The sequence below is a fragment of the Podarcis tiliguerta genome, assembly GCF_965153285.1.
Source record: "Podarcis tiliguerta genome assembly, chromosome: 13".
Taxonomy (NCBI): Eukaryota; Metazoa; Chordata; class Lepidosauria; order Squamata; family Lacertidae; genus Podarcis; species Podarcis tiliguerta.
In genome coordinates, this window is record NC_139546.1 from 6,825,658 (window position 1) to 6,897,746 (window position 72,089).

The 72,089-nt window shown below is 43.9% G+C and overlaps 1 protein-coding gene and 1 long non-coding RNA gene across 4 annotated transcripts; both read left to right on the plus strand.

Annotated features, from left to right (window-relative positions):
• The first annotated feature begins 2,025 nt into the window (after window positions 1-2,025).
• Window positions 2,026-46,556, plus strand: VSTM2A (V-set and transmembrane domain containing 2A). 3 transcript variants are annotated; one of them, XM_083408016.1, is made up of 5 exons: window positions 2,026-2,770; window positions 4,882-5,033; window positions 8,146-8,184; window positions 14,466-14,799; window positions 45,192-46,556. In XM_083408016.1, exons 1-5 carry the CDS (start codon window positions 2,695-2,697, stop codon window positions 45,236-45,238), a joined length of 648 nt encoding a protein of 215 aa, XP_083264142.1. In that variant the 5' UTR covers window positions 2,026-2,694; the 3' UTR covers window positions 45,239-46,556. The 3 variants fall into 3 exon arrangements, with proteins under 3 accessions (XP_083264142.1, XP_083264141.1, XP_083264140.1); XM_083408015.1 differs by having other exon boundaries at window positions 2,027-2,770; window positions 45,335-46,556; XM_083408014.1 differs by having other exon boundaries at window positions 2,029-2,770; window positions 45,458-46,556.
• Window positions 46,557-55,636: 9,080 nt separating this feature from the next.
• Window positions 55,637-57,003, plus strand: LOC310661724. Its single transcript, XR_014504103.1, has 2 exons — window positions 55,637-56,133; window positions 56,350-57,003. It is a non-coding gene; the product is annotated as an uncharacterized lncRNA (long non-coding RNA).
• Window positions 57,004-72,089: the final 15,086 nt, after the last annotated feature.

The window sequence follows — 72,089 nt, forward strand, 5'->3', positions numbered from 1 at the left end:
AAGCAGGATAGGAGAGTAGCTTATGAGGAGCAGGGCTAAATTGGGTGTGCATATTAGATATTGTGGATTCATTAAGCCCTCCACCCACCCCCAAGCATAATTCAAAGACTGTTGTTATGTGTGATGGCTTATTACTGATGCTGCTGAATGGTTAAGGAAACATAGGTCACAATGCTGATTATGTGATTATGCTGATTATGTGATGGGTAAGATTTACCCTCTGTGAGAAGAACAGAGAGCAGTAGCTTTAATGCAATTACTCTGAAAATAATAATTCTACAGTTATTAGAATTATTATTTCTTCAACTGGTTGCTCAGTGCAGAAAATCCATAAAGAAGCATCTTCAATACACATGGTTGTTCAACACCTCCAGCGAGCGAGTGAACCCTAAGTTATAGCTCCTATTGCAGAACTGCTTTTACCCATCAAGACATTTCTCTTCAAATTCAACAAAAATCTGCCCTCCAATATCTTTAGTCCATTATATCCTAGACCTGCCATCTGTAGCAGTAGAAGCTCAAGGTTTATCCTAACATTTATCCTCACAACAGCCCTGTGAGGATACGTTAAGCTGAAAGTGGGTGACTGGCCCAAGGTAACTCAGAGTGCTTTGTGGCTTAATAGCGATTTGAACCCTTGCCTGCCAGTACTTGAACCACTATACCAAACTGGCTTCATGCCATAGGGTGGTTTTGACTCTCATCTACTGAGCTGAGAAATACGCTTCAGCACAGCACAGCACCGGAGAAGAAGCAGTGAAGCCGAAGTCAGTACTGTGAGCCAGAATTGATTCCATAGCCAAACCATTGTCCTCCTGTCCAGGTGGCATGGGCTCCTAATTCATAGGCCACTTTGGCTACACTTGTCATTTGAACTTGTCTGTTTCTATCCTACCCTTTGCCAACCATGGGTCAACCAATGTTGATGGACTGCAATTCCCATCATCCCTGACTGGTCATGCTGGCTGGGGATGGTGGGAATTATAGTCCAACAACATCTGGGGACCCAAGACTCACCTGGAGCAACAGGAAATAAGTGTTAACCTTCATCTTCAAATACATGCAGATGGCCATTTTACCACCTCTAAATTGAAGGGCGAGCCTCAGCTAGTTCCTAGTTATGGCAACTTTCTTAAGCTGGAGTCAGGAATAAAGAGAGCTTGTGTATGTATTATTGTTTAACAGTATTTCTACTGCTAAGCGATAAAAAATACACTTATAAATTAAAAAGAAGTTTAATTGAACAGCGCAATGAATTTCACCCATGAACTTGTCCCTAAGGCTTCCTCTGCACTTACAAATTGGTAAATCACATAGACGCTATAAATTATTTTTTTCTTAACCATGTTGGGAAAAATACAAATATGTAACATCAGACGAAAGAAGCTAATTACCCTTCAACACACACTTTAACCAGCTTTTTGAGTCACAATTAGCATAGTCACAGGGTAGTCCAAACGTGTCTCCCCTTTCCCTCCCCTCTGATTCAAAGTGCATCCATTTGTGGGGATTTAAATTTGAGAAGAGATGCTAGTATTCAAGTCTGCCTGGAAATACCTTGGTTTCAAAGGTTGCTTGAAGTTGTTTAAAGGTGAAGGGAGACACTGGGAACATTCTCAGATGTTCTCTTTATCATCACCTTAAATTTTAGGATACAGCATTGGTCTAGAAACAGTGTCCAGGGATGAGATCTGCTGAGTTCTACCTACCAATTAAACTTTGGCATCTATGTAGAGATTACTGGATTCTAACCTTAGCTGTTGTGCACATAAAACTGTGTGTGTGTGTGTGTGTGTGTGTGTGTCTACTCTAAAGCATGTATTCTGGAATTCAGGTGTCTCCTCTACAGTGGGAAGCGACTATGAGGAACCCATGTAACAAACAACATTGACTGCATAGACAGCAAACATTTCAAAAATATGAGGCTTACAGATTCACAACACCAAACGGGAAGAGGGAATAAGCTTCGCTCATTCTAAAATATTTCCCCTTCTGTGTGTATGTATGCCTGAGAGAGATGTTGGGGTGGGGGAGAGAGAGAGAGAGAGAGAGAGAGAGAGAGAGACCATCGTCTACGAAACCACCGCATTGACCTCTCAGTCTGAGGTGGGAGGCGGAAGATTCCCCCCATCAGCTCAATGAAAGCAGCTGCCCTCCGTGATCATCTCCATTAGTCGTTTCCCTCTCGTGCGTCTTTCAGCACCATGGACAGCGGGAGAGGGAAGCCACCGAGGAGCCACCGTTAAACGCAGCCTTTCCCAGGAAGAGGAGAACGGGAGGGGGGGGGCGAGTTGAAGTGCTGGAAGCGCAGTTAAGCTCCTTTCTCCCTCCCTACTTTTCAAGCAGGCTGAATGTTTAGGGAGGGCGCTCAACACGCAGTCCTGAGCAGCAGGGGCTGACGGAGCTGCCAGGTAGCAAGGAAGGAAGACGCCCGGGAAGCACCCACTCTCCAACCACGGGGAGGGCTGGATCCGGACTCCAGACACCCGAGAACCCCCAGCCTCTCCTTCTCCGTCGGAAGCCGATCTTGTCCCCCCCCCCTCCCGCCTTGCCAGGAGAATGCTGGCAGCGGTGCAGCTGGGGCTCCAGCGCCCGATAGCCTTGTAAAACCCTTTGCCCTGCCTTGCCTTACGGGAACGGGCGTCTTCTTGGCATTACCCCGATGTGACCCCTCCTCCCTCTCGCTCTGGAATAATGGGGATCTTCTGGGCTTATGTTGGATTCCTTTCCTTGTCGGTATTATACATTCAGCAAGGACTTTCTTCCCAAGGTAAGAGCTGCCTTGTTGTTGTTGTTTTGTGTGTGTGTGTGTGTGGCCAAAATTGCAGCCGGAGGGTCTGTGGTGGGCAGGACAGGGCGATCTTTGTGGAGGGGGCAAGCCATGGGGAATGGAAACGTCGTGCTATCTTTTTGCCTTAGCCTTATTCTCGCCCCACTGGAGGGGAAAAAGTTCACCCGAAGTGAATATGAAACCGATCTGCTGCCAACATGAGCATAACATAGCCCGGCTGAGTAGATGCAATGTTTGTGCGTGAGCGGGGGTGGGGTGTGGGGGGGAAATAGCATGCCACTCTGTATCTCCCAACTCTTGTTTTCAGGATTCATACAGACACAGCGCCTGTGAAAAAGGGATGTGCTTGTCTGCTTTGAATAGTGCAGTGTTTTCATAGCACCCTCCCCAATTTTTTCAGGAGCCCTGAGGTCCGTATTCTTAAACCTTGCTTTTCGTCTGCAAGTATGTGTTTCTACAAAGCACACCCCCCTCCCCATCACCCTGTCAAAGGCGCCTCTTGCATTCCAAGTAGCCCCTGCTCTGCAGAAGCCTTCCAGTTGCTGGAGACTTTGAGGGCTGCAGTGATCATTTCAGCACCATGGATAGATCGTATCCATGCCGAATGCTGCACCCACAAACCGCGCAGTTCTCCGCCGCTTTGTTTGTTTTAACTCTGGAGAGAGGGCTGGCTGAGGGGGTGGTGGGGAAACAGACTGAGAATGCAGAAATATGATCTCTTTCCCTGCTGATGAGGTGAATAGATATCACTAGCAGCGATACAGTGCTGGCTGGGGAGCGGAAGGAGACGCTGTAGAAAACAGGCATGCAGACTGGTGGTGTTGGGCTTATTTTCACCTATGCCTACTTGGAATTTAAGTACTTAAAAAGTAAAGGCAGCTGTTTTCTCATATAGCACTGCTATGAGTCCCGGGGCGTAACCTAGCACATATGCATGGATTATTTTTGCAGTCTTTTCGGTCTACCCCCTATCAACCTGTAACGTCATAGAATTGAAAGAAGTGGGCAAACTGGTAATTTCGACTCTTTCTGAAAACTGAAAGTGTTTCTTGTTAGCTATTATTATTATTTCTATTATTATTATTTTGTCTATCCTGCCAGTGAGGGTTTCACACAGCTGACTGAATGGATCACATTCTTAAAGCCCCGTATATGAGTAGAAAGTGGATCAAGAAGGTTGTGATGATTATGACTTCTTCTAAGATATATGCTGGCATCCTGAAATGGACTGTCAATATGCATGTCTTCTACTATGTGGAACTGGAAAGGGTAGCCATACTGAAGTGCCAGAGGCAAAGTATTTCTTGTTTGTGAATCTCCTAAACTTAAACATGATCAAGTCTTTTCTTGGCTTGACACTGCAAGCAAAACAAGAAAATGAAATTGAGAACAAATAATCACATGACAAGCTACTTCTTCAAAATATTAATACATAATGCAACAAACAAACAGGACCCCATTCCAGTAGTCTACAATATGTTTAATAATTAATATGGTATAATGTCATCCATAAAATACAATAAATCATTTGAGCTGATTTTCCAAATGGTTCTGCCCTGGATCCCTAAGCTAAAATGCTGAAATACTGCCTTCCTAAGAATATTTGCATGTAATTATTTGTAACTTTGCAAACTCCAGTGAGATGCTGGTAAGGGTGTTCAATTTGTCCATAAGCAAAATAGGCTTACTAAACAATTTATACATGTTTGTAAGGGATAAAGGGGTGGAGGGGGAGGAAAGGGTCTGAGAAATAAGAAAAAACATGGGGGTGCAAAGAGGAATGAGAATTAAAATCAGAAAAAAGGAGGGGCAGGGAGAGGGAGACAGGGCTGCAGTCCTGTGCATACTTACTTGTGAGTAAGCTCCACTGAACTCAGAATACAGACTTGGCTTAGGAAGCACCTGCCTAAGCCTATGCATATTCATTTGTAAATAAGCCCTGGTGCATTAAATGGAATTTACTCCCACGTAAACAGGCATCAGATTGCAAGTGAAGGCAGATAAATTGGGGGGTGGGGAGGAAAAAGGAAAGAGAGGTGGTGGGAAGTTGAGGGAGAGGAATCCCAATAAGATATGCTTTTCTTTTGCAGCCAAATTTACTGAATTCCCTCAAAATGTCACAACTACTGAGGGGCAGAATGTGGAGATGTCTTGTGCATTCCAGAGTGGCTCTGCCTCAGTATACCTGGAAATCCAGTGGTGGTTTCTACGGGCAGCTGAGGACCAAGACCCTGGAACAGAGGTGAGGGCACTCAGGTATCAATTTGCTGCCCCTGAAATCCTACGCAAGTCAGCCACTCCCCAAAAGCAGAGAAAAAAATGGGGACCAGAAGGACAAGGAAAGCCTTGCCCCCAAGGCTTAATATATCTTACAACAGTAGAAATCCATTGAGAAATAGCCACCACTAGGGGATAAAACCTTGAACCCTTCCAATTGGTTTTTGGTAGTTGATAAATTCATATGCATGGATAATGCATTCTTTCTTTTCCTTTTCTCTTTTTTTTCTCATCAATGACAAGGCACAGTATAGATATCATAGCAATGGACTGAATTTGCAACCCAGGCTGTTGCAAAGACTTCCTCCCCCCGCCTCCCCCAATAAGAAGTCTGCTTGCTATCATTCTATCCCTTCAGGGATTTTCATTGCCTCCTCCATTGCTTCAGACTGATAAACACATGGAGCGGAGATACTTACTAACACACTGCGGGAACCTATTGTAGACAGGATTTCTAGAAATCAAACAGGCCTCCTTTGACTCAGTTGTAGCAATTCTTCCTTATTTCCTATTTGGCAAGAAACAATCTCACTGGCTTCAGATGATGCTTTTTTTTCATTCCTGAGACAGTGGGAAAAATCTGCCTCATCTCTATCATTCCATTTCCTTCCAGCCTGTCTCCTCCCCCAAAAGTTTTTATTTGAAGAATTCATTTGAAGTATCCAGACTGCTTTAGAATTCATACTAATTTTCCATGGAAGGCAAGCAAACATATAAACCTGTTAATATGGCACCTCACTCTTCTGAGACTGCTTGCAATGATAGACATTAAATACAGCCAAATGTGAAGAGATCAGCCTCCATCCAAACTATGTAGCACAGTGGCTAAATGTGACAGGAAGGAACACCGTTTTGCCTATAGGTGGCAGGCTGAGCATGTGAGTGTTCTCCAAGGAAGAATCCATTTATTTAAGTAGTATTTCAATAGCAATTAGTCATCACAAAACTCACAAGCTATGGGCAAGTTCAGTCTTACCCCATGGTCCTCAGACTGAAACAGATCAAGAAGTGGGGAAACTCAAAGATCGAAAATCCACACATAGCCTGTTCAGGTCTCATGCCCATTTTAAATTGGTGATTGGTGTGTACCCCAAATGAACTCTGCATCTCACAAGTTCCCTGGTTAATCCATAAACATGAGCCTATTTTCTCCTTCCCAGTGAGCTGTTCCCACAATTTTGATGATTTCAAACATGTGATCAGCTTAACTTAGCCCCTTCCAGTGTGCCGAGAATTAGATAATTATCTTAATTGCCTTACAGGATGACAGATAATTCTCTGTGGCAGCTGATCTATGACATGAACTCATATATTCAGGGATATTTTAGTCACTGTTCTTCCTGCCCAAATCTACATCCCTCAAACACAGACATCTGCTTCCTCATGCAATGTCCCCCCTCCCTCCCTCTCTCTCTCACCCCAACACCCCCGGTGTGGAGCTTTTACCTATGCAAGGAACAGAAGGATTTTCATTTCTGCTATGGCTGCTGCTCTGATCTCTCAAGGCTCTACATTCTATTGGGAGAGCCTTCTTCAGAGGCTAGATCGGGCTTCCTCAACCTTGGCCCTCCAGATGTTTTGAGACTACAATTCCCATCGTCCCTGACCACTGGTCCTGCTAGCTAGGGTTCATGGGAGTTGTAGGCCAAAAACATCTGGAGGGTCGAGGTTGAGGAAGCCTGGGCTAGACAGTCTGGTGGGTAGTCAAGGAAGACTTGAGCAGTGGAAGAGCCCTCCTCTCTCTTTTTTTTATTTATTTTAGTATCTGTCCATCATGTTTCTCAACTGGTTAAATTATATGACGGAATTAATAATTTAAAAACTGATGAAAATGCAACTAGGCATCTTATTTGCATTGAAAACAGAGCCTTTTGGCAGAAATGTTCAGAGGAGAGGGAAATTGTCTGTTTCATATGAAATATTATGCCACATTCTTTGTTTTTGTGAGAGTTCTAGCAATCAAAGCATCTAATTTGCATCAAATACCGAGGCTTTTGGAAGTAACCTTTTTGGCCTTGCTATGATCTAAAAATATATCAAAGGCTGGCAAAGGAAGGCTAACTGAATGTACTCAATATGGGGTTGACAGAAAGTATAGGTCCTTCAGAATATGGAGTTTCCATATGCTTGGTCTGAAAAACTCAGGGATAGTTTAGCTCCCTTGCTCCGGAGCCTTCAGACCTTCTGAAAGCTTGCCTACATATTCTGGAACCTTAAGGAACCACCTTTTACAGGCAGTTGCTTGCTTCTAACTAAACTGCCATTAGTGATGAGGCCTTGGATGTTTATAACAAAGCATTTTCTATTCAGATGCAGAATTGCTTTGGCATTCTGGGTTGCAGAAGAATTTAGGGACATGGCATCCAGTTTCTAATGCATTAGTGTAGTACGAGTTCAGCAAATTTACATCCTGAATCAATTAATTATGAACTGCAGCAGGCATCATGGAATCAGGCCATCTAATTTAGCTAGCATCCTGATTCCGACAATGACAAACCAGGGGCCTCAGGGAAGTTCAAAAGCATAAAGGCAAAACCTTCCTTATTCTTTGTCATCACGACCTGATATTCAGCAGTACATGGTGTCTGAACATGGAGGTCCCACTTGACTATTAGCATTAACACCTGTTAGTCCATTCCTTTGGCTTAACTCCCCTTAAGTCAATGGCTACCACCACTTTTTGTGGCACATAGGCCAAAGAAACTGAAGGAGGTACGGTAGACACATTTTAAGCCATGTTCAATCACAGTACAATTAGGGACCCTCCTTCAATGAGTTCATTAGGAAACTACTCAGTACTTGCCTTTTTGGGTGGATATGATCTATCTCACAGCTGTGTAGCCAATTCAACTGCCTTTGAGTGAACATCCGTCTCCCACCAGTAAACCCTCTCGAACCAAACTATGCTTGAGCTCTGGTTGTCATGGCTTACTACAGAGCTGGGCAGAAATTAGGGTGGGACCAGGGAGACAGTGGGAAACCCCATGAAAGGAAAGGAAGGGAAGAAGTGATTTAACCTTTCATGCTGGAGGTTCCTCGCCTGCAGTATGCAAAAACAGTTATCCATTCCCCCACAGGTGGAGAGAGATTTGGACAACGATGGAACAAAGATAAGCGTAAGTGGATTACAAAATATAGATTGTTGCTAGATATTCAATTACTTTCCATTTACTGTGCTGTCTTTCATTAGCCACCATCCAAAAATGCATGAGCCCTGGACTGGTGAATGGGATTTATTTTCTGCAACTTTCCCTGTGCCTTTTGGGGCATGGGCATTATCAAAGCCTTTGGAACGCTTTTGTGCAGATGAGCTGGTTCACTTCCCTGGCCCTGCTGAGGCAGAATTTTAAAAACCTTTTAATTTCTTCAGGTCTTTAGAAGGGGCTAGGTTCCTTTGAGGCCCCGTAGCTTTGTAAAAACTGCCATTTTAATTGCTGGACATTGGATTTTCATTGTATTTTATGTTGTTAGCCATCCCAGGCTCCCTTTGGGAATGAAGACTAGGATAGAGAATGTATGCTCCTGTATACAGAAAACATTAATGGATGTTGTTAGTCAAATTGTGGGTGGCCCTTGCCTCTACCAGAGCTGGAGGTTTTGTGGGGAGTCCAGGCAAATGAAGACACTCTCCATTCAGGGTCCTGGCAGACATGCACAGAGGATATTATTGATCCTATTACATGCTGGAGACCTGCAAGTAATACCTAGGGCAGCTGTGGATGCCCCCAGGATTCAGTAGACCCTCCTGGACATACACCTGGGGACATCACTTGGAGTGTGTTGGGACATAGAGGCTTCTGCATGGGCTTCCATGCTTACTGGTTCAGGCTGAGACTTCTCCGCTTCTCCCACCATCTCCAAGATTACAAAGGGCATACGAGGGGGAATGCAGTGAGCACATAGGTGCCTATTTTTATTTTATTTTATTTACCTTTTCTGTCCCATAAGGAATTCTTTGCTTTCACATAGGTTCCAAAATGGGGTCAAAAGTTCAGTTTGACAATGTGCAGATCTAGAACCCTTACAGCATATGCACTAATAAGAAAAGATAAAAGTACTGTGCCTTTAAATCTGGTCATGTGATAGATCCTATTCTCCCCAACCCCAACCCCCTCCAAGCATAGACACACAACACAGAGAAGAAGAAAAATCCTTTTTTTGGTGTTTTTTTAAAAAAATGAATATGGGTACTTAAAAAGAAAATTGCTACAGAAAACAGCCTTTTTTGTTTTTGGAACCGCACATCATACTTTCAATAACCTTAATGGAATTTTTGCCCAGCATGACAAATAACAAGCCCTTCAGAATACTTTGTATTTCTTTAATCATTATTACCAAGAACTGAGGAACATGTAGGACCTAGATTTTCTTTCTTTCCCTCAGTATTATTTTATTACTTAGGTGAAATGCAATTAAATAAATATAGGAGAGTGATTTTCAAAGTGCTACAATGCCATGGAACTATGCGGGAAACACACACAAAAAAACCTTAATAATGGAGGGAGAGAGTAGATTCCAGATGTCCTTGTAATAATAATAATAATAATAATAATAATAATTTTTTATTTATACCTCGCACTCCCCAGCCAAGGCCGGGCTCAGAGAGGCTTACAAGCAATAATAAAAACAAGATGAATGATTACAACTTAAAAACAAAAGTAAAATACAACATTAAAATAATGGAACATTAAAATATTAAAATGTAGCCTCATCGCAGGAGGAGAAGGAAAAGAAAAAAGAAAGAGAGGGAGGGAGGGAATCAAATTGGCTCCAAGCCAAAGGCATACAGAAGCATACAGAATGGAAGCATACAGAACTTGAGACCCACCAAAACATGTACAACCCAGTAGACCCCAAACTGCCAAGCGTTTTATTAACCCTGACATCCCTATCCCCCACGCTTTGGACAATCTCATGCCTGAAAGTTTTTGTAGCACTGAGTTGAAATGCCTCTCCCCCCAAAATTTGCTGCAGTCTTCCTGGGTGGAAAAATGGGGAAAATAGTGATTAAGATGAGGAGATCAAAAATTGGGCCTTTCCACCAGTGGCAACATTCCTCTCAGTGCCTGCCAGTCACTGTCATCCCTCCCCAACCCCACGGGATGATGTTATAAGTGTTCTTAGAAAGAGAATTGTGTAAGCATGGAACTGTTGGCACTACAAAATAAGGTGAGCCAGAGGAAGGGGGTTTCCTCTTGTCTACTGACCTTCCAACCCTCCTTCCAGTCCCACATTCTCCACTAAGAACTTTTGGCCCAGCTTTATTTGGGGGGGTGTTTTTGCTTAGTCACATGAGCTTTTAACATCTATACTACTTGTCTGCTTTTAGTATGGCTCACAGCAGTTTGATTTGCAACTAAAGCAATTAAAACCAGGGGGGGGGGGGAATGTTTAAGGATGGGGATATTGGAGATGTGCAATATCCCCAGGAAAAATAATGCACTCAAAGCTCCTTTCACCTCCTTAAAATTCTTGCATACTCATCCTGAGTTCTCCTGACCAAAAGGACAAAATGTCACTTTAGGCAAGGGAAATTCAGTAGCAGTTCTGATCCCATATTACACCAACTTGGTCCAATGACAGATGATGAACAGACAACTATGTAGTGCTGTTGAGGGGCAGGTGACTCCTCTGGAAGACTGGAAATTGGATCCTGCATTAAACATTGATTGAGTTCTTGGACCAGTCTGGTAAAGTTAGCTGTGACTAACACCATAGCTGTCAACCCTTTTTAAAAGGGAAATTCCCTTATTCTGAATAGGATTCATCGCAAGAAAAGGGAAAAGTTGACAGCTATGACTAAGATTGCAGTTCTAGGCAGGCTGGCCTGGATATAATTCCCATACCAGACCCTCCAAGTGTCTCTATTTTCCAGGGGTGTCCCTGATTTAGAAAAGGTTTCTGATTTGATCCTGGAATGTCCCACTTACCCTTAGAATGTCCCTATTTTCATTGGAGATATGTTGGAGGGTATGGAATTGTCTGACCCCCCCAAGCCGTCTGAAGGCAATCCTGTATAGGGAAGTCTTTTAAATGTTTTATTATGGTTTTATATATGTCAGAAGTAGCCCAGACTGGCTGGGGCAACCCAGTAAGATGTGTGGGGTATAAATAGTAAAATTATCATTATGGAATGGGACGTCCCTAATTTCATCAAAGAAATGTTGGAGGGTATGCCATAGGATATTGTGGGATTTAACTCCAAGAAAGAACACATTGGTTAGGCCAGGGGTCAGCAGACTTTTTCAGCAGGGGGCCGGTCCACTGTCCCTCAGACCTTGTGGGGGGCCCAGACTGTATTTTGAAAAAAATAATGAATTCCTATGCCCCACAAATAACCCAGAGATGCATTTGAAATAAAAGAACATATTCTACTCATGTAAAAACACCAGAGAGGTCCCACAAATAACCCAGAGATGCATTTTAAATAAAAGCACTCATTCTACACACTGATTCCTGGACCGTCCTCAGGCTAGATTTAGAAGGTGATTGGGCCAGATCCGGCTCCCGGGCCTTAGTTTGCCTACCCATGGGTTAGGCCTACTGCTCCCACAGAGATCAATGGAAGAAGGCAGTTGTGTATAACTTAACTATCACTGCAATCAATGGGAACTAGGACCAGATGTGAGAGCTGTGAGTTGGAGTCACCCCTCTCACCCCAAATAAACCCCCTAAAATCAGCCAGTGTGGATCAGATCAAGACTTGGGTGCTGGTGGTGGGTGATGCTCACTCCTCACACCCCCCCCCCCCAGTGCCATTTTCTTAATCAAAATTACCTCCCAAATTATCATTTGCCTGTGGCACACTTGGTAGCTTCAGGAGAACAGTTTTAGTCAGGAAGATGGTCAGAAGGAATATTAACCCCTCTCCCAGCAGCATAGTTCCAATAAAATTCTGTCGCTTGCTGCACCAGCTGCTATCTTTAAAGAAAGGATATTGGTGGAATAAAGCAGGTGTGTTGAACCTCAGGCTTGAGGGCCAATCTTGTTCCTCTTGGCCTCTTTATCTGGCATTCAAAATTCTCCCTGCGCTCCACCTATTTTCCCCAGGCCACATGCCATCGCTGGTCCCGCTTCACCCTGCAAGAGTGCAAGCTCTGGCAATGCCTCTTTTTTTACCTGGACGGAGAGCAGAGAGGCTTGTGAGAGCATTTCTAGAAGCCAGCCTACAGTGCAAAGGTAAAATTTGCACACATTTGCCTGCCCAGAAGGGAATGTGGCCCTTGAACATCTGGTTTCAAGGCTAAGTGAGCCAATTTAGCCCTATAATTAAAAGCAGGCTTAGTAGAAGGAGGAGACGAGTGCACGTTTGAAAGGAGCTGTTTGGAAAAACGTTGATTTATTTTAAAAGCCATTAATTAGAAGCATAGAGTTTAGAGGGTAAGAAGGATAGAGGGAAAGAAGATAAGAGCAAGAGGTGAATGAATGCTATGCTATCAAAATAAAACCATAAATAAAGCCCTATTATCTATATGGATTTTGCTGGTCCAACACTTTTTTGGAAAATTTCGTTCTTTGTCGTCCCAAATTCCGCATAGCTAGATATCATTGAGCATTAACATCCCTCCTAGAGGGGGTGGGAAACCTTCAGCCCATGGCATCACCCCACCTGGCCTGGAACACACAGTTTCTGCACTGTTTTTGCACTGCAATTAGGCTTCAAAAAAGCTGCAGTGTGTGTGAAGGGAAGCTTTAGAAAAGCCTGATTGTTGCATGGGGGCCCCTTTCTGGACTTTAAAAAATGCTAAGATGGAAGGGAGAGAGGGAGATGAGGTGGGAGGGAGAAAAAGAGAGAGCACATGGATGGAAGAGTGTGAATGGGCATTTGTATGGATGAGTGAGGCGTTCTGGCCCAGTCCACCATTCGCATGCAGTCCCCAATAGGTCTTCCGCACCCCTGGCTCAGAAGTTAAGAGTTCTGGGTTGTGAAGTTCAAATCAATGCTATAACTAGACATGCCTGGAAATGGATATTTGACATATTGAACAAAATAATCTTAGTGAGAATAAGACTGGTTTTTGGACATTTAAGGGTCCTTTTGCTCAAATGCAGAGTTGCCATAGCTCATAATAGCTCCTCCTGCTGGGAAGCTATTGTGCAAAACGCCTCTCAAACGTCACTATCCAATCAGTGATAGTTAACAGAATGATATGTATAATTTCTCTCCCTGCCCCTGGTCATTTTCAATGACTGAATGTGATGTAGAGTACTAGCCGGCAAGTATAGAGCATATGAGAAATTGCAATGAGGCACCACTCTGTCCTGCCTGCTGCCCACATTCAGTCTAAAGTTGATTTTTGACATGTCAGCCACTATTTTAACAACTTACCTAATCACTACATGACCTTTAGTGCCTGTTTGGCCCCCCTCCCTGTCCAGTTTGTGTCTGGGGCGGATGCCCTTAGTGTTCTTTTTTTAGATACAATATTGCTTAGCATCTTGCTTTAATTATGAACCCACTAGGTGGTCTTGGCCAAAGCCATCGTCTCACATCAGAAAAACTCATCCCACCATCTGCAATGGGGGAATAATAAGGACACCAGCCTACTTTACACAGAACTGATAAAAGAATTGGGAAAGACAATAAATGTGAAGTGCTTTGTACACCACAGAAAACGTTGTATCAGTACTAAATATGTTTATATTGTCAGAAGGGTTTATATATTTATTCTGCATTTATTTTATGTACCTTCCCACCTCGAGGCAGTTTACAACACATTCAGAAAATATCAACACTACCCTATAAAGGCAACCAACAAACTCACACCTATTTGTAGACCGTGGGGGAGGGAGGCTGCCAAATATTTTTGTGCGTTCTTAGAACATTATCTTTTTCTTTTCTTTTTTTTTAGAAATGCTGTTTCACGTAATGTTGAATTAAACAATCTATTTTAATGGATGAAGGAAGCAATGTGCTAAGAGAGGAAAGGGAAGTGTAGTGTAGTGTAGGGGCCATGCCCATGGCTTCCCTCAATGATGTTAAAATAACATTAAATACTAATAGATCTAGAGTTGCACCCAGCATGCATGGATGGTGAAACAGGAGGGACCATTTTTCCAAATATTCTCCTGGGGAGGAGAGGTACTTGAGGTATGTAGAGGTACTTCAACCCCCCCCCCCTCCCAGAAAATAGAATTTCCTCTCCTGCAGAAGAGTTACTCAACTCCAACACATGCAGAACCCAACAACCCTTAGTCCTCTGGGCAATAGGTGGGGGGCAGAGTTTGCTTTCCCTTCAGTTCTACAGTGCTGGGGCAATTGGAAGCCAGAGTAGAATTGTTTCTGACAGAGAGAAGGGAATCACCATTCCTGCAGATGCTCCTTCTCTAGATGATGGTTGGAACACTTGCTGGTGGCAATGTCTGACGTGATATGTTGTTTCTGGACATTTTGCAGACAGTGAAAGTACAAGGGAACGACATCTCCCACAAACTGCAGATCTCCAAAGTCAGGAAAAAGGATGAAGGGTTGTATGAGTGCAGAGTGATTGACGCCAATTATGGAGACCTCCAGGAATACAAAGTCCAGGCCTATCTCAAGGTCAATGCAAACAGCCACACCCGACGAATGCAGGCCTTTGAAGCTTCCCCAATGTGGCTACAGGATAAACCTCGTAAAAACATCTCAGCAGCCATCCCCAGTAGCATCCATAACTCTGCCAGCCAACGTATGCGCCCCACCTCCAGCCCTCCAGCAGATGCCAAAATCCCCAAACAAAGCCCACAATCAGGTATGCGTAACTATTTTGAGCACTTGAAGGGTTTTGTTGCTAATGACTATGCAACGTGTGGTTCTTTAAAAATAATAAAAAGGAGGAGGGAAAGGCTGTTTACTGGACAAAAACATGATATGCGCTTTCTTACACCTGAAGCACAGTTAGGAAAACACATTGTACAAAAATCCATACTTTTGTACTCCTGACTATACAAGACAAAAAGTGCCCTTATCTTTTAACCAGGACTACACAGCTTGTTATCCACCAAGTTAGATGCATGTAGCCCATGAGCCATGTATGTATGGATGACTTTGGGGGATTGCAAAAAATAGGACAGAAGGGAGGGCTTGTCAAGTGCCTGGAAGGCCTCAATGCATGGCTTAATCAGTCACAAATTATGTAGGTTTGATTCAAAGAAATTGCAAGATAGCACATCTCAATGACCTAAGCAAAGGTTTTAATAGAGAATATAAATATCAAGGCCCAAAGCAAGAGGAGTTTTATTCAAAGGTGCTATAAAACATTACTATTATTCCTCCCACCACCTTTCTTTTCTTTTCTTTGTCTTAGTTTCCTTGGTGTCTCTATAGGACTAAGCTGCACATTGTGTGACTCACTAAATTGCAATCCGCCAGCTATGTGCTGTGTCCTGCCTACTGCTTGGCCAGTCTCCTTGTTTTTGAAGTCTCGTGCAGGCAACAAAACCAAGGAAGTTTAGTCCTGGTGAACCATCAAACATGGCTCGGGGGCTGCATTTGTCATAGTGGTCTATAAGTAGGGAAGGTTTTGTCTAAATACTTGCTTATTGATAGTAAACAAGCATTTAGAGATAAAATGCGTCGAGATATCAAATGAACATCAAATGGAGAAAGAGAGGGAAACTGTGAAGGCATTTATATTTTGGAATGTAGCACTCTTCCAAATATAAATATGAATTCCCTCATCACCTTTGGATGTAATTCCTCAGTTTTGGGCATTAGAATAATGCGGACATCCTGTCTGCTTACCTGCATGAAACCACTAGGTAAGCCAGTCTTGTGTCATTCTGCCAAATGGCGAGGAGAATTTGACCACTCCAAAGTTCCCCCAGATTTCTGACTGGGTGTGGAAGTGTGGAGAGTTGGGGTAGCTTTACGACTAAGAGACTGAGTGATGAATCAATATGCCTTTGGCATGAACAGGCTAGGTGGCTTTTTTAAGAAGGCTACACTATCTCACTGGGAATAATAATATTGACCCATCTTACACAATTGTTATAAGTGCAGTAAGATGATAGAGATAACTAACAATGACAGCAGTAGCACTGATCACGGCAATGCCTCATTTGTAGGCATATGGGAACTGAAATGTGGATTTCCATAGTGTTGAATGAACAGACAAGACGTGAATGTACACAGCAGTACATTTGCTGGTGTGCTGCCCTGCGGTCAGATGGAATTTAAGAGGAAACCTAGCAACAGAAGGGGAAAATATAAAAAGACTCTGCTGTGGATTGATGAAAACAAGCATTTTTCCTCTCTCTCCAACACTGTAAAACACCCCAGCGGCAATACATGTTCTGATAAGACAAATGTGCAAGTTAAATATTATTTTGGTTATTTTCTCCAAGCAGATCAAATTCAATATGGTGCTGAGGACTATGCCTTGCTTTAAGGACATGTATGATTCTATGAATGCTTACGAATGCCTTAAATGTCTCCTTGATACAAGGCTACATGGCAGAAACACCACTTTCATATGCTCATATTCTGTGCTCCCACTGGCGGTGACAGGTTGCAAGGACACTGCTAGAGACTTTGGTTTCCATTTGACAAGAGAGCACCGAGGGCTTATGGTGTAATCAAATATATACAGATCTATATCTCACTGTTTGCAACTATTGGTGTGGATACATAGCAAGGTGACTCATCTATAATAATTCTTTTGAACAAGCGAAATGAAATACTTTTGATTTGCCAACATTTTCCTGCAGCTCAGGAAAGAGTGTTAGATGGTGGTTATTCAGCAAACATCCTCCAATATTCACAGCTGGGCAATACTTTTATTATGACACCAAACATAGCATGATAGATAGAAAGTGTTGGCCTCTAAATGTAAATAGTTGCAGCAATAATAATAAAGCAGAAGTAAGTATAAGCAAGGGAAGAGACAAGGAAATAATAAATGTCAGGATCTTGAACCCTCTTAGGAGCAGGTGGGTTATGATCATAGTCAAGGTCTTTGTTGCCATTCATATAGTGGGTCAGGTAGAAGCTTTGCTTGTCGTATAGACAAATGATTAAGGGTTATTTCCCCTTGAAGCATGTGGCTTGGTGTTGTTGTTTTTACTGGCTCAGCTTAAACTGGCAGGTTTCAAAGTGATTCACTGTTGTGTGTAAGCTTTCTCAGCAGCATTGTGGTCTAGACAGAGGGGTTTGGTCCGCGAGGATCTGACATGTGGACGGTGACGCATTGCAGTAGATCATTTAACTCACTGATCTTTTGGTTCCCCCTCAAGTTGTGACGCTCCTCGCTGAAGGGGAGTGTCTGTGAGACTCAGCATCGTCCAGGCAGGTCTCAAGCATTATCACTCTAGAGCAAATTTCAGAGTTCCATCTGGCATTTCCTGCCAACACATCTAACAAATGCAGTTCTAAAAATACAGAAATGGAACACAAAATTCATGTAAACGAACACTTCTCGTTTTATTCATAATATCAGAAAGAATTGTCTTGAATTTTGAGTGAAGAAAAAATGAGGCAACTGTGGAAGATCTTGCTCTGAACTTGAAGGGAACTGAGAACTATGATCAGCGTAGGGTGGACCAGATCTTGGTCTTCTGAGGGCCAATTTTGACACATGGGCAGGACCACCCACCTGTCAGTCATTTGATGTGAGAATGATGTCAGGTGATTGGTATGGGGGTGGTATCACCCACCTACCAGAGTTGACCTGCAGGGCAAGCAGAGAGGTCTGCTTTGCTAGCCTGTTCTCTACTGGAAATATGCTGTTGAAGAGGCACCCAGCAATATTGAACTTTCTGCTCATCAGTTGATGGACAGAAGGCTCAGTCTTGTTCTCTGCAGGGGTCTACTGGCAAAGCAGGACCCAACCCCACCCATCAGCTGATGTCACTTAGCGAGATCAGATGATTGACAGGTGGGCATGGTTTTGGGAGATGGTGCACCCAGATTTGCCTACAGACTGGAGATTTCCAATCCCTGAAGGAGAGATTAACAATTAGTAGTAAGGGAAATTTCTCCCTCCCGTTTCATAAATATTCACTCGTAATTCTTTGCACTTTTCCAGATTAAAGCTTGTTTCATCAGGAATTTTTATTCTTTACCTGACACTATCTTTTAGATCTCCCTCTCCCTTAGCCTTTATTTAAGATTTTGTGTAGCTACCTTATATTTCCGTGGGACTTGTAAAGGAGAACTATTCAGTTGTGTAGTATTTTGAGTTGTGGACCTTGTATCCCTGTTGCATAAAGAGGCAGAATATACATAATAATACATTTCTGCAAATAGTTATCCAACTGTGAACTACAAAATGCTTTGTTTGGTGTTGGGCAGAGGGGAGTAAAATACAGGGCTGCACTGAATATCTTTTAGCTTAAGAAGTTTTTTTAAAAAAAGATTTGGTGGAAAATATTTATGAAAAGCCGAGTAGTTTTGACTCAGCTTTAATAAAATGTAGCACCTGCTCTTGAATGAAGTTAATACATCACAAAGTATATTTCATTCTAAAGGAAAACCTAATCCAAATGGGCAGGCTGTTCAGAGTTACCACCTCTTCTATTTTATTTAGAATAGGCCTGGAAACGATGCCTTATGAGGAACGGCTAAGGGAGCTGGGCATGTTTAGCCTGGAGAAGAGGAGGTTAAGGGGTGATATGATAGCCATGTTCAAATATATAAAAGGATGTCACATAGAGGAGGGAGAAAGGTTGTTTTCTGCTGCTCCAGAGAAGCGGACACGGAGCAATGGATCCAAACTACAAGAAAGAAGATTCCAGCTAAACATTAGGAAGAACTTCCTGACAGTAAGAGCTGTTCGACAGTGGAATTTGCTGCCAAGGAGTATGGTGGAGTCTCCTTCTTTGGAGGTTTTTAAGCAGAGGCTTGACAACCATAGGTCAGGAGTGCTCTGATGGTGTTTCCTGCTTGGCAGGGGGTTGGACTTGATGACCCTTGTGGTCTCTTCCAACTCTATGATTCTATGATTTAGCTAGATTACAGCAAATGGAGTTGGCCAACACACCATAGGGCCTTACTAAACATACAACAGTCATTCTGCACAGTTTGTCCCCAGTATCTGGTAGTCAGGTATGTTGCTACTGTAAATGGACGTTCCATACGACTACAATGACTACTACCATAGCTGTCTTTTCCCTTTTTTAAAGGAAATGTCCCTTATTCTGAATAGGATTCCTCGCAAGAAAAGGGAAAGGTTGACAGCTATGGACTACTACCTTCTGATAGCTCTTGCCTCTGCTTTTCTCACTGCTATACACCCTTTCTCCCAGATAATGTTGATTTCAGCTTTTAGAAGGTCTTTGAGCACCTTCCATGGTCCTGCCCCCTCAATGAATCTATATCCTCACTCAGCAGTTCCTATGTTGGTTCCTGGTAGTGGGCATAAACATGCCAAGCCTTGATACCAGCCCTGACAGAGGAAAAGGAAGGAATATATATTCTTGCTAAAACTCAGTTCCTGAATTCTTATGTCTATTAAACAGTGATTTTATGTTGTTCATATTTATTTCTGTAGTGTGCATCAGTGCGTGTGAGACTTTATAGAGTAGAAGAGCCAATCCTTGCCCTTGGGAGCTTACAATCTCTAAATTTCAACAAGAGGCAAGAGAGGACAGAGAGGATATGGAAAGTACATGGCTGTTTCAGCAGCATGTGCTTTGGCATAGTTGCACAGTTTGTGTCAAAGGCTCGATGGGAAAAGGTAGTTTCCAAGAAGGATTTGAATGAGTGAGAGAAGTTGCATCGTGCAGGTGTTCAAAGGTGGTTCTGAGAAGATGAGGTAGCAGAGGTAGAAGGATGAGGTCTTCTGGGGGAACTGCAGATTGCCATGATGGTCAACAGTGGAGTTGGGAAAAGCAAAGGGATATATTAGGGTATAAGAGCAGAGAGATGAAGTGGGGGGAGACAGAAGACCACGGCGGACTTTGAAGGTAAGGACAGGCAGTTCTGCTAGATCTGGGAGTGGAGAGGATACCAATGTGGGGATTTAAGGTGTCACATGATCAGAGCAATGGGAGAGATGACAGCAGAATGCTGGATAGATGTAAGGAGATCCAACAAGAGACAACGAAAGGGCACAGCAGAGAAGATAGCAGTAGTCTAGGTTTAGAGAAGACCTGGAGTAGCAACAGGAGTAAGTTGTGTGCTGCAGGAATTTGCAAACGAAGGGCTCCCTCAGCCTGAAGCGAGATGAGCGCTGCACCCCATAGTCACCTTTGACTGGACTTAACCATCCAGGGGTCCTTTACTGCAATCATTTCTCTCAGGTGCAGTAAAGAGGAATGGGCGGGGAGAGGGGAACACATCTGTAATGGTTCTGGGGTTGCTCGTGCGTAAGTTGCCATTACTCCTGGCGAGGTTGCCTGGTTGAACCCTTTCTGTCTGGACAGCCTTCAGTTCGTGGCTGCCTCAGTCGCTGGCAGAATCCGTCAGTGGGCGTTTCTTGAACCTCTTCCAGCATAGAAGCTGTTTGACGCCCAGTCTCCTCCCACTTTGCCTGAGCAGAAGTCTTCTGCGCAAAGTGGGTGTGGGCAGTGGAGTACTCGTGCCCTCTCCGCTGGTCTCTGGCGAAGAGTCCTGGAGCCACCTCTCCGATTCCCCCATCTGCCCCCCTTCTCCACTGGTGTTACGCTGATTTCCTTCCCCCGCAGATGGGCTACCTCTCTCCCTGCTGGGACCCTCTCCGCCATCCCTCTGGAGCCTCCTCTCCGCCTCCAGTTCCGATGGCAGTTCCTTGACAACATCATATGCCAACCGAGAGGGCAAGCAAAACATCCCTATTTGGTCATGAAGTGATCAGTGATACTTATACTACCACTTCTACAACATGAGGGTGGCTGCGGTGATTCTGGCTATGAGGAGCCATGTACCACTCTCCTTCCTTCGAGGTTTCAAAGCAGAGGATTCTAAGCCCATCTGTCAGCAATGCTTTACTTGAGATTCTGGCATTCCAGGGGGTTCGACTCGATGACCTTCAGGGTCCTTTCCAATTCTGTGATTCTTTTTTTTTTTAAATAATATTTATTGAAATTTTCCAACAACATAAAACAAAACATATCCACAAAAAACAGAGGGGGAAAAAAAGAGCAGAAAAAGAAAAAAAAAAGGAGAAAAGAAAAGCAAAAAACAAAAAAACCCTCTTCCCCATCCCCCAACACAAAAATCCCAAAAAAAACAAAACACAAAAATACCCCACACAACACAAAGTCTCACATTCCCTTTTTTTCCTTTAACTTGTTTCCATGGCTTCCTCCCACCTCCCTCTTTATATTCCTGATTTTAATCTAATCGGCAAATTCCCTCCAACTTTTGATACTTTTTCCCTTAGTTACCTTTACCTCTTTTTAGAAAAAAAACAATAATAATAGAAAAAGAGAATTTATCTTAAAACTTCTAATCTTAAATTCTATAATTATATACCCTTATATCTTAGTTTTTCATTTTCCTTATCTTACTCCTGGAACCAATTAACTTCCTTCCGTCATCCCCTCAAAATACTTATTAAAACCATATTTTGTCAAATTTTACTTAATGATCTCCAATTTTTTCCCCCATCTCATCCCCCCGGTATCGGGTGCTGCCAATCCTTTTTACAAATTTTTAGAGTCTTTCCAATCCATCAATTCAGTCCATCAGCCAGGTTGCCTGGTGTCCGAGGCCTTTAAATCATCTTTCTGGCCTGTCTGGAGAGTCTTTTTCGAGCTTAAAATTATGTCCCAAACCGCATTCCCCTCAAGATCTCCTTTAACCTTTGTGAACAAGCTTGCCCGAACTCTGTAGTTCCTCTTGTAGACCAAAGAATTGTCCAAAGTTTGCTCCACACTCTCTTTAAGGTTGCTAAAGTTCACTTCTTCAAACTTTCTCAGAGTGCCAATTTCCAAAATATATCTTATCAAACCTGTATCTCTTAGTCCATACATGGCACTCCTTTTCCAGATCTGTCCTTTAAACGCTTTACTCTCATAGTCCATTTTTTGTCCATCAACTTGAGGCTCTATAACTGTATTTTCCACCAGAGATTCCTCTTGTAAAGACAGAACCTGTTCTGTTTGATCCATATTCTTGTCAGTTGTCCTTCCTTGTTGGTTTAATTCCAGTCCTTGGGCCGAGTTTAATAGTTTTTTCCCTTCTTGGGCCAGGCTGTGAACATTTTCCTTCAAATCAGAGATGCCAAATTCCAAAATAGACAGTTTTTTTTGAAATTGCTCAAACAGAGCTGCTATTCTTCCCTCCATGTTCCCAAGTCTGTTCTTTCAATGTTATCTTACTGTCAAGGTCAGATGCTTATTTAGTCTGTAAAGTTGCAGCCTGTGTGAAAGTTTCTATCCAAAAGTGTAACATTTGTAGCAATCCAACATGAGTTTCTGTAACTTTCCACAGCCACCTGATTACAGTTTCCTTTAGTTATTTTTCATCCACCTTTCAAAAACAATTGTCATTTAACTCCTTTTTTCCTTTCCCGAACAGTAAGCAAAAGATTCAGTTCTCTCTTAATCCTTTTCTTCTTAATAATTCTTAGTAATTTATTTCTTGTTATAAAGATTCTTTTTCTTGTTTTGGCCGCCCGGTCCCGGGCTCGAAATGGTTAAAAATAAGTTCAAAGTACCCTGCTCTGCAGGACTATAAACTGTTAAAGCAATCTCCCCCTCTTCCCTGCTTCCGAGGGGGGGGTTAAAGGGCTTAGGTGACAGATTTATTTCCTTGTGAAGTACTTTTTAGAGGCTCCAGTTCTCACGCTTTTGCCTTGATCTTTCTACAAAGTGGAAGGTGGGCTTCCTGTTTTAACCTTCCATCTAATGCCGAATTTCAGTAATTTATAATCCAATTTCCGTTTACTTACGAGAGTTTCTTTAGTCCAAATGTCCACAGGAAAAGTTAGCGCTTCCTGACAGCAGCTGTGCGGCTTCACTCCCCGAAAACAGCGATCGATCCAAAGTGCCGCGCCACTCACCCCACGTCGCTCCGGAGCCCGTAACCGGGTCTCCCCACGAGTAAGGGAGGCGCTACTGGCACCAGCCGGATCCCAAGTCCACGGTCTTCCTCCGACCGTGGTTTTTAGCGGGTCTCCGCCTCGCCGTAGGCGGTCAGACCCTTCTTTTCAGAGAGCAATCTCCTCTGAGACAAAGGAGGTCTGCCATTGCCAGGCGCGCCAACCCGGAAGCCCTCCAATTCTGTGATTCTATAGGTGCCACTGGGCTCAGGTGTCAAGTGGCAGGCCGAGATGGATGAGGAGGAGGAACAGGAGGATAACATGGGGATGGGGTGGGATAGAGACTGGAGAAGACAGGTACTTCCCTCCCACAGCTTTTAGCTGCTATGGATGTGGGAAACGAGACTCACTGGAATCCAGGAAGAGCATCAACCAACCATTCAGGGTAGAGGAACCAGAGTCAGAAGGGGAGGGCACAGCCTAGTTGACCAGGACCCTGCAGTACTCATGTCACTAGGAAGGGAGCCCCCCCCCCCATGCAATGAGTATCTGCAAGCTTCACAGTCTTACAAGGAGCATCTCCACCCCCATCGTTCAGCCCAGACACTGAGATCCAGCAGCGAGGGCTTTCTGGTGGTTCCCTCACTGAGAGAAGTGAGGCTACAGGGAACCAGGCAGAGGGCCTTCTCGGTAGTGGCTCCCGCCCTGTGGAATGCCCTCCCATCAGATGTCAAGGAAATAAGCAACTATCCTACTTTTAAAAGACATCTGAAGGCAGCCCTGTTTAGGGAAGTTTGTAAGGTTTAATCCTGTATTGTGTTTTTAATATTCGATTGGGAGCCGCCCAGAGTGGCTGGGGAAAGCCAGCCAGATGGGTGGGGTATAAATAATGTTGAGTGAAACTGGGAACTGACTTGTCTGTTTTGACTGTCGGACCCATCTTCTTCTGGAAATGCAATGGCATCCAGCACATTTTCGCTGCACAGTGCTGAGTCATTCCGCTTCTCCCGGCTACAGCAGAGTTTTCCAGCAGCAGCGTGTCTGTGTGTAAGGATTTATCAGCACAGCAGTAAAATTCTAATACACAGCTTCTTCTATTCTATGAAGCTTTAATGTACAGCAGCAAAACACACACACACACACACACACACACAAAACAGCCAGGAGAGAGAGACGGCATGTTGTCTCTCCTTTGCAGCCAAAACAGAAAGTGAAAGTAAGTTTACATTCATAAGTGAAGCACACACCGGGGTAGGATCTCTTTTCCCTTGAGCTATTAGTCCTGTAAGCTCTTGGACACCTTCCAAATAATAAATTATTATTATTATTATTATTATTATTATTATTATTATTATTATTATTATTATTTTATTATTACAAGGCCATGAGAGTTTCTCTCGTAAGCCCACCTTGTCCCAACTTTAGAAGCTTGGCAGTTGAGCATGCCAACCTATTGGGACACCTCTGTTGTTTCTACATAGTTGCAAATTCCTTTCACCGAGCTTGGTCTTCATAGGGCAGACGCACTGCTTCTAGCCAGGCCACTCTCTCCTTTCATCCAGCCTGAGCATAAAGTCTGCTGTGACTCCTTAGCTGCTACTGAGGCTGTGTATTGTGTATTGAGACTGTGCCTCAATAAGGATATCTTCCTTGCTCTCGAGTAAGAGCCTCTGTTGCCGTGGTCTCAGCAGGAGTCAGGGCCGTATGGCATGCTGCACATTGCTCCATGTACTGCCTCACCCTCAAGAGCAAGCTGAGAGTTGTGCCGACACCACCCTATCATTCAGACGACTGGGGAAAGGGGATACAGTGTTTGTTTGTTTATTTTCACCTGATGTCTAGAAAGCAATGAGGAAAAGATTGATAACTGAACTGAAACAGCCACACAGATTTCAACAGAGCTCTAGAGAATCCCACCTCTGTATGTAATTACAGTGCATTCAAAGGCTCCTATCTCATTCTCTTGTCCCGTTCCAGTTCTCTTGGAGAGATTAAGAAAAAAACCTGGCTTTCTTTGCTTTGTTTGAACTTACTCTAGGTGCATTTTGTCAGAGGACTGACAAAAGATAGTGAGCCTATTTCATTTTTACCTCCAGGCTACTGTGACAAAGGGAAATGACTGTGCTTGTATCTAGAGTGCTGAGGCTTCCATCACTGTGCTGTCTTTTCAGTGAGTGAAGGACACAAAATTCTCCACTTCACATTTTGATATTATCCAGATTTCCTTGACAACTTTCTCCACCAAACTCAATAGATGTTAGGCATTAAACAGGGGTGAAGAACATCTGGACTGCGGGCCTAATTAAAAGAAGTCACACATGTGTCTGGTAACTATAGAGACAGCTACAAATGAACTATCAGGGTCTTCTAGGGGGATTACTGGGAACCAAGAGAGGCCTTTCCTGTTTTGCCATGTGCCGTGCCAGATTTAGATATAAGCTAAACAAACTATAGCTTAGGGTCCCACTCTCTTGGGGGCCCCCCAAAAAATTAAAAGTATTTCACTATTAATATACTTCATCTTAATTGTATTTCAGTTCAACAATTAATTTGATAAAATACCGTATTTTTCACTCTACAAGACGCACCAGACCACAAGACGCACCTAGTTTTTGGAGGAGGAAAACAAGAAAAAAATATATTCTGAATCTCAGAAGCCAGAACAGCAAGAGGGATCGCTGCGCAGTGAAAGCAGCAATCCCTCTTGCTGTTCTGTCTTCTGGGATAGCTGCGCAGCCTGCATTCGCCCCATAAGACGCACATGCATTTCCCCTTACTTTTTAGGAGGGAAAAAGTGAGTCTTATAGAGCAAAAAATACGGTACATATTTTGTTATGTGCAAATGGCTTTAGATACCTATTAGGTCCATAAATTACCTGGTTACCAGATTTATTTCAATGAATCTGGGGACACAATCAATCAATCAATCATTTTTTTTAAAGAGAGGGTAAAAGTTATTTTTAAAAAATAAAAAAGTAATATCTTCTCTTCTGTGGTCTCCTCTGTTGTGGGGCCTTCCTCTAGGTCTTTCTTGGAGCACTAGCCGTGCTTCCTCTCCTCTCCCTCCCTCTCCCTCCTTGCACTGCGATGCCCTACAGGCTTACTTGGGAGTAAGTGTTAGCAGAAACCCCCTCCTCCTGCTGCTGCCATGCCCACCTGTCTGGGCGTCTCCTGCACAGGCATCATCCAGTGGCCGCCCATCCGTGCCGTGTTGCACCCAGTCAGCAGGTCTGGGGCAGAGCCAGCAGTGAGCAAGTGGAAGGAGAGACACTTATCTGGATCAGCTTGTCTCCTGCTCACCTCTCGTCCACAGTGGCCAACTACAAGCTGGGCAACAAGCTGAGCTGCTGCTTGCAAGTTGAGCACAATGGCGAAGCAGCAGCAGCCGCAGTTGCCCAAGCACCACCCAGAGGCCGATCAGGAGGCCGAGCTGGCAGCCTTGGGCAGCGGTGCCAGTGGCGAGCTGAGTGCCAAGTTGCAGCAGCACACCGAGCTCAAAGACCCCGCGCAACTCTCGCCCAGCACCGCATCTTCAGCCCCTACACTGAGTCCCCATATGATGTGTCTTGTGTGCAACACATCATATGGAGACTTCCAGTGAGGCAAAATGGCGGGCGCCATAGCAGCAGGAAGCTCCTGAAGCCAGCCAGAGCCAACTGCGCTACTAGGCTGGTTCTGGGCTGCTGAGACTGCTGCTGCCATGTTTCCCGGGGACATTAGATGAAATTCAGGGACATTCCAGGGATGGAATTTGTCTGGGGACAAATTTGCAAATCCGGGGACTGTCCCCGGGAAACGGGGACATCTGGTAACCCTACCATATAGCATATTTTCAATACAACAAAAACCAGTGACAATTTGTTGTTGACAAAGGACAGCTGGACATATAAAGGGCCCCATCACCTTCAGGAGCTGAGGGCCTTATCAAACCTAAATCCGGCCCTGGCCATGTGAGGCGAAACAGGAAGATGCTGCCTCCTGCCGTATGCCATGCTTACTGGGGTCACATGGCAGTGAGCTTTGGCAAGATCCAGTGCCACCCTGCAGGATTATGCCACCCAAGGCAGCTGCTTCACTCCATGTTTTTAAGCAGAGCACTTCCCCCTTTGCAGAGGCTTTGAAGTTTCTTCAAAGGTGCGCTCCCAGTGTCAAGTAGCACCGAAATTCCATCTTCAAAGGAAACTGATTACAGTTACAGCGACACTCCTTCAGATATTGGCAAGTGTCCATCACCTGACATCACTCTGACATCAGGTGGTTGATAGGTGAGCAGCCTCTGTTGGCGTGTGAGTTTATCTTCGACACCTACGAATTTTGCTCTCTCCGTGTGCAGCTTGGAAGCTTCAGTAAAGCTGTTAAGCTCACCAGTGTGAAACAGTTGTTGTCTTAAGCAGAGTTGTTTAAATTGACACAAAACACACACCCTGTATTTTCCCACTCTGTAAAAGGTTACACAAAAGCTTTTGTCTCTCTGGTGTCAGAGTGGTTTCTATACTTCAATGTCCTGGCTGAACAAAGTCCACGTGCAAGTTCTAAGTCAATTTGCACAGAGTCTTGCTACTGCTTAGAATCCCCTGAGTCCTGAAGTCTGGCAATTGTCCAAGTCTTCCTCCCAAATGAGCTCTTCTCAAAGAGTTCAGGTAACTTCACAGTTCTGCAATGATCCACTCCTTCCTGATCACAACCAATGACCCACCACCAAGATTGTAATCTGATCCCTTTTAACACAAAGTTGCATGCCTAGTCTGCCCAGTAGCACTGATAAGGAAGTCACCAGATTCAGCCAGGTGTATTTCAGGAATAAGCTCTCTCCTCTTTAATGGAATTAACCTGTTAGCTGCATTCCTTAACACACTCACCTACCTATAAGAGATGGTCTGCAAGAGGATAGGGATTTAGGAACTGGTTGGATCGACTTTCCCCTTCTTGCACTCATTTCCTCTGAAGATTCTAAAATAATATTTTGCAATACTGATAGCTCATGCATAAGGATATATCACAGAACCCCAATACGTTGCAGAGATTTCTGGGGGATGTTTTAAGGCATCTGCTTAGGTAATGAACACCAAGTGTGTCCACTTCAAGAATGTTGCCCAAGAGTCACCTGTGGCTGTGCGTTGCAGAAGAAAATGAATGATGAGGAAGCCTCCTCTCTTGGGAAAGTTTTTGCACCATGGTTATGTAACTTCTCACTGAAATACTTCTTATGTGTTTTCAAGAACCCAGGCCACTGTTATAATGTATTTGACTATATATAATAGTTGACATATAATGGCATCTTTTATCTGACAAAGTTCATTGGTAATTAGCATCTGACAGTGTTTCACAGTTGGCAGCTTAAGAAGTTTAATAGATGAAGCCTGCCAAAATCAAAGCAATTAAGAAAAGAAAAATATAATAATAATCTTAAGCAACTTTTAGAATTTCCAGTTTGGATGGTAAGCATTTCACACTTAACCTACAACTTTATTTATTGAGTTGGGGAAATTGGAAATTGCAGGGAATTTCAAATATTCCCTTGTATATTCTTATTGGCATGCAAATATATTGTGACGAGGGGAAGGAAAACGATGCAAGGACTGTGACAGATTTTTGAAATGGCAACATTTATCAGCCTGCACAGCTGCCCAATGCAGATTGTGGTGGGTGTCTTACTGGTGCCCTGGACGGAAGAGAGACATGTTACAATGTTAGATGCCTGGCTGGCTGTGCACATTGCACCAGTGCTGGAGGGGGCAAGGCTTTTGTGTCTAAATAAGCCTCTGCCCCCCAAGCCAGGCCTCTATACAGCTTTATAGCACCCACCCATCTTTTGGCTGCAGTATGAGACTTAGATTTGAGGTGTGGAACGCAAAGGACTTCTGCATCGCTTCTCCCCTGCCAGTGGAGTTGGTGGAGCAGGCAGCGGAGGTGGGCTTCTGGTGCCCACTCTACCCAAAGTGGGCACCTCAGTCTGCCTCATCAGTGGGCCGAGCCTGGGTAGGGCTAGGGGCTGTAGAAACCTCCAGACTTTTGTGAACAATGAGGTACATCCTTTGTCCCACTGACTTTGGCCACCAGCGTTTTGCTACCTCTGGCAGGTGGGCCCCAGAGGTTTGCCCGTGTGGACATGCAGCTCTCAGGGTGAAAACGATTCCCTACTTCTGGACTAGGTGGTCACCCCAGGGGCCAATTAGGGTTTTTGTTTTGCCTGTCAAACATGAAAATCAGCCAGGTTTGCTTAGTGTACAATCAGTTTTGGTTTTTTTCTGCCTACTCCACATTGTGTGTGCTTGCAGGGGGCGAGAATGCCATCTTTGGGTAAAAACTGGTGGGGGGCATTTCTATTTAGAAGTTAATTGGTCAAGGAAAAATGTGGTGTGCACCTGGAAACACTTTTAAGGTGGTTGGGAGAATCAGGATTCCCAAAACTTGTTACTTCAGGATGTGGTACCCACAAAGAAGGCTGTAGACACTCACTCACCTGCCCTATTTCAGCTACCTGGACCTATGAGTCCTGAGTGAGGTTAAGTGTTGCAGGGGAGCCTCTCTTAATTCTTGAACAGTGAGCTGCTCAAAAAGTTGAGTCACTAGGTAGCTCCTGAGTTTGACATGTTAAAATTGGAAATCTTGCTATATTCAAATTAATAAAACCATGGCCCTAGTTACTCAATGGAAGATTAGGTATAATGCTTGTAAGCAGTCCAGGCAATGATGCTAGCTACATATAGTTGGTCAAATTTTTGATAAGCCGTAAGCTTGCTCATGAGCTCTTCCTCATATGGTCTCCACCCACTTTCTCAAGAAAATATCCATCCCCACTCCAGAGGAATCACACAGTTTAAGAAGGCTTAACACAAGTCTCCTACATGTTAAATCAGAAAGCATTTGGTTTTGCGTCATCACTTATAACCTTTGCTCTCGTTTGTAAAACCATCAAATCAACAGGACTGGGAAGCAGCTTTAAGTGGCCTCATGTTATTCCAAGTCACAGTTTTATTTTTTTTAAAAGAAAGATAGACAGATAGAGATAGAGACCACTGGGTTGACAATTGCCAGGAATGCTGAGACACAGATTCTTGGCCCAGGTCAAATGCAATCAAAGGGGTGCTTGGCACACAAGGTTATCATCCTTAGGGCCACCTGAGCAGTTGAGGGCTTGTGACATGCAGCCACAACAAAAAATATTTTGATGGTGATAGCACTTCATTGTCATGCTGGCAATTGTGGTGGCTGAATTTAGAACACTTATGTGTAGGTGGTAGACCCAGTTCTCATGGCAACTAAAGCTTTATGTATAACTGTGTGCAGAGTGAGATGGGTCTATGCTTTTAGCTTTGCCCCTGACATCAGGTCTTCTTCTTTAAACTGTGTGCTGCCCACAGACGTCAGTACAGAAAGCCTGGCGCATGAGCTCTTGCTTATTATGTGTAGGAGCTGCACACAATTGGGACGTGGGGTTGTGTGGGATGATGCAGAGCCCCCACAAGTGAGTATGAGCTCGCTTTCTGGGCTTTCTGTACAAACAACCACATGGAGGAGGAGCCAGTGATGGGCTGTGGCACATTTATGCCCCATAAGTGAGTAACACATGTATTTGCGCGTCAAGACTCTAGCGCACCCCCAAGGATTTGCGTGTCGAGGTCCCCAATCCACCCCCCAAATAACTCACAACAGACACGTAATTTTTGTTTAAGATTTTTGGCATGATTTTGGCCACAACTTTATTCATATACAAACCGTGAGTGGTTGTTTAGGCATTGGTTAAGACTATCTGTCCCCCGCCTGGGGACAGAACTAACTTCCGGGCACCACCGAAAGACAGTGCGGGGGAAAGCAAGTCGGGGAGGCATTGGAGCTGAGTCACAGACCCTCAACTCTCACCCGCCTGCTCCCCAAAGGCTTGCCGGCCCTAGTCCCATTCCAGGGATTGGACGAAAAGATGGCAAGCCCCAGGATTCCTTTAACAGAATTCCCTTTCCGCAGCAACCATGAAGGGGCAGGCACAGCCTATCCTAACCCCTCCTCCACCAGATTTATAACCAATGCCTAACCACAACCTTACAAGTTGTGACGATTTGCTACGCAGTAGGCAAAAACCACCCAGCCAGCCAATTTGCCAGGTGGAAAAATTCCTACCAGGCCCCTGCTCAAAGGCAGACGACCCCATGACAGGCATAGCAAGGTCAACGCAACAACCCCTTACTCTAGGGCGGGTGGGCGGGTGATCCGTTGCACACAGCAAAAGAGAAAGTACAAGGCTGCGTGCAGAGTATTTAAACCTTTTACCCCTCCCACCAAAATTGTAACATAACTTTTACCCCAGCAACCCAGTGAACCAATCACTGCCCCAGGCTATCTTTAGAGACCCTGCCTGGTAACAGAGGGGTGGCTCAGCAGACCCCACCGCAACACGTGCTCTCCCTGAAGGAGAACACGCTAAATAAATACACACTGACACAGAATTTTTGTTTAAGGTTAGTGGGCAAAAATTTAGGCCACAATCTTATTGATTACAGCAATGTGAGTGGTATTGGCTTAGGCATTGGCAATAACTATATATGACTCCTGCCTGCCTTGCAGGAAGTCTGGAAAGGTAAAACAACTGAATGAGGGAGCTTCATCGATGGCAACCAACTGAAGCTCACCCCAGGTTTCCTGCTGGGTCCTGGTACGGCCCAAGCCCCTCAAGCGGACTTCGGACGAGATCCAGATCCACGGATTCCTTTATTGGAATATCCTTGTACCTGGAGGGGCAGGTGATGGCCGCACCTCACCTCCCCCACATCACAATAAGCCAATGCCTAACCGCCAAACCTTACAAAAGTTGTGACGACTGCTAAGAGGTAGGCGAAAACCAAATGGCCAGTGCCAATTTGCCAAATGGAAAAAAGTTCCTACCCAGCCCCTGTTCCAAAACAGGGGACCAACCGAAGTCCAGAACAAGGTCAAAGCAGACATCTAAAATACAGGGCGAGTAGGTGGTGGTTTGGTGTGGCGAAGCCAGGTGAATCCCCAGAAATGTGTCACCGCCTTTTATATGCCCCCACGATCACACTACCAATCTCTGATTGGCCAATAGGCCATGGTGTGATCATAGGGCCATCGCGTGGACTGGGCTCAATCTCTCTCCCACCCACCCCAGCCTTGGGTCTGCACGCAATGTGGACCCTCATTTAGGAGGATCCGATTTGGCTTAAATAACAGGGTAGTTTGGCCCCTGTGTTTGTTTGTTTGTTTGTTTTATATATATTCCGCCCTATACCTGGGGGGTCTCAGGGCAGTTCACAGAATAAAATCAAGATATAAAACCACAAAATACATAATAAAAATAAAAACAACAACCCAACAGCTCCCCCATAAAACTGCAAAATATAAACAACAAGAACATACTTGCCCATAAAATATACATTTAAATATTATTTTGTTATAAAATATGCATTAAGTGGTTAAATAGGAATATTCATGTTCTTTTTAAAAATGGCAGCTTAGTGTGGGAATGGGACAGAACCGACTCATGAATGAACCCATGCAAAACTAACATGGACCAGAAATAGATGGATCTGTCCATCCCTGGTTTGCATCTCTGCTCAGCTGTGAAGCTCACTTAGCGGTCCTGGGAATTATATTAAGACCATAGTTTGCCTTAAGACTATAAGAATAATCTGCTGGATCAGGCTAGTGGCTTAAATAGTCCACCTTCCTGTTCTCACAGTGGCATGTGCGAGAAGCAAGAAAACAGGACCTGAGCACAACAGGCATCTCTGATCTTGTGTTTTCCATCACCTTGTATTCTGAAGCACACTGTCTCTGACAGTGGAGGTAGAAGATGGTCATTGGAGCTGCCCTTGAGACAGACCCAGAAACTCCAGCGGGTGCAGAATGCTGCAGCGAGACTCCTTACGGGGTCTTCGCTGTGAGATCACATTCACCCGGTGCTATACCCGCTGCACTGGCTCCCGGTGGAGTACAGGATCAGGTTTAAGGTGCTGGTTTTAACCTTTAAAGCCCTATACGGCCTAGGACCCTCGTACCTACGGGACTGCCTCTCCTGGTATGCCCCACAGAGAAACTTACGGTCTTCAAATAAAAACATCTTGAAGGTCCCAGGCCACAGAGAGGTTAGGCTGGCCTCAACCAGAGCCAGGGCTTTTTCGGCCGTGGCTCCGATCTGGTGGAACACTCTATCACAAGAGACTAGGGCCCTGCGGGACTTGACATCTTTCCGCAGGGCCTGCAAGACAGAGCTGTTCCACCAGGCCTTTGGCCAGGGCACAGCCTGACTCCCTCCCTCGGCAATCTTCGTGGAGCTCTGGCCCAATGGTTGCCAGTGGCTTGAATTAATTAATTTTATAATGAATGATTTTAGAGTGTTGTTTGTGATGTACTTTTGTACTGTTTTATTGTTGTTAGCCGCCCTGAGCCCGGCTTCAGCTGGGGAGGGCGGGATATAAATAAAAATTATTATTATTATTATTATTATTATTATTATTATTATTATTATTACACCCACAGATAGCCTTACCTTTCATTAATTGGTGCATCTCCTTTTAAAGTCATCTATATATGCTATGTGAATAAGTCCTTTATTTTGTTTCTCCTGACTCGTGTGACATTAAGCTTCATTGGATATGATTGAGTTCTAGTCTTACAAGAGAGGAAGGAAAACTGTCCTCTATCCAGTTTCACAATGCTATGCATAATTGTATACACCTCTATCATGTCTCCTCTTATTCAGGTTTTTAAATATTATTTATTTATTTATTTATTTATTTATTTATTTGATTGATTATTTATTTATTATTATTTTGACAAAGTAATAATCCTACATAAATAAGAATAAAAATACGCACCCCACCACCAGGACCATTCCGTTGTAACTATCCAACCTCCCAAAATTTCAACACCTCTTGCGATGGTTTGAACCCTTTCCGTTTTAACAGTACAGATTCTACAAACAATCTCAGTATCTCATCAAAAATCATTTATCCTGCATATTCCCTTTCTTAATGGCACATGCTAATTTATCATTAATAGCTATATCCCATGCCTCTTTATACCATTCTTCCATTTGATGTTCTGTTTGCCCCTTCCACTTCCTAGCTATCATAATTTGTGCAGCTGTCAATAAATTTGTGAGCAAGTCCTTCACAGCCTGCGAACCTTCCACCCCACGGCAAATTGGTAATAATGCTACCTCTGGACTTTTGGTCATACTCAGCTTTTCTCTAAATTAAAACCAAAACCAAAACCCAAATATTGTAACCCTTCCTGATAAGGAAGTTGCTCCATCACTTTGATTATTGGAGTTGCCCTTCTCTGAACCCTCTTTTGGACCTTTTCTGAATGCTCCCAGGAGGATGCTGTTCCATAATTTGGGTGCCACCACAAAAAAGGCTGAGATTCAGGTACCCTCTGAGAGGACTCCCATGAATGGAAAACCTTGTGTAAGGCATTATGTGATTACCTTAGCAAACAGAGAAGATGGCATAGGAGAAGGTAGTCTCTAACAGTGGAATTCCATGCATGAGTTCAATGAAATTTACTTTCATATAAGTGAATACATGCTAAAGGACACAAAGCCCATAGTGTTAGAGATTTCTAATGGTGGTTACCAGCATGTGAAATTTGAGATAACAAGGCTAAGTTAGCAAAAACAAATGCACAACCTAGGTACAACAACAACTAATAATAATAATAATAATAATAATAATAATAATGATGATGATGATGATGATGATGTAGCAGCAGTTGCAGAATACTGCCCCTGACACGCACACAATTGCTCAGTGATCACATTTTGGCCATCAAACTTTGGACCAAAAGGCAGAGGACAAGAAGGCTTGGATTTGAACTAGTTTCAATTTAGAACTCAACTCTTTAACAGAATACAAACACTTATATAGTCAGATTTTCTAGCCAAAACCTGAGTAGTAAGGTGTCTGTTTCAGAATTAGGCACCAGGCAAAAATGTTCCTCTTCAACCTGGCCTTTGGCCGATTAATATTCTACACACTTTTAAATGTGTTTGTGGGAGGGGGGCTATTGTTTCATCGTTTTTGTTTTAACCATTTATCTGTGTTTTTATCTGGTATTTTTATCCTGTGAACAGCCCTGAGATCTTTTGATGAAGGGCGATATGTAAACCTAATAAATAATAACAATAATAGAAGAAGGAACATAATTCTGATTCCCATTTTTGTTTGAAAAACATGATAGCACACATGTGAATGCTGCAATGAAAAGAACATCCAAATTGTTCAACCTCATTTGCAGTATAAAAAGAAAATGTGCTGCATAAGTGAGAATTTTTGTGGGAGCAGCTGCAAGAACCTCCTGGGTACTTATATCACACAGGGCTATAATATGTGCATGAAACTAGGTTACAGCTGACCTTCTTATGAAAAAGAAAATACCCCTCATTTTCTTTAATGCTTCAGAAAAGGAAAAGTTCTCACATCTATTGTTGCAAGGTTGTTCCTCTCGGTGCCCTTTTTCTTCGTCTTCTTCACCCTCGCTGTTCTCGGCCTCATTTTCCCACACTGCCCTTGTATCCTTTTCAATGTCCTCACAATGCTATGTCTGGCATCATGGATGCTGTAAAGGGCAACTCCCTGATCTCAATCTTGCCAAGTATGATTGACGGCAAGGTGTTATTTTGGGTTTATTTGCTCCTGGTCTTTCCACCACTGCTTTCTTTTTAAACCTATTCACGTCTAAACCTATTCATGTCTAGAAGGCGATTCAGACTTGCAATATTTATAGTGAGCTGAAAGGGGGAGAAATATGCTTTGAAACTACGTTACAGCCAACAGCCGTCTAATATGCAATTCCCTGCAGAGGAAGATTTAAGGCAGTGCGAGTGGTGCAGCCAAGGAGGGCATCTTCTCAAAGACCAGCAAGGGCTTGCCTAGCTTCAAGAAGGAGGTGTGAGAGCTCTGACAGGGTCCTACAGCCAAGCAAGTGCTTACCAGGTTTTGGCATGGAGGTAGGAGGGCTCTAGCATCCTGCCAGAGCCTTCTGCCTCCTTCCCAAAGCCCAGCTTAAGCCACTAGGGCTGCGGGGAGGGCATCAGATAGCCTGGCACAGGGTGACATACAGTGGCGGAGCTTCATGCTCCGGCACTGGGAGTTGGAAAGCAGGTGGGGGCGGGGTTCACCGCCTGCAGGGGCGTGGTGCCCAGAACAGCCAGGGGGGCAGCCATGATGGCACCCCACCGGGATCATGCTGTCGCCGGTGGTGCACTCCCCCCACACTCTTCTTCCTCCACCAGTGGTGAATTATTATCTCCACCCTTGTTCCCAGGAACTACCCCTGAAAGCTTAGAACATGGTTGAAATGGTGGCGAGGCCATGTGAGTAGACCAAATTTTGTGGCTATACATAAATGTAACCAACTCAGGGTAAACAACAGAATTATTATTATTATTATTATTATTATTATTATTATTATTATTATAAAAAATCTGTGCAAGCAAATGGAGGAAAGCTTTAGAACAGGCATCCCCAAACTTGGCCCTCCAGATGTTTTGGGACTACAACTCCCATCATCCCTTGCTAACAGTACCAGTGGTCAGGGATGATGGGAATTGTAGTCCCAAAACATCTGGAGGGCCAAGAAGAATGAAAGCACCTATCTAAGACAACCAACATAACCTACAAATATCTCCAGGAAACATGTAATCCAGTTTCAAGAGAGGGACTAAGAGTGCTGGAAAATGTTCTGCAGGAGTGGCTGGCCAGTTAGGAAGAGGAATCCAGATATTTATCACTTATACAGAGGGAAATCTGATTGTTCCCATTTCCCAACTAGGTGGAACTAGAGGTTGTGAAGGGGATGAATCACCTCTTGAATTTTCTTGTCAGATGGGATGGAGAAATCTCCTGTGGAGTTGAGTATGAAGGCTTCCATGTGACTTGCTCGCTCCCTGTTAATGGCATGGAGAGTTTGTGGGTACAGAGCAGATACCCACTTAGAAGGGAGGGCTTGCTTTTTACTGTAAAGGTAAAGGTAAAGGGACCCCTGACCATTGGGTCCAGTCGTGACCGACTCTGGGGTTGCGGCGCTCATCTCGCTTTATTGGCCAGCATGACTAAGCCGCTTCTGGCGAACCAGAGCAGTGCACGGAAACACCGTTTACCTTCCTGCTGAAGCGGTACCTATTTATCTACTTGCACTTTGACGTACTTTTGAGCTGCTAGGTTGGCAGGAGCAGGGACCGAGCAACGGGAGCTCACTGGGATTCGAACCGCCAACCATCTGATTGGCAAGTCCTAGGCTCCGTGGTTTAGCCCACAGCGCCACCCACGTCCCTCTACTTTTTACTGTAGATGTTCATTAAAAAGCACACACACACATGGGTTGCTATGGTGAATTGAAGTCAACAGCTGTGTCACTAAATTAAGCTGAGGAACTGGAGGCAAAGAAAGAAGAGGGGGAAATGCTCAGAGAAGCAGCAGCAGCTAAGGTGAACAAACAGCGGTGGAAAAATAATAATGTAAAGTACTATTGACAGTTGATACAGCTCTCTGAGGTCTCAAGCTGGGAAGGGCTTTGTTCTGTATCAGAAAAGGTAGCAATCAGGAATGTGGGAGGAGAGGAGTGGGTGTAATTAAGTTATGTTTTGAAACCTCACTCACATTTCTGCAAGTAATGCAAAGGTCTCATAACCATCAAGGCTCTGTGTTGGTATTGTATTTCCCCTCCCCACTTTAATTATAATGCAGCGAATATTATTTTCTCAGGCAGGGAATGAAAAAGATTTAAAATCCCTCCACAATAACGCTGGCCAGATGCAGAGAAGTTTCCAGCACAGACACAATGTGCGCTGCCACTCCAATATGACTGACTCCTACGTGTGTTAGTAGCGAGTCTCTTCAGGCACTGAAGACATTTTGAAGGGCTAAAATATTTCTTTATTTGCTGCAACGCTCCTCGGCTTCATTTGCTGAGACTGCTGTTGAATCCTGCTTGCTGTAGGAATGCATGTGGGTTGGCTTGTTTGTTTTTTCATGGCCATTCATGTTAGACATGACATTGAGATGCCATTGAAAAAGATCCAGGGGCAGTAGAACAAGAAGAAGAAGAGTTTGGATTTGATATCCCGCCTTTCACTCCCTTTAAGGAGTCTCAAAGCGGCTAACATTCTCCTTTCCCTTCCTCCCCCACAACAAACACTCTGTGAGGTGAGTGGGGCTGAGAGACTTCAGAGAAGTGTGACTAGCCCAAGGTCACCCAGCAGCTGCATGTGGAGGAGCGGAGACGCGAACCCGGTTCCCCAGATTACGAGACTACCGCTCTCAACCACTACACCACACTGGCTATGGGAAAACGAGGGCAAGAAGAAGAATGTGGGTGAAGAAGAAATGGGGCACTGAGAGGAATCACAATGAAACACCGAGAATCTGTTTCTAATTAATTCTGCAGGGCAATAGCAGAAAATCAGAATCATTTTCAAACTCATGCAAAAGACCATCAAATGTTCCCTGGTTTTATGCTCAAATTGTAGCCCTGTGTATACATTACCCATGCGTACAACATCCATGGGTATACAAGGGACTGATGCTGGGCTGCTGGTGCTTGATCTGAACCCTGACATTGCACACAGTGCTCTAGCCGAACCCCCTTTTGTCCACAGGTTAAGCCCAGACATCTGCAAAGGGGTGCTGACTTGCATTCAGCTACCTGGAGGCATGGAAGTCCACCACATGATTGGACACTGGGAGAGACACATGGATGCTGAGGACTGGGATGCAGTTCCATGTCATGGCACATATGCCAATACAAAATCATATGGGTTTCTGCAGCTGGCTAGATTAAAATGTACTGAGAGCAGATGAGGCCAAGGAAGATTGACAGCTACTCCCTTGAGGTTATGACCACCTAACATAGGACAGTAGAGACAATATGGTTGGCTATATCAAAGGCTGGGCAGAGGAGGAATGGGTGACCCTTCTGGAGAAGAGGAAGACAGTTCAGAATTACAACAGGGTTTGAGGGAGGTCACAACTCAGAGGAAGATGAGGGGGAAAGTTGGGAAATAATGGGAGAGTAGGAAGAAGAAGAAGAAGCACCAACAGGGGAGTGACAGCTGATGGACTCAGTGTCTTTACAAAGCATTCCAGACCCTCCCTCTCCCAGAACCCGGCAGGCATTGAAAGTAGGAGAGCAAAGAGCTCAAAGACAGAAGGTACTTCTCAGCATCTGTAGTAGAGACGTTGTGCTTGATGAATGAGGAAGTGGGAGAGACGGGGGAAGTAGATTCACTCGGGACAATGTCATTATCCAAGAGGCTGGGTTCTAAAGCCTCTCTCTGTAAATACTGAATAAAAAGCGGACAGTAAGAACATTCCTTGTCATTGTACGTTCCTGGCAACTGGCCGTGGGAGTCGCTGGAAGCAGCGTGACAGGCTGCAATTCTGCAGCAGGTAAACTGTATGTGCATCCCCACACCCCCTCTCCAAATTAATAATAATAATAATAATAATAATAATAATAATAATATATTTATTCCCCAGCCACTCTGGGTGGCTTCCAATAAAATATTAAAATACAGTAGTCCATCAAACATTAAAAGCTTCCCTAAACAGGGCTGCCTTCAGGTGTCTTCTAAAAGTCTGGTAGTTGTTGTTCTCTTTGACATCTGGTGTTCCATAGGGCGGGTGCCACTACCGAGAAGGCCCTCTACCTGGTTCCCTGTAACTTGGCTTCTTGCAGTGAAGGCAACTTCAGCTTCTCAGTTAACCCATGGAGTAGGTACTCTGGGCAGAGACAGATGGCAAGAAGGGTTGCCTCTCATCCCCAGCCCATAATGAATTATGGTAGGGGCAGTTCAGCACCCACTCTCCTTATTTTCTCTCTCAGGATATTCAAATGTTTCACATTCATTAATTCAAAAATATTTATGTCGCAAGTTTCTTCTTCGTCCTCATGCCGCAAATCACATACCAGGGCGGGGGGGGGGGAAGGTTGAGAAAGAGTGCGTTGCTCATCTGTTTCATTTTTTAAAATCTCGTTCTTCCCTGAAGGAGTTCAGGATGGTGTACATGGTCTTTTACACTTTATGCTCACCAACCACTGTATGAGGTGGGGCCGGCTGACAGAGAGGGAATGAATGGCTCATGGCGAGTTGAGGAGCTGTGTAAATGAGCAGAGATTTGAACCCAAGTCTTCCCATCGAAATTGACAACTGTAAGCATTGCACTGCCAAAGGAAGTCTCCTTCTATCTATAATGCAAAACTTGCACCCACACTGTGTCAAAAACATTTCCCACACCTTAAGTTACAGCTTATAAAAATAAAATCTCATTTGTTTCTCCTTTTATGTACATTTGTGGACTAAGTGCCTAGTTGTCTCTCACTCCTATGAAATGATGGAAAGGAAGAGTATTTCCAATATGTTAAATGAACCATTTCAACAACTGCAGCTGCCTTAGGAATAATTAATCATTGAGCTACTTACTGAAAGAGGACCTAGTGCTGGAGATGTTCCCAATCGGTTTCACAAAGGCATGCATAGGATCCGACCGAACAAGTCCCATTTCCTGCTGACAACCACAGTGTCAACAAAGGGAAGAAAGCCAAGCCCAAGTTCCCTTTCTCATCCAACATACCTTATGAAGGGCATTTAGCTGAATGAGTTTAAATGCCAGACAGTATTTCTAGAAATACCCATGCCTAGTTTCAAAAGTAATGTTTGAAAAAGGCCCAAATAATCAATCTTTAAAATGCAATCTATCTTTGGCACTGACTTAAGCCCTCTATAATTCCACTACATAATCTAAACTCTCTACAATGGGAACCCAAAATCCAGTACATAATGTATGCAAATTAATATACTGCAGGCAACTATGTTTGTTTTGCATGAGTTTACGTGCTTGATTTTCAACTATGGTTTAGAGGGGAAAGTACACATTACTTTTAACGAACGGAAGTTGCCGACATTCCCACACACCCAAATAATGTTTATTCAGAACTGACACATGGTGCGATGTCATCATGCTGTGTATCCCCCCTCCATGGTTTGACTTCATTGGCTCCTGTTTGTAGGGTGTGGGGCAGCATTGAGGGTGATGTAGGGTGACTGTAGGGACGCGGGTGGCACTGTGGGTTAAAGCCTCAGCACCTAGGAGTTGCCGATCGAAAGGTCGGCGGTTCGAATCCCTGCGACAGGGTGCGCTCCCGTCGTTCGGTCCCAGCGCCTGCCAACCTAGCAGTTCAAAAGCACGTCAAAGTGCAATTAGATAAACAGGGACCGCTTACCAGCGGGAAGGTAAACGGCGTTCTGTGTGCTGCGCTGGCTCACCAGATGCAGCTTGTCACGCTGGCCACGTGAAGTGTCTGCGGACAGCACTGGCTCCCGGCCTATAGAGTGAGATGAGCGCACAACCCTAGAGTCTGGCAAGACTGGCCCGTACGGGCAGGGGTACCTTTACCTTTACCTAGGGTGACTGTGCATAGAGGACATTTGAAGGGCTTCCAGAGAACAGCCCTCAACTTGGAGGAGCCTTCTGCTATTGAAAGGGCTGTTCGGTCCAAGTTCGGTTTAAATATAGGAGACTGGGAGAGCCAAGAAATTGCCTCTCAACAGTTAGGACTTAGGCAGCAGACTTAGCTAGCAGGCACATGGGGCTCCAGTTCACACAATGTCAGGGATTGGACTCAAGAGGGTGAGATGGAGGAGGAGGAGCTGACACTGCAGGAGCGGGGGAAGGCTGCATTGAATCACAGCAGGGCTTTGAGGAAGCTAACAGCTCAGAGACAGGCAAACAGCAGAGTTATGCTGTGTTAGGAGAAGGCGGAAGGGAGGCAGGACAGCCATGCTGTCATTGGACAGCATAACCAACCCCCCTTCTCCCCAAAGGGTGAAAGAACAAAGAGCCCAGAAACAATTGTCCGCGGACAGACACCATAGAAGCAGGTGTTGTTGTGAGAGGGGGAAGAGGGAGGAGCTCAGTGTGAGCAACTCCATTATGGAGGAATGACTGGAATTCTTTGTTTTTGACTGTGATGACTGAATAAATCATACGTAAAAACTTTCTTGTTTCCTCCCTGCCTCGTGGTGCCATCGGGGGGAGGGAGAGGGTTCCTCAAGCCTAACATACAATCTTTCTATCGTATTATGATAGCCCATGCTAGTTTTCTAGAAAAAGAGATTCTGGAACTCACCATAAACATCTTTCTTGTTCTCTTATAATGGCAATGGTGCCCATCTGAGAGGGGCCGGAACTGAGTTTGGCGAGTTCCGGTATTAAAAAACCTTAGTTATGTTGTTGTTGTTGTTTAGTCGTTTAGTCGTGTCCGACTCTTCGTGACCCCATGGACCAGAGCACGCCAGGCCCTCTTGTCTTCCACTGCCTCCTGCAGTTTGGTCAAATTCATGCTGGTAACTTCGAGAACACTATCCAACCATCTCGTCCTCTGTCATCCCCTTCTCCTTGTGCCCTCCATCTTTCCCAACATCAAAGGTCTTTTCCAGGGAGTCTTCTCTTCTCATGAGGTGGCCAAAGTATTGGAGCCTCAGCTTCAGGATCTGTCCTTCCTGTGAGCACTCAGGGCTGATTTCCTTAGTGCTCACTGGAAGGACATAGCCATTATTTATTTATTTGCAGCTAGACATATAAATCACCAGTTGCAAATTTGCATCCTCTTTGGTCTCGTTTTGGTGATGCATTTCTTTGTCGGGTGGAGCATGTGTGAGTGGGCATTCTATCAGGAGACATGGCGTGGAGGTGTGGAGCAGTAGCAGCTACTGATTGAAAATCATGTGTAGTTTGGTCCAAGCTCTTTTCAAAAATTCAGGTTGTTGGTGATGAGTAATTTTAGAGCAGGAAGAGAAATATTGATATGTGAGGTGGGAAAACTGATAGGTAAGAATACGTCTGAAGTCACTGGAAGATGGAAATATATAGAAATGCAAGGCAGGGCAGTATTGCCTACTGAATCCTGGACTCTTTTGCTGACGCTAGGCGATTAGACCTATATTTCCAAAATATAGGGCAAACGTTTTCTTCTTTAAAAGTTCATATTCTACCAGTAGATTTTTTTTATGTAAGAAATTCGTGGAGGCCTGTGTGTAGACATATAATTGCAGAAGATGAAAATTTGCTATGCTACATCTTGGACATTTCAATGAGAAATATGAACGGGATGAAGTTCCTTTTCTTTTAAATTTATTTACATATTCAGGTCTGCTTTAACTTGCACATGTCTTGTCGAACATGATTTAAAATGAAACTGAATAAAATGAAAACAAATAAACCTGCTACAACCGAAATAAACTGTGTATGTGGTGGCAGTAACCTGGGTGCATACCTGATTCTTGCCATGCACAGTCTTGACCTTAACGTGCCAGTTTTTAGTTCTGAAACTATAAATGTCCATGGGAAAAGGCTGTTTTGCTGTCATACAACAATACACTTGAAGTGTTTTAAACCTCTCAAGGCCAATGGAATCCCAAGCCTCGGGACAAATATGTCTAAGAACATAGGCCATAGTCAGGAGACCATGAGAACTGTCATAGCTAATTACAAGAAAGTGTCCATTCTAGACGTTGCTCACACTTGAAAAGTACACATGGAGAAGAGAGAATGGGACTGTACTTCTGGGGCATCAAGCTGCCTCGGTGTCTATATGTTCATTGTGATCACTGCGAAGCAGCTCTGAGGCATGGCAGCTGAACACAGAATCACAGTATCATATAATTGTATAGTTGGAAGGAATCTTCCAGGAATCTTTATTCCCAACCTGGGTCTTGAAACCACAACCCTGAGATTAAGAGTCTTGTGCTCTACCAACTGAGCTATCCTGCATAGGTGTGCCATGAATATGGACCTGCCAATTAGAGGAGTGTCTCCATGCATTTAGCCCAGCTGAGCTTGAGTAGGCACCACTTGGCAAAAATTGTGTTCAACGTGCAGATAATGTGGGTGGAGAGGGCATCACAACCAAAGTTCAGGATATCAGGGTGGAGTCAGTGATACAGTCCCACTTCCCCTTTTCCATATGTAGTATACACACATTAATAAATTTCTGCAAAAGTCCACGTGTTCACAATCTTTTGGGTCACAGCCATATCATCAAAGTAACAAAAAAGAGAAGAAAAAAAGAAATAGATTTAGCAGATTCTTCCTCACTTCACTTTCTATGAACCTTTTAATATTTGTTATTCTGTTATTTCATTGTGCTTTATAATGATAGTATCATACTAACATGCATATTTTTGTGATGAAAGAAATGTTCTGTACATTGCAGTCCCCAAGTCACACCTGTTAATGTTTCTTTGAGCTAGCCCATGCTAATTTTGTAATATATAAAAGAGCAGGCTCTCAGATGTCACTGGCATTAATCCAGTCCAAAACTTAGTTAGGCACACTTAAACCCATTGTTTTTTACCAGATTTAAGTACACATCTGGTTTGGCTCTAACTGAACACAGTTTACTAGCTGTGTGACAGTGGTCTACCAGCCAAGGCAGCAAGATATGTAGAAGTCAGCTATCTGTGCCATACCACCATTTTGTTTTTATGAACGTTTGTAGCAACCTAATGCCAAGTCTAGCCATTTGCACCAGGACTGGCTGGTGGCAGTTCTCTGCAGCCTTGGGCGGCTGGAATTCCTCCCTGTTCTGGCCACCCAAGATCATTTTCGGGTGTCAAGAATTGAATCTGGACCTTCTGCACGGAAGGCTAATTTTCCACTAGAGAGCTCTGCCCCACTCCCAGTATTATAATTATTGTTTTTAATTTGAGTGGAAAGTGCCTAACCTGAAATAATAAGCATTTAGGAAAAAATATATGCTACATATATTTTTGAACATATCCTTTTTTGTCGGATGCAATGCTTTTTTTTACAGACTCTTTAGCACAGGACTGCACAGCTTGTTTCTCACCTAGCCAGACACAACCCACCAGCTGTGGGTGTTGTTTCACAGGGGGCTGGATAAGCCTTCTATGATAAGCACAGCCACAACGCATCACTCCTGGACTGTGTTCGGTTTGATGGGTCACAATCTGCACAGTGCTGCCTGCTTAATTTCTGCAGGAAGTGTTTTCTAGCCAAGAGGGGATTGCTTTCTCAGCGACTTTATATATGCTTTGTGTTAAAGAAAGAAAAATAAATGCTTTGAGGTGGAAGGTATATCAGTTTGTTCCTTTTGCCATGCGGCAATCGGATTGCATTGTTGAGACTGAGAGAGGCATACAAGAAAACTAAGCAAAGAACTTCCATGGGACTGAAATACTTTGTATGTGTTGTTATTTGCAGTGCATGCCAAGACAGTCATGGGCACAAGAGCCAAGCTGGCCAGCTAATTAAGTATAAAAAAAATATGTATGTGTTTAAACAGCCTTATAAAGGAGCATTGGAAATCTGCAAGATGAGCGAATATCTTATAACTTCTTCCGCAGGTGCGAGGATAGCTACAAGCCATGGACTTTCTGTCCTGCTTCTTGTTTGTGGCTTTGTGAAGGGTGCTTTGCTTTAATCTAAAAAGTGCTGACTTTTTCCAATATCACTTTCTCTTCTTAAAGCAAAGAGCAAATCGCCTGTAAAACCTACGGAGCGGACAGCAAAGTTGACCCTAACTTCCAACCACCTCTCTGCACCCAATGTACTCTAATTCTCTACACAAAAGGAGCACCTTCTTCAGGACACACACACAAAAAACAAAATGTTTAAAAGAATTTTTTTGCAAAAGGAGAGAAGAGGCTAGCATATAGTTTCTTCAAGTCTTACTTTCTTTGGAATGTACCACTGGTCTTTTCTTTGAGGGGATCTGGAGTGCTGTAACAGAACATTGTTCAACTTGACGACAACATTTTCTTCCACTTTCCCCCCTCCTTTTTGATTCAGTGAAGAGGAGCATTGAATTCCCTTGAGTCTTCAGGGGTTGCCTAGAAATTTTTAGCATCATCCAACTGAACATTTGTTCTTATACTTGGATAAGCACCACTCTACGCAGAAAGGAAGCAGAATCCAAACTTCCCCTTCCCCAAATCCCGGCCTGCAAGATCTAAAACAACACAACCTTGTGTTGAAAGTGCTTTTTGTTCTAGGCAGCAAATCTGACAAGAATTCAAAGCTGCTCACTGTACAAGAGGACTATATGTTTCTGGACGAGGCGGAAGAAAGTGTTGGGACTTCTCCTGCGCATCCTATCTTCTTTCATTTGATTTTCCCTCTCCCATTACTGTTTCTTGCTTTCTTTCCTGTTTGATGGTGGCAGCTGCTGACCCTTGCCAACCCCTGGGGAGCACTTGAAGGTTTCTATAAATACATCTTTTATTTGTGTGTGTTCTCTATTTTGATGTGTTTTCTCTAATTTTGCAACTCCTGTATATGCAAACCTAACTTAAATTCTGTAAATTGCTTACAGTATGTGTGATATAACTTCAGAATAGACATTCTGTGGTCCATCCTGCAAGCCAGTTTGAGTATTATCTCAGTGTGGTGCCACCAAACGACATCTCTGTTTCCTTTTCAACAACGCATTCATTTTAATTTGTAATTCAGTGCTATGTGAGATTTTGTAATCCATGCAATCACTTTTCACTGGTCTGAGCCCTTGCAGATGGCAATGCGCCCCTCTGTTTACTCTGTAAAAAATGCACATTAAAATTTGTTATGGTCTCCAAGCATTGAATTATTTGCATTGGACATATGTCATGTCGGAATTGTATTGAATCGTCTTTTAATTTATGTATGCTACTGGAGATGAAGTGATCTTGATTATATGGCCAGAAAAATGTAGAGCTACAAATATTTTGATTATTTACTATATTTCCATACCACCCTTTATCCAAGGATTACAGGGCAGTTTACAATATAAAACCACACAAATGCATAACATAGTAACAAACAAAAACAGTAACTCTTCCACACACATGGCCATAGCTTTTTTTACTGAGTCAAAGGCTTTTGCCTGGCACCTAAAGGTGTCTCATGAAGGTGCCAAATGAGCCTCCCCAGGGAGAGCATTCCACAGAAAAGACCCGCTCTCATGTTGCCACTCTCAGGACCTTTCATGGAGGAGAAAGGCCTCAAATGGTGAACGCAAGATCCAGGTCAGTTCATATGCGGAAAGGCAGTCCTTGAGGTATTTGGGTCTTGAGCCATTCAAGGCTTTAAAGGTCAAATCCAGGACTTTAAAGTGGGCCTGGAAACTAATCGGCAGCCAGTGCAGTCGGGCCAGAACTGGCATTATATGCTCAAAATGCTGCCCCAGTGCGCAATCTAACGGCCGAGTTCAGCACCAGATAAGTTTCTGAGCTGTCTTCAGAGGCAGCCCCATGCTGTAATGTGTTACCAAAGCATAGACCAGGTACCCCCAAACTTGGCCCTCCAGCTGTTTTGGGACTGCAGTTCCCATCATCCCTGACCACTGGTCCTCTTAGCTAGGGATGATGGGAGTTGTAGTCCCAGAACAGCTGGAGGGCTGAGTTTCAGGATGCCTGGCATAAACAACAGAAGTTAGGCTATCCCTCTCCAGATAGCGGTGCAGCTGGGCCACCAACTGAATTGGATGGAAGGCACTCTGTGTTACTGAGGCCACCAGAAGTACCCCCAAGCAGTGTACCCATATCCCATGGCATGCAATGGAAAGGCACAATGGAAAATGTGCCTCTGTATCTGGGTGGATCTCCTTTTAATTATGAGGCTAAGGAAAGAGAATTTGCTACCCTGCCTACCTTAGGGACACGGGTGGCGCTGTGGGTTAAACCACAGAGCCTAGGACTTGCCAATCAGAAGGTCGGCGGTTCGAATCCTCGTGACGGGGTGAGCTCCCATTGCTCAGTCCCAGCTCCTGCCCACCTAGCAGTTCGAAAGCACGTCAAAGTGCAAGTAGATAAATAGGTACCGCTCCGGCAGGGAGGTAAACGGCGTTTCTGTGCACTGCTCTGGTTCACTTGATGCGGCTTAGTCATGCTGGCCACATGACCCAGAAGCTGTACGCCGGCTCCTTCGGCCAATAAAGCGAGATGAGCGTCGCAACACCAGAGTCGGTCACGACTGGACCTAATGGTCAGGGGTCACCTTTATCTTTTACCTACCTGAATTCACTCAGAAGTCCCGAGGTTGCTTACTTTTTCCTTTCTTTATGAGGATTCTAATGGAATGTTTTGGTTTTTATTGCACCCCTTATGTGAAAAGGGGAGGTTTGCGATTGCCTGTACATGATTTCTTAATGAGAATTGCATTTGACTGCGGTATCAGGTAGGCAGATATCTCCAGGTCTTCAAATTATTTGACTTGAGGAGGAGGAGGGAGAAGGAAAAGTACAATAAACTATCACAACTCTTTGTTGGTGGCTTACAATCTTAACAAGCAAGACACAAGGGGATAGCAAATGATTAAAAATGAGCGTGTCTGCACTTGCTAAAATCCACAGTGCAGGTCTGTACCAAGTATGCATGTTCTGCATCTGAATCTATGCTGCAGTATCAGTTTTATTCCAGTTTCATTTCCCCAAAGAATCTTGGGAATTCTGGTTTGGCGAGAGTGCTGTAAATTCTCTGGTGAAGATCCCTACCTCTCCTCACAGAACCATCCATGCAGCCCTTAGTTTACTGGAGGAAAGGGAGGGTTTAAAACAACTTGTTCCCAGAGGGTTGGGGAGGGGTAGAGTGAGTATTATATAAGTTTATGGTATAGGAAGGATGTTTTCACAATATATCATGTGATAACATGTTTTAGTACCTTTAAAAGTTGTGTAGACAGGGAAATGTCTGCCATGGGCATCCACAAGAATTTTTCAGGGGGAGTAAAACACTCAAAGGTGGGAATAGGGGAATTCCTCACGAAAATGGGAATAGCACCTGCACACTTTGCCTCGTATCTCAGGTTCTACAAATGCTAGACATTTAATGTTTGTTATAAAATGAAAGCTTGGGACTTGGGGGATTATGGTTCTTGTGGGAGGTGGCAACTGCCTCACATCCCATGAATGGCCATGATGTCAGAACCTGCCTCTTTTCTCACTCCTGCACAATAAGATGAATTTCCTTCTTCAGTGAAAAAAGAAGAAGAAGAAAAGTAGAGGCTGTTCCTGAGGAACCAAATGAAGAAAGTGAAGAATGAGAGGTAAGCAGTTATTGCAAAAGATACATTGCATACATGGATCAGATAGAAAACATAATAGACGACAACAACAACAACAACACAACCAAATAAGCAAGTAAACAAAGCCTCTGGAAACAGACATGATTTCCTTGAACTCAGTTCAGCAGGTGTCTGAAATGTGAAATAGCCCCAAACTTTGAAAAATCTACACAAATCATAGTATATAGCTGATGGAGAAGCTGGTCACTTTGCCCATTTTACTGTTGCTAGTAGTTATCCCTGTGGCGATCACACAGTGTCCCCGGGCGTTTAACTGTCTATTGATACCTGTGCCACCACTGTGCTCACTTCCCCACTGCCACCAACCCGTTACTCTCGGGCAAAACACTGAGTCCAGACAGTTGTTAAAAGTGAACCAAAAAAAACAAGTTTATTTTATAAGCATTAACAAGTTTATGGTTTCTCAGATAATATTACTGTCAGTATCTTAACTTTAGTTTCTTTACCGGCCTATAACTTCCTAATACCTTCTGACTGATTACAGTGGTACCTCAGGTTAAGTACTTAATTCGTTCTGGAGGTCTGTTCTTAACCTGAAACTGTTCGTAACCTGAAGCACCACTTTAGCTAATGGGGCCTGCCGCATGCTGCTGCGCTGCCGAAGCACAATTTCTGTTCTCATTCTGAAGCAAAGTTCTTAACCCGAGGTATTATTTCTGGGTTGGCGGAGTCTGTAACCTGAAGCGTATGTAACCTGAAGCGTATGTAACCTGAGGTACCACTGTATATCAACTGTTTGACTGATTCCTCTTAACAGATTCTCACATCAGACTAGCCCAACCCACAGACTTATCCTCTCTGTCTCTTCTCTAACTCCAGACTGACTTCTCAACCACCCTAACTCTAACTCTAACTCCTCCCCTTGGATTCCCATTGGTTAGTCATTTTACAATTAGTTAACCCTTTCCTTATGAACCCAGTATGATGTCACACACCTAGAAGGGCAAACGCCACAATCCCTTTTAATTTTCTTTATCTGAAATTCACTCTTGTAGTCAACTGCCAGAGCATCCTCCTCCCCTTTGTTCACATTAGAATTGTTGCACTACAACTCCCATCGTCCATGACCATTTTTTTCCACATTGGCTAGGCTGATAGGTATTGGAGTCCAGCAAAATCTGAAGGGTCAGTTTAGCCTCTTCATATGCTGAGTTCATCAGGTAGACTAGGGCACAACAATAGATTACCTTCTTTCCAAGGTGAGAGGGACGGGTGACCTAGCTAAGCCTGGCACATCAGCCTTAATCATATTGGTTATATGAGGCTGATCATCCCATCAATATTAGCAGAACCACCATCAGAACACTCCATGCACATGACAGAGTGAACTGTGGTCCACTTATGACACAATACATTTATTAATATTTATGGTACCACAAGCAGCGCCAGATTTAGGGTGGTCTTGACAGGGTGCTGAGACGAGGGGGCACAAAATCAGGAAGATCCTTAATTGAGAAATTTGGGGGTGCCAAATTTTGGTCTCTCACAGGGTGCCATATTACGAAAGATTCTGTTTTTGCTGCATGGCTATCTGTCTAGATATAGCTATAAGATAGAGACGAATTACACAGATATTAGATTGTGTGAATTTGGTTTAGGCATTAATAATATTCCTTCCTAACCCCCTTCCCAAGTGGAAAGCCCATATTAGAGATGACTATTTGCACTTGGCCATGTTATCAGCAAATGTCAGCTGGTGTTGACAGAGCTAAAAACATTATGATCGAGGAATCAGATCGACTTACACATTTCAAAGGCTAATCTGCTATGATTAGTTTAGGCAAACAATGCTAAGCACAGAATAAATTGTTTAACACGAATCACTATAAATTGCTTAAGCCATCTGGTCCAATATTTCTTTAATGGCCAGTTTGGCTTATTTTGTTTTCTATATCTGAAGATTGATAGAATTATAAAGGGTCATCTAGTCCAACCCCCTGCAATGCAGGAATCTCAACTAAAGCATCCATTACAGATGACCATCCAACCTCTGTTTGAAAACCTCCAAGGAAGGAGAGTCTACCACTGTTCAACAGCTCTGTCGGAAAGTTATCCCTGCTTAGTTTCATAAAACTTGAATCCAATAGTTCAGGTCCATCTTGCTCCATCTTCCATTTGACAGCCCCTTAGACATTTGAAAATGGCTATCCCAGCTCTTCTCAGTCTCCTCTTTTGCAGGCTAAGCTACCAAATGTGCAGCTGGCGCAAGGATTGGCCAGGAAGCCAAGATATGCACCATGACGAGTGTTATTTCCATTGAGTATGCAGAATTCACCTCTTTTTAATCAGACACATATTTCTCTCCCATCAGTGGTGGGATCTAATCCCCTTATTGGAAAGGTCACCAGGGCAGGAGAAAAAGGAACCCCAAAGTTCAGGTGAATCCTTGGAGACACAAGCAAAATATTCAAAAACATTTCTGCAACAAGAGAAAGAAGATAGTGTGGTAGACAATGGAATAGCACTATGGAGTATAGCACTAGCTCTGTCTAAATGCACTGATTGACTAAAAAAACAACTTCTGAGCTGACCCTACATACTTTGAGGAGTTACTCCTAAAACCACAAAGCACATACAAAACTGTGTGTTGTTGCATCTCATTTTAGTACTATAAACCATGGATGATTTTAAACAGCCCTGTACATCATCTAACCCCCTTTTTTAAATAAAAATACAATGCTTATACAGTGGTACCTCAGAAGATGAACAGAATCCATTCTGGAAGTCTGTTCAACTTCCAAAATGTTCAGAAACCAAGGCGCGGCTTCCAATTGGCTGCAGGAAGCTCCTCTGGACATTTGGGTTCCAAAGAACATTCACAAACTGGAACACTCCCAGGTTTGCGGTGTTTGAGAACCAAAATGTCCGAGTTCCAGGGCATTTGGGATCCAAGGTATGGCTGTATTCCATGCTAATGGTATTAACAAGGTAATCACATAACTGTGAACATGATCTATAGTTGCAGGTTGTTTAGAGCATGGTTCTGATAACACCAAGGTTGCAGTTTCAATCCCCATATAGGACAGCTACATATTCCTGCACTGCACGGGGGTTGAACTAGATGTCCCAGAGGGTCCCTTCCAACTCTACAATTCCATGATTCTATGGTAACAGTTATGCCACAAATGGTGCTTCTTGCAAGATCCATAAGTGGTCAAAGAGTATAAGAAATCATCAGCCGGAGGGTAAGAGAATGGCCCTGATCCAACTGAAAGAAAGCTTGGAGTCATCATAGAATCATAGAATCATAGAGTTGGAAGAGACCACAAGGGCCATCGAGTCCAACCCCCTGCCAAGCAGGAAACACCATCAGAGCACTCCTGACATATGGTTGTCAAGCCTCTGCTTAAAGACCTCCAAAGAAGGAGACTCCACCACACTCCTTGGCAGCAAATTCCACTGTCTCTTACAGCTCTTACTGTCAGGAAGTTCTTCCTAATGTTTAGGTGGAATCTTCTTTCTTGTAGTTTGGATCCATTGCTCCGTGTCTGCTTCTCTGGAGCAGCAGAAAACAACCTTTCTCCCTCCTCTCTGTGACATCCTTTTATATATTTGAACATGGCTATCATATCACCCCTTAACCTCCTCTTCTCCAGGCTAAACATGCCAAGCTCCCTTAGCCGTTCCTCATAAGGCATCGTTTCCAGGCCTTTGACCATTTTGGTTGCCCTCCTCTGGACACGTTCCAGTTTGTCAGTGTCCTTCTTGAACTGTGGTGCCCAGAACTGGACACAGTACTCCAGGTGAGTCAACTGCCTCTGACCTGAAAAGTCTGATCCAGGACTGATTGTGCACATACAATCCTAATCAAACTGTCTTCAGTAATCCCAGCCACCTGCCTGTGGGGAGGAAGAGGGAACAGATGGCTGAATTCAGCCCTTCCTGCCATCCTCCCTATGAACAGATGATCAGAGGCATTAAAAGCTGCCTCACTAGCAGCTCCAGCTCCGAGACTAACATTTTCTGCCAGGAGTAACGAGCACACATCACCTATTTGCAAGTGCTTTTCCTTCTGTTGAATCAGAGAAACAGAAGGAAGTGCAAATAAGTGAGGAGAGGATTGACGACAAAACTACATGGCTTTGGGTTATAGTCAAAGAAGCTGGTTTCTTACTCAGCATTTTGTATAATCTCCAAATCTTTCTGTACGCTCTGAATGACCAGCCCAGAATGTCCCTACAAAATCTAATTCATCCGAGGATCACAGGGCAGTTTACAATATAAAAGCACAAAAATACATACCATAATAACCAACAAAAACAATGCTCTTCCCCCCAGTTCCTGAGGGAAAATTCCACAAGCAGGAGCCACCATAGAAAAGGCCTACTCTTGCTTTCCAACCCTCCAGACCTCTCATGAAAGAAGCATATGAGGAAAGGGCCTCAGATGATGATCAAAGGGGCTGGGTCAGTTCATATGGGCATCAGGGCAGCTGTGTGGCAGTTCTGAAAGACTGCATAACTACATTTACACCTCTGTTGAACTGGTGGAGTGTCTCTGGGTCAATAGGAGTCTGATCTGTTTGCAAGTCCCTGAACAAGAGTGTGACAACTGCAGACACTGAACTGGGCCATCCTTGCCCTTCCCCAAGGTGGATCTTGGGACTGTAGGCAGAAGGTAAGTTGGTGTTTGGTGTTTCATGGTGGGACCTGTGATCCCCACTCCCTGTGGAAGCAGACTGGGTCCACCCTCTAAGCAAAGTGAGCCAAGGTACCACAACATTGAGAAGACCCATCACTGAGAAGATTCATTTGGGGGTGCCAGATTTTGGCTTTGCTGAGGGCACCATACTACCAAAGATTACCAAAGTCCGCCAGGTGCCAGTTGCTTCTGGTGGCTGATGAGGGGGCAGTGAAGGAGAGATTGGTAGCTCAATCTCAGCTACTAATCTGAATGTTACAGTTGTTCCCCCCTCTCCTCTTTCCACTTCTGGCAGCAGTTTTCAGGATCGGCACTGCCTTCGCTGTTCCCTTCCTAGCCACTGCATGGAGGGCACATGTGCCAGTTAGGAGAGGGAAGAAAAGTTGTTGGGGGCATTTTAAAATCGCAACCTTCTCTCAGCCCCTTCCGTGAGTTTAGTTGCTTGCCTGTTCTCCACTGCAAGGAGTTGGGGGTGGGAATCCTTAGTAGCCTAACTGGACTTCTGACAGCATGTCAATTCTCAGGCAGGAGCTAAAATGTTATGGGAACTGGGCAGCAGCAATAGGAATTTGCCTTCATTCATGCATTTCAAAACACATGGCAGGGCTTTAGCTCAGTGGCTGTCAAGCTTTTTTTCTCTGGGCCACACGTTTCAGAATGAAAATTTGCTGGTGCCACACCGTATTTTTTTTCATTGATAAGAAATATGTTGGAAAACAAAAAGAAACCACAACCAGCAGTGCTTGATATATAACATAGAACACAATAACTTTATAATATGACCATGGGACACCCAGAAAGTATGAAACAATCCAGCTACATAAGAACATGAATCATTTCCAAAACGGTATGATAAACAAGCCTCTTGCATACGTATCTTATAAATATGTACACAAACTCAATGAGAGGTGTGAGTTTGCTTTTGCCGGGTAACTTCATTTACAGTATATTAGGTATAATTTGAGAAGAGCAAAGTCTCACCTCCTCATCAACACAACAAAGGCTTTCGCTTTCCAGATCCTTCTTATTTGTCACAGCTGAAAATCTCAGCAATATGTTCTGCAGAACTGCAAAATAAGAGCCAATTCTCTTGAAAAGAGGTGTGGATACTGTTTCTGGTTGAATATCAAAACAAAAAGCATTTTGATGTTATACTATACAGTGGTACCCCGCAAGATGAATGCCTCGGAAGACGAAAAACTCGCAAGACAAAAGGGTTTTTCGTTTTCTGAGGTGCTTTGCAAGACGGATTTTCCTAAGGGCTTGCTTCTCTAGACGAAACGGCCCTGCCTCTCGTGTCATGGCGACGGTCACTGCACGCACGCACGCACGTTCCCTTCCCCGCTCCTCCGGCTCCCTCCCACCTTCCGGCTGCCGACTCCTCCGGCTCCCTCTGACCTTCCGGCTGACCTCCCACCGCCCTCACGCCACTGCCAACTCCCCTCAGAGAGCCGTTGCCGCCAGCGCCTCTCTCTCCCTGGAGTCGCGCTCCTGAGCCCCGCCGCCCTCCAGCAGCCGCGTCGCACGGTGGCCACAACGCGCGGGTGAGTCTGAGGTAACAGCTGCGGCAGCTGTCCTGCTTCTTCCTGCCCCTCCCCGCCGTTGTCAGTGTTTAAATGCAGAGGTGCTTCGCAAGACGAAAAAACTCGCACAACGAAAAAACTCGCAGAACGAATTAATTTCGTCTTGCGAGGCACCACTGTACAGTCATACCTCATGATACGTCCGCTTCATGGTTCTTTCAGGTTACATCCTGGAAAGGACTACTTCCGGGTTTCGCCGCTTGCGCAGAAGCAGTGAATCGCAACTCACACGTGTGCAGACGCACCACTGCAGGTTGCACTCTTTTCATGTTGCGAACGGGCCTCTGGAACGGATCCCGTTTGCAACCAGAAGTACCATGGTACTACACGGAAATGTTTAAATGTTTCTTTTATTGTCTTTGACACACTTGCCATCCTCTCCTGCCACACCAACGCGGTGCACCACACCCTTTGAGAACCACTGCTCTGGAGGTTGGCTTCTTTGTCAGAATGGCTACCAGCACAGAAACGTGGTTGGTGGTGGTGGCGGCGCCCCCATTCAGGTAAATTGCGCTGGTAATGTTGGCTGTTAGGACAAAGAGTAGGCAGAAGACAACGTATAACTGCATCCAACCAACTCAGTCTGTTTGGAGGCACCAGGAGAAGGGAAAATGTTCTCTTCCCCCACACCTCCACACACACACACCTTGTTTGCTGATTAAAAATAAGTTTCTCAATGCAGTCATCTTTCCTCCCTACAGAGAAGTGCAAACTTCAGCAACTGAACGATTCACAACACCACACCAACGCAATGATGTGGCGCTTTGAGATAAAGTAAAATGTCCATTTGCTTGAAAATCTGAAGTTCTCTTCTTCACAGAATTGTGCATATGGAGAAGACTGAATTGGGCACTCTCCAATTGGTAAGAAGAAATGTGCTGTGAAATAATTATGTCTTTTTTTTAAAAAAAAAAAAAAAGATGGAGGAAGGATGCTAAATTCTCCATTTGCAAGGTCTGCACTTCTTTAGAAAGAAATCTCTTGATGTTAGTCACCCGTAGCTATTTTATTTCACTCTGTGCTTTGTAACAGCTCATATGTAAATCATTTATATGTGATCTGTTCTCTTATTCTTGCAGTGGAAGGAAGCACCAGTCAACTTCTGATTTCACCCTCTGCAAAGCCTTTCTCCACCCTTGCCACAATATATAATATTGTGGTCTGTCCAGTAGGATTGTGTCAAAATTGGCCAAGTTGATCAGCATTTGTCCTTCAGTTTTTCCAAATTTTTCTTTCCCAGTGAAAGGTTTCTCCTTTTCTTCCTCATTGTCTTGCTACTACAGAATTTCTGCAGGGTGGGATTTTGAGCTTACCTTATAATTGCAATGTGGCTTGAAGGTGGAGTTACTCTCCCTGCCCCACAACACTCCGCAATCTCATTGGTTGCTTCCTGATCTTGAAAGAGCCCCATGGGAGGAGTTTCCTCCTGATATTTCCCCCCTGGGTTTCAATTGATGTGCCAGCAGCTGAGAAGCCTGCAGAGTGAAGACCACTGACGGGTGAGATTTGTAGAACAGAAGACCATTCACAAGCATCCCTCCACCACCTCAAAAGCAGGATAAGTGCACCCAAAGCCTTGCACCCCACCCATGAGACATTTTCTCGCCATTTTGATAACTTTTTAATGCAATACCTTTTCTTGTTAATCGATGGAGAATGCTTATAAAAATGCAGGAGAAATTTCAGTCGCAACACTAGACAAAATAAATAATAAATACCGTATTTTTTGCTCTATAAGTCTCATTTTTTCCCTCCCAAAAAGTAAGGGGAAATGTGTGCGCGTCTTATGGAGCGAATACAGGCTGCACAGCTATCCCAGAAGCCAGAACAGCAAGAGGGATCGCTGCTTTCGCTGCGCAGCGATCCCTCTTGCTGTTCTGGCTTCTGAGATTCAGAATATTATTTTTTCTTGTTTTATGGTCTGGTGCGTCCTTTGGGTGAAAAATACGGTAAATAAGCAACCCCACTACGGTGGTACCTCTGGTTACAGATGCTTCAGGTTACAGACGCCGCTAACCCAGAAATAGTACCTCGGGTTAAGAACTTTGCTTCAGGATGAGAACAGAAATTGTGCGGCAGCAGCAGGAGGCCCCATTAGCTAAAGTGGTATCTCAGGTTAAGAACAGTTTCAGGTTAAGAACGGACCTCCAGAATGAATTAAGTTCTTAACCCAAGATACCACTGTAACTCTTTAAAACAAAATATTTCCCCTTCTTCCAAAGGACTATAGACTTGCCAAGTAGATCATGAGATGTGGTTGTTGTTGTTTTTGTTTAAGTGGCAAGGGAAATAAAGAGAAAATGAATTTCAAGCATTCTTTCTTGAAAGAATGTGTTATCTTTGACAATACGGCCGTGGCATATTTTACCGCTTGCATTAACTAGAATATAGGATTGCCATGTGAGGCTGCAGTTCAAAGCACACATACTAATGAGCGAGCTCCATTGAGAACAGCAGGACTTACTTATGAGTAAGCATGCGAAAGAGTAAGCTGTTTAGTGTGCAGCCTTGGTAAGAATTTTTCTCAGTTAATTGGGACTGGATTGAATAATTTGAAAACTTGATTAATATAGACAAAATAAATCAGCCTCTGGTAGATTTGGAGTCATTTCAGCTCTAGTCTGAAAGAAAAAAGGCAAGGATTTTCTTCAGCCGTACACTTGTTGTTGTGGGTGATTGATGGATAATCCAGCCCTATGTCAGCACCGCAACAGATAGTTAATTGCACCGAGAGAATTATCCAACATCAGCACTTCAGTTTACTGACTTTTCCCAGAAAAGGACACAGAACTGCATCTATTTATCAAAACTAATCAGCATCAGCAGTCAATCTCCAGAGCTACTTGCCTTCCTTCTTCAGATAATCCTTGTTCTTTGTTTGTGGGACATGGCCGGTTTTCTTACATTGCTAGACGGGCTTAGATGTTCCAGCTTCCTGTCTGGGATTTGACCACAGGACTTTTGTTGTGCTGCTAAAGTGAAAATCAAAACTAATTTTGGTGGTTTAGTCTATAATGAGCCCAAATCCATGTTGTGCTGGATATTCTGAGAGACTGGATGATAAACAAAATTAACAGGTCTGGATGGTATGCAACACTAACAAACAAACAAAAAAATCATTCTGCAAAGTACAGTGGTGCCCCGCAAGACGAATGCCTCGCAAGATGAAAAACTCGCTAGACGAAAGAGTTTTCCATTTTTTGAGTCGTTCCGCAAGACGAATTTCCCTATGGGCTTGCTTCGCAAGACGAAACGTCTTGCGAGTTCTTGCGAGTTTGTTTCCTTTTTCTTAAAGCCGCTAAGCCGCTAGGCCGTTAATAGCCGCTAAGCCGCTAAGCCGTTAATAGCCGCTAAGCCGCTAATAGCCGCTAAGCCGCTAAGCCGCCAATAGCCGTGCTTCGCAAGACGAAGAGACTCACAGAACGGATTAATTTCATCTTGCGAGGCACCACTGTAACAGTTAGCTCGAATAGGGCACTCAACAACCCATCCACCACACGTGTCTGCCACTGCTGCCCCTTTTATAGAAAATCTGGTGTTGTTAACAGTCCTAGGCAGTTGAGTCTAGCTGCCATTTCAGTTTCCATTGGAGTATCAAAGGGCATTTGTTTACGGTCAGCTCAAACCCAACACTGACCCTGAAGTAGAATTTTTGCACAAAGGGCCGTAAGTGGGGAAAGTACAGAAGCAATTTTTATCACCTAATACCAGCCTTAAAAATACATTTTCATGAGACCTTTTAAGCGTGACTACCTTGCCACTAGCAGACAATTTTCTATGGATTCATTGCACTGTAACATTTAAAGGCCTACTACAACCATATGAGGCAGGATTGGTCACATATATTGCAAAACTGGGAAAGAACTTTTCTTACAGGCAGAGCTGTCTCCAGACATTCTGCTGCCTGAGGCAAAGGGCGAGATGGCTTAGTGCCCCCAAGGCACATGCAGAAGCCAATTGGATTGGTGTTGAACCTTGCTCCAGTACTGAGGAAAGGGCAGGTTCTTCCACTGCACTTGAGGGCAGCAGGCTAGTGCAGTGGGTACAGGGCAGGCCACATGGCGCTCATAGTTCTGTCCACTTCCTGCATCTCAGCATCTGCTGCCTGAGGCAGCTGCCTCACTCTGCCTCATCATAGGGCTGGCCCTGCTTACAGAGGTGAAGATATAGTGTCAGACAGAGCGGATAATACTGGAAATACATGTGAAAGGCTGCACTGGATGAATCCCAAGCCGGAATTAAGACTGCCGGAAGAAACATCAACAACCTCAGATATGCAGATGACACAACCTTGATGGCAGAAAGTGAGGAGGAATTAAAGAACCTTTTAATGAGGGTGAAAGAGGAGAGCGCAAAATATGGTTTGAAGCACAACATGAAAAAAACTAAGATCGTGGCCACTGGTCCCATCACCTCCTGGCAAATAGATGGGGAAGATATGGAGGCAGTGAGAGATTTTACTTTCTTCGGTTCCATGATCACTGCAGATGGTGACAGCAGCTATGAAATTAAAAGACGCCTGCTTCTTGGGAGAAAAGCAATGACAAACCTAGACAACATCTTAAAAAGCAGAGACATCACCTTGCCAACAAAGGTCCATATAGTAAAGCTATGGTTTTCCCAGTAGTGATGCAGGGAAGTGAGAGCTGGACCAGAAAAAAGGCTGATCACCAAAGAATTGATGCTTTTGAATTATGGTGCTGGAGGAGACTCTTGAGAGTTCCGTGGACTGCAAGAAGATCAACCCTATCTATTCTTAAGGAAATCAGCCCTGAGTGCTCACTGGAAGGACAGATCCTGAAGCTGAGGCTCCAATACTTTGGCCACCTCATGAGAAGAGAAGACTCCCTGGAAAAGACCCTGATGTTGGGAAAGATGGAGGGCACAAGGAGAAGGGGGCGGCAGAGGACGAGAGGGCTGGATAGTGTTCTCGAAGCTACTAACATGAGTTTAACCAAACTGTGGGAGGCAGTGGAAGACAGGAGTGCCTGGCGTGCTCTGGTCCATTGGGTCAAGAAGAGTCGGACACAACTAAATGACTAAACAACAACAACAATAAGTCAGAGGTAGAGGAAGAGCACATGCCTGCTTGCAGAAGGTTCCAGGAGAAATCTTTAGCATTCTCTATTCAAGCTAACCTTCTGGAAAAATGAAAATGTGCCCTCTACATGTTTTGTACCACACTTCCCATCATCCCCAACCATTAAGCATGCTGGCTGGGGCCGACAGAGGTTGGACTCCAACAGCATCTTGAAGGTACCAGGTTGGGAAAGGCTGTAAATGATCTCGGGATTCAGGTCCAGGGGAAATCCACAGCAAGGCCAAGCAAATAGTAATGGCTGCATGGACCAACAGCTTGGTTCTTTATAAAGCAGCGTCATATTTTAAAAAATTCTGTACACAGAAAAATACATATTAGGGAGGAGGATTGTAGTGTAACATCCTTTCCAACACACCTGGATTTTAAAATGGCACAGCCCTGAGACAGGTTGACCTCTGTTTGTGAACCATAGGCCAGAGTGATTTGTGGAAGAAATTCCATCCAGATAAATATTACGTTGGCACAGCAAAAAAACCAACAACAACCAGAGCTGATTTCATAATCTCATGTGACCCCGTTGGCTAATTTCATCTTAACCATGCAAAATCTCTTCCTGAAGTAGCCAGCGTCAACTTTTCCCATGCCAAAAGTTTGCAGTCAGGGAATGCAAAGCTGCTGAATTAGGAATTTAGTCTTTTGCAGAGACAGGATTTAAATTTGACTTATTATTTGGGGCGAGGGGGACTGGGCTGCCTTTTCAGCTGAATCTGCTACCTGTTCCAGCTTCCTTTTTTCTCTTCTACAGTGGTACCCTGGGTTACAGACGCTTCAGGGTACAGGCGCTTCAGGTTACAGTCTCCGCTAACCCAGAAATAGTACCTCGGGTTAAGAATTTTGTTTCAGGATGAGAACAGAAATTGGGCGGCAGCAGCGGGAGGCCCCATTAGCTAAAGTGGTGCTTCAGGTTAAGAACAGTTTCAGGTTAAGAATGGACCTCCAGAATGAATTAAGTTCTTAACCAGAGGTACCACTGTACTGTATGTCTGGATGCACTTCTGTATTTCCAAGTTACCTGGGAATTCACCGGAGCCCAGCTGCAGTATCTCTCAGCTGTGTGCCATTGCAATTATAAGAGAAAAAGGGATGCATCCATGGTGAGCTCTGGCACTTCTTTCTCTAGAAAAATAACACTGGGTACTATACCCTCCAACATTTCTCATACGAAAATAGGGCCGTCCCATTCTATAATAATAATTTTACTATTTATACCCCACACATCTATTTTTTTTAATGATATTTATTAAGATTTTAAAATTACAGAGAAAAAAGAGAAACAGAAAAAGAACAAAAATAGACAAGAAAAAAAATGATTAAACAATACAAGTCAATAAAAAGAAAAGAGAGAGAAAAAACAAAACACACAATACATCAAAACCAAAAAACAAAAGCAAAGAAAAAATTTAAAAGCAAATCCAATATTCCCAAATCTTTATCTTTCATTAACTTGTTTCATCGACCTCCTCACACCTCCCTTTTTTGTATTCCAGTTATTAATTATCTCAGCAAATCCTTTCCATCTTTCACTATATTCTGTCAATAATTTACCTTAATTTATTTTAACCTTATCTTACCACAAAAAGCCCTAAAGCTTGAATCTTAAAACTTATTTATACATAATTCCTTATAGCATTTCTACTAAAGCCAAATAGTTTCATTCCAGCATTTTTCCTAACACTCATTAATTTTGCAATAATTCTCTAAATATTTTTTTTCAATCTTCATCCATCGTCTCTTCTTCCTGGTATACCCCACACATCTAATTGGGTTGCCCCAGCACTCTGGGCAGCTTCCAACATATATAAAATATTTTAAAAAAACCCTTCCCTATGCAGGATTGTCTTCAGACAGCTCGGGGGGTCGGATAACTCCATACCATCCAACATTTCTGCAATGAAAATAGGAACATCCTAAGGAAAAGTGGGAGATTCCAGGATCAAATCAGAAACAAGGATGGCTTCTCTAAATCAGGGCTGTCCCTGGAAAATGGGGAAACTTGGAGGGTCTGCTGGGTACACTTAACAAAAAAATGATCATGTGCCCACCCTATTTACAAAGACATCATGAGTGTGTAGCTTTACCTTTCAAAAGGGGGTAGAAGGGTGAGGAGAGAAGAATCTCTCTACCTTCTCCACTTTCCATCACTTCAATCTTTGAGGTGTAAAAGCAGGGCTCCACCACCAGTTTATGTGCAAACAGGGCAAGCTTCTAAATTAATAATCATCATATTCAGTTTGGCCCAAAGAAGATGCAATTTTGTTCAAGAGACAATATTTTCAGAGCCTAGTTCATGCTTTTCAAGGGGAGCTACATAGAGGTCCTGACGACCCCCAGCCATCTTCACCAGATCTTTGTTTTCAAAGCAAGAGGGACCATTTGGAGACATTCAGAACGGAGGGTAGAGGGAGTCATTTGACTTCCGGGTGTGGGAGATTACTTATTAACCTTACATTTATGAGGGGGCCTGGAGGCTTTTTCTCCATTATTTCTTCTTCTGCTGCTTCGTTTGGAAAAAAAAAATTGCCTACAAAGGTAAAAGCTTCACTGAGTGGTCGGGAAATATGGCTCCCGAAATATACATTTCCAGGGACATTATTCCAAACCCCACTTAAAAAGCACGAGGTAGCAGATGCACTTTCTAGCCCACTCAATGAACTTTTAGCTTTAAAGAAGTTTTTAAAAAAGAAAAAAAGGAAAAGGAATAATGAAGAACAAGCCCTCGAATCACCTCATAAAGCTAACTGGTATTTCCCACGCCCTGAAAGTGGGCTGCCCCCACCCACTTTGCTTCAGAGTTTTGCCCTCTCCCCACACCCCTGAAAACTGGTAGATGTCTGCTGCAGATCCAATCAGCCCAAGTTTAAATTTCCCCCTGTGTAGAATTGCTTCATGAAGGAAATGACATGTAAGTTGAGTGCTCCATGTCAAGGCCCAGTTGGAATGGCAGTGCTGTCTTTCAATGGGGGCTAAGAGATCTACTTTGTGTGTGAAGACCCCCCCCCCCAAATAAAGACACAGTAGACACAGAATTTAGTTTTAAGGTTTGGGGCATGAATTTAGGCCACAACTTTATTGATTACAGCATGTGAGTGGTTGCTTAGGCATTGATTCCAGACTACCTGAACCTGCACAGTGGCAGGAACAGGACTGACACTGGGCACCACCATATGGCAGTAAGAGAAAGCATTCTGGGGGAGTGAGAATGTCTCCTTTGATCTCACAACTCACCCCAGATGCTCCCAGGGGCTCGGGCGTGACCCTAGCCCCTTGACAGGGTTTGGACAAAAGCAAGGCGAGTCTCTGGATTCCTTTAACGGAATTCCCTAGCAGCAGCAATGGAGGGGCAGGCACAGCCAACCATGTCCCCTCCGCAAAACATTGAACCAATGCCTATCCGCCAACCTTACAAAGTTGTGACGATTTACTACACGGTAGGCAAAAACCAAGTGGTACCAGCTAATCAGACAAATGGAAAAATTCCTACCAGGCCCCTGCTCCAAAACAGACGACCCCATGACAGGCATAGCAAGGTCAGAAGAACAAACCTAACTAAAGGGAGGGGAGGGAGGGGATCTGCTGCACGTCCCGTTGTTCACTCCCTGCTCCTGCCAACCTAGCAGTTTCAAAAGCACGTCAGAGTGCAAGTAGATAAATAGGTACCACTCCAGCGGGAAGGTAAAGGGTGTTTCCATGTGCTGCTCTGGTTTCGCCAGAAGCGGCTTAGTCATGCTGGCCTCATGGCCCAGAAAAACTGTCTGCGGACAAACGCTGGCTCCCTCAGCCAGTAAAGCGAGATGAGCATTGCAACCCCAGAGTTGGTCGCAAAAGGTCCTTTACCTTTACCTTTTTTTTACTTCCCCAGAACCAAGAAGACCCATTCCTATTTTGCAGAATGTGGAGAACAGACCAGATTTCATGCAGGATTGTAGATAAGAGGTATATAAGAGAGAGAGAAAAGGAAATTGTTGCATCCTCTTTAGATTTGCATATTATAATTTTAACTCACTGAGTTAAATTGATTTCTCCCCCCCACCCCCATCCCCGGCTAAACCTGGATAATTACAATCAAGCTCAGCACTGGTATTTCTTTTTTTCTTTTTTTAAAAAAGCTTCGACAAACCTCTCGTTCTTGATGTGCTTTGCACTCTGCCTCCTTGTAATTAGGTAATGTTCCAGAATCTTGGGCCAATTGGCACGAGAAACAGGTGCTTTGTTAGCATAGCACCGTTACAAGAGCTCTCCAGCCCATCTCCTTTGACGATTATGAAAAGCTCTTGTGAACTTGTTGGGCAATAGTGAGGACTCTGAATCAGAGGTGAAGTGGAGCAGCTATTTATTAAAACCGCTGGCTGTGATTACAGGAGTGGCACGCCTCAGATGATCAACATCTCTGCTTCTTGTTTTCTCCAAGGATACCTGTTAGAAATGCTCGTTTGAAGTTTAAAATGAAAAAGCAATCTCACCAAGGGGAAGAGCAAAACAAGAGGCACAAGTTGTTACCTGCTTTCCCCTTTTCTTGTGTTCTACATTTGCAAATGCTTTGGGTTGTTTAATAGATTATAATTCAGCGTGTCTTCAGGAGCAACACTGTGTTATATCATTTTATTCTATTTTACGTATTCTAAGCTTTCTTTCCTTTTTTATCTGGTGCAAATATTCTTTTTTTTTAAAAAAAATTATTAACATATAAAACACATACATATATATTAACACAATTACATAATACACATACATAACACACTACTGGTGCAAATATTCCAAACATTCAATAAAATAAACGGGGTGTGTATGTGTGTGTGTGTGTGTGTGTGTGTGTGAAGGTCACAGGTACCCATGGAAAATATGTAGGTCCTGAGTATCATTGCATTTAAGTATAGTTAAACTTGATCTTTATAGATCTAAATTTTAAATGTGTGGGGTTTTTAAAAAAACTTGGAGTGCTCTGGCTGTTTATTTTTTTAATAAACTTGACTTTCTGTCAAAAATGATTTTAAACTCTTTGGTGTTTTAAATGGATTGCTGCTTATATGAATTGTTTTGAAGCCTCTGTATTTTCTGTGTGAAACACCGCGAGGGTTGATTGTGGCAAACACGACAATCTATAAGTGTTTGGACTATTTAAAGCAACAGAGAAATGTGTATATATGAATGTCATTTGAAACCTCCCAATTCCCCTTCTTTTGAGATAAAACTCCTTGGTGACTCGTTCAAACCCTGCTTTCAGAAGCCTCCTTCTGTAGTTATGGGAATGCTATGGTGTTGCTCCTTTAGGTCAGGAACATGAGTTTATTGATACTGGAAAGACCTTCACGTATGACGGGGTTAGTAAACTTTTTCAGAGGGGGCTAGTCCGCTGTCCCTCATAATTTTTTATTCCTTCATTAAAAAATGAACGAATTCCTATGCCCCACAACTACCCCAGAGATGCATTTTAAATTAAAGCACACATTCTACTAATGTAAAAACACCAGGCAGGCCCCACAAATAACCCAGAGATGCATTTTAAATAAAAGCACACATTCTACACTTGTAAAAACACGCTGATTCCCGGATCAGCTGCAGGCCGGATTTAGAAAATGATTGGGCCGGATCCGGCCACTGGGCCTTAGTTTCCCTACCCATGATGTAAGACCACAGAGAGCCATGGCTCTACATATTTTTAGGGAACACTAATTGACCTAACAAGTTGCATTTTAGCTTTCTCATTGTTATTCTCATCTTTCTTAATTTGAACTATATTTGTATAACTATGCAAGTGATGGAACTTTTCTGCAATATTCACCCTCTTTTTGTCCCAGTAGGGGCATCTGATATTGCTGGTGTGACATCTGCATATGTTTCATTAATTGATGGGCAATTAACAAGGCATGTTTTAACCACTTCATCTGTATAGTTTCTGCCTCTGCTCTGTAAAACACACACAGGTGATTTATTCATCAGTGCTACCTTAACGTCTAAAAATTGCTGTTGGGGAACTCACAGCAGCAATGACATGAACGGCTGGTTTCTGACATATTGAGATTGTCCCATCTCACCTTATTAACAGAGTGCTTGCATTGATTTATGCATGGGTTTGGTGGGAACATTCAGTGAAGTATAAAGCCACTTTAAAAATGAGCAAATGCGGGTGGTGCTGTGGTCTAAATCAGTGAGCCTAGGGCTTGCTGATCAGAAGGTCGGTGGTTCGAATCCCTGCGATGGGGTGAGTGCCTGTTGCTCGGTCCAAGCTCCTGCCAACCTAGCAGTTTGAAAGCGCATCAAAGTGCAAGTAGATAAATAGGTTCCGCTCTGGTGGGAAGGTAAACGGCGTTTCCGTGCGCTGCTCTGGTTTCGCCAGAAGCGGCTTAGTCATGCTGGCCACATGACCCAGAAAAACTGTCTGCAGACAAAAGTCGGCTCGCTTGCCCAAGCGAGATGAGCGCCACAACCCCAGAGTCGTTTGCAACTGGACTTAACTGTCAGGGGTCCTTTACCTTTACCTTTACCTTTAGCCAAGCACAGACAGATTTACAAATTCTTGCATATCTGTGTGTGCGTGTGTGACAAATTCCAGAAGGAACATTCTGCTAGGCTGCAATAGATTGTCATGGATTGCTTTGAAGTCACTTCAGCACCAGATGAAAAGACAAATCGCCCCCCAATCGCCCCACCCACCCTGTCCTGTATTGTGCCGGAACAAAGATGGCAAGCCTAATATACACACACAAACACCTCTACTTACCACCACCAAATGAGTTTATGGCTTAGGTGACTTGTGAACCAGACAGTCAGTACATGAATCAGCCACCAGATTGCACTCTGTTTTCTTTTTTAATGAATTAAATGTCTCACTCTCACATAAACAAATCTGTGTATCTGGCATTAGACATGAGGCAAATTTGGTAATTATGTCTTTAGCCTCTTGGTAGCTATAGTCTTTCTTGGAGAGCACTCTGGTAAACAGCGGAATTTCCACAGCCCATAGGAAGGGCAAAAATATGAAATACTATTTGCACATTCAACAAAACAGGCCTCTCCCTGCCAGACATTGCTCATACAGCTTCTCTGATGGCATGTGCTCTAAAATGTTAGTAAAATGACAGCCCTTTGATGATGTTTGGCTATTATTTGAGACACTTTGGCTGTAATTTCCAGCATTGCTTCAACACCAGGTGTGGATTTTATGAGAGGAAAAGTAGTATTAGAGCGGTAATGTTATTCTGGTGATTACAGTGGAACAGCAGCTTTCACGAAATGCCCATGGAAGGGCTCATTCAGACATTCCTTTTCTCCTCAGATTGCTTCTATCTTCGAGCAAGGGTTTTTGTTTTTTTTTTAAAAAAAAAAAAGGAGGAGGAAGAAGAGGAGGAGGAAACACCAACTAGCTAAAACCCTGCAAACAAAAAAATTTATACATAGGGCTCATCAATGATTCTGTTTCTACCACAATTTGTAGGCACAGGTCAGTAGTTTCCAGACATGATGGGTGCAAATGGGGTTTGTTTGTTTGTTTGTTTGTTTGCCCCACTGCTTTTCCCAGGTAAACACACTGTTTACCACTGAATCAGAACAAATGGCAATCCGTAGAAAACCTGATTGACATTTGTTTCAATTCATCAGTAAACAGTGGGTTTTCCAGATAAAAGTGGTAGGACGAAACAAACAAACAAAGCACCCCACTTGGACCCCTGCATGGAAATCATAGGCCAGTGCGTACAAAACGAAAGTGTTAGTGAGCCCTTAGTTCACATCACTTTTCAGTTCTCTCTCTCCCTCTTCCTGGCCCCACTGCAGTCTTCTTTATCATCTTTAGAGTTTGTACAATGCAGTGCTCTATTGCAAAAGTAGCAGTAATGACAGGCGGAATCCCCCTTCTGAAATTTTTTTGATTCGCAGTGAAACTAATGTCGTCTCTTGTCAGAGAAGGTAGACCGTGAAAAAGAAGACTGATTTATTGCCCAAGAAGTTGGAATGTTCATAAACGCTTTGTACCATCAAAGGCCACAACCAGTTCAGCCATTTCGTGGCAAAGACTTCACTTTCGCAAGCACCATAAATATACACTCACCTAAGGCCATCCTTGTGATTGACACATAGAGTGCAGTTAGGAACAAGAATGTGCAATGAGATGAGTCCTGGGTTGAGTCCTGGTACCACCCATACCAGGACAATGTCAGGCAAGCTTCTGCCTTTTAAAATTCCCTTTCTTGCTCATTCCCTTTCCCCCACATTCTCATCTGTTTCCAGACCCCTGGATGAAGTCTGCACCCAGTCCCACCTTGCATGTCTCAAGCCCCTACAATGGAGACAGGTGCAAAATTTGTGGGTAGCATTTTTAAGGATTTTTGTGGGTGGGAAAGGCTGAAATTAGGGCCTTGCTCCTCACACCAGCTGAATGCCTCTGCACTCCACCTTGGAATAATGCAGGCACGTCCAACAGGTAGATCGTGATCTACCGGTAGATCACTGGATAGATTGCGGTATATCTCTCTATCCCCCCAGCTCACAGCCAGTATTTTATAATGTGAGAGGATTACAGTCTCTCTCTCTTTTTTTTAAATGATATTTATTAAAAGTTTTATAGTTACAAAGATAGAAGAAAAAAAGAAAAAGAAAACACAATATATATATATATATATAAAAGAAAGAAAAAAAATATAAAGTTAAAAAATTAAAAAATACATCAAAAAGCCAAAAAAGAAAACAATACCTCCACCCAACCAAGGAAAAAACACAAACATTTAAAAACACATATTTTTTTACATCTCTATCCTTCAATGACTTATGTCCATCAATTTGTTTCTGTGGGGCCGGGGCCTCCACTTGAATTTCTTGAGGAGCCGAAACAGTTTGTTCCATCATCTTCTCCCGAACTTGCTGTTTCAAAGTTTGTTCCTGAGTTACATCCTGAGTGGTTCCTGTTAAAATGTTCACTTTTTGTTCCATATCCAATACACTTTGTCCCAAAATGTCCATTTTCTTTACCGTCGAGTCCGTCTTCTCATGTAGTTGTTCCAGCAGAGCATTTATTTTTTCAAATGCATTCACTAGAGCTTCTTGTTTTTCCATTCTTATCCAGAAACTTTTCAAGGTCGCCTCTTTCTCAGCCCTTGATTCTTTAGTGGAAAGTTCCACTTCGCAGTTACAAATTGCAACAGTTTCAGAGGCTCCCTCTATAGGCAACAGTTTCTGTTTGTATCTATTCTTATTATTCCAAATCAAAATCCAGCATCAAAGTTACTGTTCAACTTCTCTCCTTTTGAGTACCAGAAGGACAATGCAAAAAATATATGTCTCTTATTCAACCGTCCATCAGGATGTATTCCATTCCCAGCTATTAATTTTCTCAGAATGAAGCTTTTTGACAGCCCGATCCCAGGCTCGAAACAGTGGTAAATTATCTCTTTTCCCTCACTCTCCCGCAGGTTTAAACCGTCCACAAAAAATTCCCCCCTCTTCTCCTGCTTCCAAGGGGGTATTCAGTATCTTAAATGATGAAAAATTAATACTTTACAGGGTATTTTCCCCAGGCTTTAGCTTGCGACGTCTTTGCTTTGATCTGTTTACAAAACGGAAGGCGGACTTCCTGTTTAGACCTTCACGTTCAAATGCCAAATTTAAATATTTAGTAGTCCAATTTTCTGTTTACTTACGAATATTTACTGATAGTCCAAATGTCCACTCAGGTGCAGCCAATTCCTCCTCCTCTGGAGTTGAATCCAACGCCTTCCTACTACCTGCCTCCTGCTCCAGCATCTCAGTGTTGCTTTGAGAAGTGACAGGCAGCAGGGGCATCTTACACATAGAGGCTAGTGGCTTGGGGCACCAGGGCGCCAAGTTCTGGAGGGCACCAGGGAAGAGGCGGAGGCTGGACACGGCGCCTCCCAGCATCAGCTGACTGCCCTCACCCGCCTGTGCCATGTCACGCCAAAGCAGTGGCGCGCATGAAGCCTCCGTCTGCCATGGCCACCATGGCATGAAGCGGCCAGCTGAGCCGGGGGGCGCCATGTCCAGCTTCTGCCTCTTCCTTGTTGGAGGAGCCGCCCTCCAGCCTCTGCCCGCCTCCTCCAGCCTTGCTGGCAGCGCCGTCCTCTCTAAAAACCTCTGGGAAACGGGGGGGGGGGGCACTGCCGGAGGGTGCTTTGCACCGGATATGCTTTAGATGGCCCTGATAGGCAGCCTTCTGTTTACCTCTGCCTCTTCCTCCCCCTCTGCCAATTCCTCTGCGGGCCATGTCTCTGACAGCTCTCCTCCTGAGATTGGGACACAATGAAGTTCCCCGAACCTGCTGCACGTCACCCGCTGCCATAAGTGGGAAAATCCATGAAATCATGATGTAAGGGCATGTCGAGGTTTTGCTACCTGATCCAAAGAGGAGAGAAGGTGAACTCAGTTGGGTTGTTGTTGTTGTTTTGGTAATTTTCAGCATCTTTTACCGAGTGTGCCATTCTCTGTCCAGAATCCTGGAGTATTTTGATCAACCTAATCCCCAAAGTGTTGGGTTTTTTCCTGCTCCAGTGAAGGTTATTTTAGAAAAATTGAATGGCTTCTGCATTTCATACACTGAAATGTTCCAATACATAAACAAATGTAAGGAGTGGAAGTGGAATAGAAAAATGAAATAAACTAATGAGTCCCTGGGATATTATATGTTGTTTACTTCACTCTGTTAAGCTTACAGTGTAAATCAGAAAGACTATTCTTCAGAAAGAACAAAATTCTAATTTTCCAAAATGTATGGCGGGCGGATGCATCCTGACTAATGAGTGAGAGGTTTTCGTCTTCTTCTGTTCCTAGCAAAATCTTTAATGCAGTCGTTTATTTTAGATATTTAAAGTTTTTTAAAAGTTCAAACAAGTCCCTGTTGTCATCTCTGCCAATGTAATGACACTGTTATGTGTAATTTATCATCAGTATGACATTTCAGTGGGACTGATGGGGAAGGGGAAATAACCAATTGCAGCATGGGACCTTGAAAGTTGCCGTTTCAAATGTCCTCCTTATTGGCAGAAATCCCTAAAAGAAAGTATCATTTCTCCTTTTGGCATTTCAAAAATCTTTGCAGTTGTATTTGATTAAACACTCTGTTAATGCCCAAGACAATTATCAATTTATCATCAAGGGCATTGAGTAAAGATATTCTGATATACATAGATCCCTGCAATTGTATTCCAGCATCTGCAGTAGAGGAACATTCTTTTCCAGGCACAATCCGAGATGCTTAATATTGCTAGTTCGCTACTGAGAGACAAGTTCCTGTGGCCTGAGTCATAATTAGGATGGTTTTCTGAGCTTTCCCAGACAGAAGAAGAAGAGGAGGAGGAGGAGAAAACTCAGTTTAAAAACCATTTTTTTTTCATGAGGAAAAAAGTCTCAGAATGTTGGCACAGTTGGGGGAGCTTCCCGCCACTCACCCAGGGCCGGATTTAGTATTGATGAGGCCCTAAGTTACTGGAGAGGGATGCAGGTGGCGCTGTGGGTTAAACCACAGAGCCTAGGACTTGCCAATCAGAAGGTTGGCGGTTCGAATCCCCTCGACGGGGTGAGCTCCCGTTGCTCTGTCCCTGCTCCTGCCAACCTAGCAGTTGGAAAGCACGTCCAAGGGCAAGTAGATAAATAGGTACCGTTCCAGTGGGAAGGCAAACAGCGTTTCCGTGTGCCGCTCTGGTTTCCCAGAAGCGGCTTAGTCATGCTGGCCACATGACCCGGAAGCTGTACGCCGGCTCCCTCGGCCAATAAAGT

Bases quoted from the DNA above. Each gene is read 5' to 3' on its own strand.
- VSTM2A (XM_083408014.1), top strand. From the start codon at position 2,695: ATGGGGATCTTCTGGGCTTATGTTGGATTCCTTTCCTTGTCGGTATTA. The intron at 8,185-14,465 runs GTAAGTGGATTA...GACATTTTGCAG, and splicing joins ACGATGGAACAAAGATAAGC to ACAGTGAAAGTACAAGGGAA. The intron at 14,800-45,457 runs GTATGCGTAACT...CTCTTCTTAAAG, and splicing joins CAAACAAAGCCCACAATCAG to CAAAGAGCAAATCGCCTGTA.